This window comes from Miniopterus schreibersii (assembly GCF_964146895.1).
Source record: "Miniopterus schreibersii genome assembly, chromosome: 12".
Lineage (NCBI taxonomy): Eukaryota > Metazoa > Chordata > Mammalia > Chiroptera > Miniopteridae > Miniopterus > Miniopterus schreibersii.
In genome coordinates this window covers 52,418,269-52,490,357 of record NC_138112.1, presented here as the reverse complement: position 1 = coordinate 52,490,357, position 72,089 = coordinate 52,418,269, and positions in this window count along the sequence as shown.

Below are 72,089 nucleotides of genomic sequence, written 5' to 3'. Positions count from 1 at the left end.
TCCCTCCCAGCTGAATGGAAATGACCAAAGCCGGGGCAAAATGGATGAACTCATGTGGTCGGAAAGAGAAACAAGGGGCCCCAGCCACATTTCTAGAAATAGCCGTGGCCTGTCAGGAAGGTCCTCCCTCGCCGTTCAGCTGCCTGTCATCCAGCCTGTTACACAGTAAGAATGACCAGTGCTCACTATAAGCATCGTGGTCCAGGGCACCATATGTGGATTCGCTCACTTGTTATCATGACAATCCATAGTCCATGTGGCAGTATTCGTACTCCCATTTTACAGACAGTGAAACTAAGGCACAGTTCAATTAAGTTGCCAAAACTCTAGTACTAGTGAGAAGCAGAGTAGGGGACTGGAATCCATGTTGTCTGGATATGGAGCTACTGCAAAATGGAAACTGTGAAACTGGAAAATACAAATACAAAAGAGATGGAAAATAGCTAATATCTAAGGAGATCTGAGCTTCCCATCAAAAAGGAGGAGCATCCGGGGTACTTACACTTTCTAGATATCCAGAGAACACAGGCTTCCTCTCTCAAGAGTTAACATGCAAAGAGGCTCATGTTGCATGGAGGCCCGTCCAAAGGTTGGCACAGCACTGCTCAGTGCCGAACAATCCAGGGCAGGGTTTCTAGAGCTCTGTGGCAGCTGTTTCCAATACCTGGAAATGGGGCAGCTGTCACCCGTTCAACCTCAAAGCAGACCAGAAGGGCTTCCTATGGTTGCTAGGAGTGGGTAGATAGGCAGAATGTTCTGGAACCACTTGCTAAATTCAGGAGTGCCAGATCCTCCCCAGGTCAAAAATGTACCAAGTTATTTTGTGTTTGGGATCGGTGGAGGAGAGGAAGAGCAGTGGCCCAGGTCCGTGGTTTACAGTAGTCCTGGACACCAGCATCAGCAGAGGGGTGCCACCTCTTCCCCACTCTCCTGTGGGTAGCAGACACCACTAGTAAATCCCAGCTGAGCTTAGTTTCAGCCCCAGAACCCTCAAGGTTGTGCTCTATATAGTCACTACCCATTGATTAGAACTGACCCACAAGATGAACTCGGTTTGCTATCCTGGTTTCCCAGTTTCTCAAGAACAGATCCCATAGGTGGTGGGCTTGGGTCAAGCAGCAAAGTCACATGCTGAGGACTGGATGTGAGCAGAATTTTGGTGTGAAAGGGTAAAGAACATTCGACAGACATGTACATAGAGAGAGGCATCCGAGGGCTGCAGGCAGCTAATCCAATTTGAGAAGCCCAGTAAGGGGTAATTACTCTACGCATTGGTTGAGTACTAGAAAAAGAGTTGGGCAACGGGCATTAGTATCACATCCCTGCTTTGTACCAGATGCCATGCTAGATGCTTTGCATGCTATCTAACATGCACGTCAGCCACGAGATAGGTGTAATTTTAGAGACAAGGAGACTGACAACACACAAGCCTAAATAACTTGCCCCAAGGTCACATAGTTAATAAATGACAAAATCAGATCTGAATCCACATCTATATAATCCCGAGGCCCCCAATCTCTCTTTTTCAAATCAGCTATTTCCTTAAGTTGCTTAAATGCTACCTAAAATCCTTAGTAAATGTACTGTTGCCTCAATGTTAATAATCTCTTGACATTCTTAGTATATTTTTTGGCATCCACCCCAGCTTTATTGAGGTATAATTGATATATAACATTGTACAAGGTTCAGATGTACAATATGTTGATTTGATATATTGCAAAATGATTACCACCCTAATGCTAGCTAACACTTGTGCCATCACATAATTACCATTTCTTTTTGTAGTGAGAACATTTAAGATCTATTCTCTTAACAACTCTCCAGTATACAATCCAGTATTATTTTAGTCACCATGCTGTGCATTAGATCCCCAGAACTTACTCATCTTGTAGCTGGAAATTTGTACTCTGACTGGTATCTCCCATTTCCCCCACTCTCCAGCCCTTGGAAACCACCATTCTAGTCTGTTTCTATGAGCTCAGCTTTTTCAGATTCCACATATAAGTTATATTACACAGTATTTCTCTTTCTCTGACTGATTTCACTTCCCATCACGTCCTCAAGATCTATCCATGCTGTCGCAAACACCAAGGTTCTCAATCTTAACCACCAGACCTGTGGCTCTGGATCCAGATCTATACATTTAAATCACTTAGGAAACTTAATAAAAAACAAACCTATTCCAGGCCCCACCCCAGATGAATTAAGTCAGAATCTCTGAGCTTCCCACTGGTTCTGTTGACCAGCTGGGGTAGAACTACTGCCCCAGACTCTTCCCCCTCCAGGTGAGCGGGAGTCGGAGATAGCAGAGAATTCCGCTCACGGGAAGCAGGGTCCTGTCCTGGTGGCCAGGACTCGGGCATGGGATTCTAATGCTGGGGACTAACTAGCCAGGACCTTAGTCCTAGAGGAAACCAAATACACATTGGAGCTCAACCACAAAAACAAGGAAACCAATTCTAGATACTAAAATCCACATTCAGAGTCAGGATGGGATGACCACAAAGCTCCATCTAACGCTGAACCCTGAACCAGGACTCTCAAAATCCTTTAAATTCCCTGGAACAAGAGTGGCGCTACCCGCTATGAGAGGGCTCAGCCCGCAGGTGTGCGTCAAGTGTCCAGTGGTGCCAAGAGCAGAGTTCTAGGGCCCAGGAAGCAGGCAGGCCGTCACCTGTCCCACCTCCAGCCAGCCTGCCCTGAGCCGGCGACAAGCTCCCACCCGTCGTTTCACTAATGCTCAGCTTATTCTGCTGGGCTTCGAAGGACTTCACAAAGTTCAAACAAAGAAAAACCAGTCATCCCCACTGGTTGTTTGGAACGCTTTCTCTGTTTTTATCAGCAACCCTTAGGTTAACAGTTGTCTTTGTCTTCTGCCCCTTCTAATACTTTTCTCTCTCCCCATTCCTACCTCAAATTGCCAAGCAGTCAGTTCTGATTGACACTTAGTAGGAAAAAACCCACTCTAGTCTCACAGCCCATCCTGGAGGCTCCTTTTAGCGGCGATGCACGACATGCCTGGCTGAGCCAGGCCACGGGGCTAATCGAAGCTGGCAAAGCTCTGCGTCAGCAGGCACCAGGCCTCTAATGCCCGGGTCAGCTGGTGAGGGGACGTGGGCAAGTGCCTGGCTTCTTCCTTGCGTTTTCCAAACAGGAATCTGAGTCCCAGTAATCGCTAGCCTGTGGGACCAGAGGCTATTTTGGGCCTTTCTTTATCCAATGGAAAGTTAGGGGTGGTGTCATCTGAAACTTCCAAGGAGCATCTGGTTTCACCCTTATCCGGGACACGTCCCTAGAGGAATTGGAAGGAAAGTCAAGGAGATGAAAATGCGGGTGTCAGAGCTTCCCTTTGTCTTTATTTGTGTCGTTTCTTTTCATTCCTTCCTTCCATTTTTAGCTCACCTTTCCACTACTCTGCTTTGGGTCTTCCTTCCATCTCACCTGGACACTCACAGCAGCCTTCTGGGGGGCTCACTACCTCTGATCCATTACCCTCACCCCAACATATCCTTCTAGCAGAATGAGCTCCCCGAAGGGTCTGTGGAAATAATGGGTGAGAATACGCTTTGCAACACATGATGCAAACAGCAGCACCCACCTACACACGGTGACTGACTTTTCAGGAGGTGGGGATGTGGATTTTACTCACTGGTGAGAGCACAAGGATAAAGTCCAGTGCTTCTGCAAAAGGACAGACTGAAAGGACTGTTTTAAGGTAACAAGGGTATGAATTGCTACTACACACAGTACTGGGACCTTCAGACAAGTCATCAAGAAAGCATTCAAGGTGGCCTTGTCTGCTCAGCAATTGTGTGTCATTGTGATAATCCCGATGAGAAGGTAGAATGAAGACCTAATTATACCCATTTCTCAGGGAACTGAGGCTTAGAGAGTCTAGGTGATTTTCTAAACATCACTTAGCGAACCAAAATATAAATTCAGAGGACATGTGCTTTCCAATGTGCCGCATTGATGCAGATGATGGATGGATGGATGGATGGATGGATGGATGGATGGATGGATGGATGGATGAATGGATGGATGGATGGATGGATGGATGGATGGGTAGAGCACATGATTTCCCTCCCCTTAACATGTTGATGGGCTCTCCATTGCTAACAGAGCATAAATCAGCGACACTGGCATTGGTGGCTTTCTAGGATGTGTTTTTAGATTATTTTTCTACTTCATTGTCCAGACAATTCCCAACACTCCCTATACTGCATCCCCACCTTTCCCCTCCCTATTTCCCAAATACACCTTGAACTCTCTCTCCCCTGTGACTATTCACTTCCCATTTCCCTCTCTGATAATAAAAACCCCACCCAACCTAACCCACAGTCAGAGTGCCAGATAAAAAACAGGCTGCCCAGATAAATTTGAATTTCAGGTAAGCAACAAATAATTGTTTAATATGAATATGTCTAAAAACTACACAAAACATACTTAAATTTTTAAAACTGTGTTTATTTAAATTCAAATTTAACTTGGCGTCTTGTAATTTATGTGATAAATCTGGCAACCCTACCCATAAGCTATTGCCCGTATTATACATCCTCAGGTTTTACCCTGCCCATCCCAAAGCGGGGTTTGGCACTTATTTTGTATTTTTCATACAGAATTCACTCTTCCAAATCAATGGTGAATAGTGTGTATTTTATTGCAAGTTTCTTAGTAAATATGGAAGATGGGATTTACATGCCATACTACTTAACATTTTGTCTAAAAAAGTTCTTGTTAGAAATGGCCTCCTGAGCCTCTGTTCTTTTGACCTCTCCCCTGCCGAGCACCCCAGCTGCTCCCCTGCTCCCTCTCTCATCACACAGAGAAGCCTCCATCCCTCAGACCCAGACACTGGCCCAAGGCTCTTTTGCACACTGTGGTGGACTTATCAAAGCAACTTTCCAACCAAGCAGGCCTCTCCATACAGAGTAATCTAAGAAGACAAAAAACTGTTCCTGCATGTTGTAGACTCTTCAAGGTTCAACTCCATGAGGCATTTCCCAATTTTCCCAGGAAAAGGCAGTGGCTCCTTTCCCAGGCAGTAGGTCTTTGTACAGGCGACTAAGCCACTTGTTTCACCCGATGCTCTTGTAGGGCAGGGAGCATTTTCATTCATCTGCCACCCACCTCTGGCCATATGCCAGGAAGCACTCAACAGGTGCCTGTTAAATTGAATGATGCAGTGTGACAACATATTTTAAGTGCATTTAGCCCTAAGTGGCTACAAAAACAGTTATCAGCCCAAGGGATGGATCCCAGGAGTCAAGGGAAGGTACTGGCTAGTCCAGTGAGTGATTCTCCATCCTAGTTGCACGTTAGCCATCTGGGGAGTTCTTTTTTCATCATGACGTCCAGACACCATCCCAGAGCAAATGAAGCAGAATCTTTGGGGGCAGAGCTGGGGCATCTATACTGTTTCCAAAGCTCCCAGGTGATTTGACGGGGCACGTAAGGTTGAAACTATGGATGGTTGCTTGAGATTTGGGCCAATATGCTTCTCTGAGCCTAAACCATGACAGAGGAGAGAAAAGAGGGTAAAAAGGGAGAATTACGGATTTTATTGAATTTTTTTCCTTGTGTATGTGTTTTGCACAGTGCTTTCATACACACATGGGCACATTTGCACAGCCCACAACCACAACCCAGCCCAGCCCAGCCACGGAGCCTTCGTCAAGTGCTCACTTTGTGTGAGGGACAAGTGGCTAGAAGAGAGCCATGCAAATGTGCAGTCCTGGTTTGGGCTGGACCGGGCATTCCTTCACCAGTTCGCAATTCCACTTGCACTCTTTTGGGTTCTGGTTTCACCAAGAAGTCAATAACTGTGATACATTTTGGATGAAAAAGGTTGAAAAACCTGCTACAGCAGAATTGGCCAGCTCTCCACACGCCTCCACCCCCACCACGCACCAACCTGAACTGACCGTCCAGAGGAAAACCAAGGGAAGGGCTCCCTCGTGGTTGAGATACATTCTACCAGAAGCTCTTCCAGACACCATGAAGAAGTCCTTTCAGTGTGTGTGGCTATAGAGAGATGAGTTCTTGAAATGGAGACTTTGAAAAATAAGGATGAGCTTGTATAGAGAGAAAATGTGAGCCTGGGAGTCAGTGGGTTGGAACCCCTGACCTTGCTCTGCCCCCTCCAGCCTGTGTGATCTGGGCAAATCCCTTTCACCTCTTTCACCTTGGTCTTCTCTGCAAGAGGAGGACACTGATTCCATGATCTTGATGTTCCCTCCGTGGACTCTGAGTCCTGAAGCAGTACTCTGTGAACCACTCCTAAAAAACTAAACTCTTACCTGAGCCCTGCTTACACATGTGATCAAACAATGCGCTGAATGAATGAACGGTGGATGGGAGGCAGGGGACACGCTCAGGTCCCAGTTCCACCTTGACCTGGCTCTGCCACTCTAGGAATGTTGGATACCCCAGCAGCTGAGTGTTCATGTTACATTAATACAAAATTTGAGCATAAGTCAACACTCAAAACATGAAGGAAAATTTAGAAATAAAGATGGAGAAGACACCAGTGTCTAGGGCAAAGGAGTTATCCAAGCTAAAATGCGAGGAGAAGGAAGGGAGGGAGAAAAGGAGGAAAGGAATTCACAAATAACATTTAAAATCTAGGTATATTTTATCCAGTCACATAACTAGTAAGTAGCTAGTCTGGTTCCTTGGCCCCTGCTCTTGGCCACTGTGCCTTATTGTCTGTTCTATAAATGTTGCCTATTTTTGTCTGTAACATTTATTTCCTTAGAGAGCTTAGCATGCTGTTGGCATGAAGTAGATGCTCAAGAAATAATTATTTGAATGAAGTGATTTGATATTAATATGAAGAAATTCACCTGGCCAGACACATTTTGCTGTTACATGATTAGCTACTTGAATGGCTCATTTATAGTGGGCCGGCAAGCAAGGTGGCCTGCAGGCCTTTCCCGCTTTCCCTCCTTAGTCTCATTTCCACCGTCCCCATCAGTGAGCCTAAGATGCATGGAATTGCCCTTGGAAGAAAAGATTTCATTTTGAAAATTGTTCTCTTTCCAAGGAAATGCTAATAACAACCAAGACATTCTTCTACGGAAGCAGAATGACATAAGATCACTATTTCATTGTGTGACTGTAGGCAAGTCATTTCATGTCTCTTGGGCTTAGTCTTCTCATCTGTAAGGTTACAGGACTGGATATAATGATCTCTAAGCTCTAACATTCTGTGATTCCATGTCATTATATTTCCCTTTCTTCTTTTGATATCTCAGTATGTGCCTTAAGGCACACAGGATGCAGAAAAGTAGAAATATGACCCATATATAATACACTTGCCAAGTCCAAAGAAGAAAACATAAGTAAAAGCAATTTTTTTTTTCTTACAGATTTATTATTTCCAACACTACTTATAAATTTGAACAGCATTAGTGGTAATAGCACCTCCTTTAAATGTAGTAATACCTTTGCATTTATCCAGGGCTCTTTGAGATTTTCAAAGGCTTTCACCCTCATTGTTAAGAGGTCTCCAGACTATTTAAAAACATGGAAGACAGCTGCAAAGAAAGCCTGAGTTTCCGTCTGTATATCTAGCATTCATTAGGCACCCATTGTTTCTAAGTTATGTAAAGAAACTTGAAAGACACGCCCTAGACTAGAGGTGCCACCTAAAAGGTAAGACATGCAAACATATGCACTACAAATGAAGAGTATGAAAATACTGTGCAAACAATGGCCTTGCTAAGACATCCTGGGAACCAGGCAAAAGGCAAAAGGTCATTCTAACTGTTTTAAGTCTGTGGTGCCTTCAAGTTTCCAGAACATCTCAGATACATTCCTTAATTTAATTCTTAAGACATACCCCCCCCGCCCCCCCACCCCCCCAACACACACACCAGCTCCTCTTCTACTTCTTTATGCAATATTCCATTATCCTCACTTTACAGATGGGGAAACTGTGACTCAGAACTATAAAAAGACTTGCCTTAGGTCAAGAAATTAGTATAATGCTGACACAAGATTCAAATCCACATCTTCTGACTCCAAATCCTGCTTTCTTGTCACTTTTTAAACCAGCTCTCTACGCCTGGTGTCCTCATTATGAAATGAGGCTAATAGCAACCACTGATAAGATCTTGGTGTGTATGAGGTGAGATGATTCCTGGGACACACTCCATACAGTCTCTGGCACACGGGAAACGTTCAGTCACTATTAGCTGCCAAGGTTGTTTGCTAGACCTCACTGCTTCTCTGGAGTACCTTCCCTCACCTCCTAAATGCCTTCCCAGAAAGGTACAAGTGAATGTAAGAAGATGGAAAAAATAGGACCACGTTGACCTTCTCTGTGGACTGCCTGTGGTCCATAGGTGCAGACACGGTGGGCTGGGCAGGCTCGTTGGGTCAGAGGCAAACACTGGCCCAAGTGGAAACCATAAGGTTCTCCCCTGTGGGAACTAGAAGTTGGTACTGGGAAAGACATGATGACTTTTGCATATTTCTAGAACTATTACATGTTAACCTGAGAGCTATGGGATGGCCGTATGCCACCTGTGAACTGAAGAGGCAAAGACAGACAGCCTGCAGAGAGAAAAGATGAAACCAGTCTGCAGAAGGCGGCAGTAAAACAGAGCTCACTGCCTCTGTCCCTTCCCCAGACCCAGCTACAACCCTGTTCTCAGTGGGTTCCACTTCCATATACTCTCTGTTGCTTCAGCTGGGAGGAGTCCCACCTATTGCAGAGTGACCATGGCCCTGTAGCCTGTCACTCAGCCCAACCACAGGAGTCCAAACCCCAAATCTCCTTCAAGTCAGGAATCCTGCTCCTTCAGGAGAGAGGACACTGAAGCTGCCTACCCAACACCCAGGGGAACACTTAAGCCAACCTGTGTCTGGACTGAGGCTGTGTGATGAGCATATTTCAAATGATTTGGCTTTAAGGACACGAGATAATGTAAAAGACTGCCACCCAAGATTTCAGGGGTCCCCAGTGGAGTCTGAGCCACATCCATCACTGAGACCCAGTCATGCCTAGTGTGGGCAAGATAGTAGAGTTGGCACAGAAAACGGTCTAAGGGAAGAAGGCATTAGGCAGACGGTCTTGGTGCAGTGAGAAGCCTTCATCATCAAAGGAGAGGGGCAAACCCTCGCTCCGTATTATACCTCCCAGCCCAGGTCCCCGTGGCATCTTTTCTAGACCCAATGCAGCAAAGTAAAGGTATGTATGCAGGCAGAGGGCTGCTGGCACAAAAACCAACCAAGCTAAGACTCCAAAACATTGAGGCTCCCAGCAGTTGGTAGCCACACCAAGACACAGAACATGCGAGAGGAGCATTGTTGCGGCCACCACTGCACCGAAACCAGTATGACCTTGACACCTCTAGGCGGTGGTGTCAAGGGGAAGTTGGGGTGTCCAGCACGCTTTGACAGAACCAGGCAGATGCTATGCAGAAACCTGGAGGACAAATGTCTGATACCTATGCAGCCCCGAGGGCTCTCAGAAATCATCGAGAGAGGAAAGACTCTTAAAATAATACCCTAAGTACTGCAAGAGCAATTAGGGGTGGTGGGGAGGTGGGAGCCGTAAAGCACAGGTTAGAAATGGCAGGAACTCCTGGGACATAAATACGCACTCAGGCAGCCACAAAGATTGGGACCAGATGACAAAGAATTTGATGGGGCTGAAAATTCAGACCAGTGATGTAGAGCACAGATGGCTGCCGAGTGCAGGGCTGAGAGCCATTTAATCTCTTAACCTTAACCTCTGAACCTCAGTGCACATGGTAACCCCGGCGTTATGTGGCTGAAGTCCCCCCTACCCAGGCATGAGGTTCCATGTTCTAGGAAGTGTTCTGACGTCCTGGTTCTGTCCCTGGTGGCCTCGCTGCTCCTGAGGGGACTGGGCAGTAGAGATTGTCCTTTCTGCAAAGCTGAGGGGGTGGCATTTACAAAGCTTATCGGGGATTGATTGATTTTGACATTACCTCTTAGGCTGCTCAAGCTCAGATGAGAAACACATCATCTTGGGAAGCAGGTAGAGGAGGAAACGTCACTGAGACAGACAGCCACAAATGAATGCAGAGGGACATCCCTCGAGGGACACTGGCAGCAGAGGAAGTCAACACATTACAATACGGTCATGGCCTCCGTGGATTAGGAAGCTATGAAATTCACAGAAAATATGATGACAGTTCAATCCTAGCCCGACAGAGAAGGAGTACTCTTCCAAGACTTTATCTTCAATAATCAGATGATTTTAAAATCATCTATGGCCAATATTGCAAGCAGAGTGAAAGGAGAGGACTCGCAGGTGTTAAACACCGACTACGGTCCACGCATGACGGTCATCTATATTCTCTGGCTGTGGGACACGGCAAAAGTTACTTAACCAGACCGAGACTCAATTTGCATCTGTAAAACAAGAAAGCTAGTGCACCTATCTTGTGGGATTATTATAGGAAATAAGACGAAGTATAGGAAAGCCCCTGGTACTGGGCCTGGTGCTTATTATGTATTCAACACGTCATCACTATTATTATCTCAGTATCTCACCAATTCCTCACAACAGCCCAGGGATATTATCTGCATTTCCTGATGAAAACTTAAGTGCACAGAGGCTACTTATCTAAATTGCTTGCTGGAATTCTTCTAGCTAGTAAGTCAGGGAGCCAGAATTCCAATTCAGGTTTGCTTTTGATGTGTTTTTTCCCTACAAAATTATTTTTCTGGTTTAGTGATATTAGCAAGCCAATTTTCTAATTTCAACCCAGAGTTCTTTTTCTTAACACCTGACTAACCCCTCCCAGGACCCTTGGTTCATTGTCGATGCCTCCCCTCCATCACCCAAACGGTTTCACCATCTGATGCCTGGGGACAGGCACTCTGTGCTCAGTGGCCCCTCTGCCCCGGATCTTGGTTTTGGGGTATCCATCCCAGGCTATCACTCACACACCATGCAGCCGTCATCTCACGCAGGATGACTTCCCGGTGGGCCTGCACCTCTGCACTGGGTTCTTACTCCCCACTTCTTGCTACCCTGATTGCATTCCTGAACTCTGTCCCTTGTCCTTCATTTCTTGGCTCCTTAAGCCTGAAATCTGATTTGGCTTCTCCATCTTGACCCTCAGACCTCTGTTCAACATGGTTTCGACATAGCTCTTCTGTCCCTGTCCACGCCAAGGACCCACACATCTGCCCTGCCCATCCTTGATCAGGAGGAGACTGGGACTCACTGAGAATGGGCAGAATCAGCTCCGAGGATCGTGTTAGGGGAAGGCAGGGGGATGAGACCCTGCCTTTGTGAAAGGCAGGTAGGGGTGATAAAACATCTCAGTGTTAAGACTAAAAGTGATTTCAGAAACATTAAAAGTATTTTGCATATGAATGTGTGTGTGTGTGTGTGTGTCTGTGAGTGTGTTTTAAGGAAGCAGGCGTGGGAATGTGTGTATTAGAATAAAGGAAGCATATTAACTGCAGTTTGGTAGAATTTACATTTTACCCAGAGTGAGTCTTAAAACAGAGGGCTTACCTATGAATAAGTAACATCAGAGTCTCTGCTTATTACATGTTCACAGGCAGGCCGGCCACGCCCTGCACTCGTTGCAGGGGCGCAGGCCTGAGTAAGTCATTGTGGGGCCCTCCTGGAGCTCATTGTCTGTAGGAGGAGACAGGCTCCTGCATGGAACATGCCACCATCACATGCAAAGAAGGGACCTGAGCCCTTAACCCAGCCTGGGGTCCCAGGGATGGCTTCTTTAAGGAACCCTCACTAAAAGTGGCTACTGAAGGATAATATAAATAATGACTGACATTTATTAAAGAAGTTTTATGTGGTAGGCGCTGCTCTACTGAAGCTGGAGAATTAGTACCCTCAGAAAACATATTTAATACAAGATAGTTTTGTGAGCTGGCTTGGAATAGCAGCCACAAGAAGGAAGTCATGTAGGACCCTGTTACCCAACATAGAAATTACTTAGCCTCGGGCCTATTAGACTGCAGGAGAAATAAATAACCAAGACAGAGAAATAATAATAGCACACAACGAGTAAGACGTAGCACACAAGACGTAGAGCTTCCACCCCTGGGCACCAAGATAACTTATTGACACTCAGTGTTAAGATGTTTTTCAGCCCACAAAGTGAACAACGTCCCCACCATCTCCCTGGAACCAGAAAAGGGGACACCAGAGGGAAGCCAATGACTGGAAGACAAAAGTAACTGCTTACTTAATCAAGGACCCATCAGAGAGATCTGTGACCCCAAGCGCCTTACTCATGATTGCTCATGACTTTTGCTCTATAAAACCATAGTCTGTAAGCCAGCGAGGAGTTGGGACTTTGGAGCATTAGCTTTTTCGTTCTCCTGGGCGGCACCATTCATAATAAAATTGCCAGTCTTTCTCCGCTGCAAAGCCAGGGGTCAGCTCTCATTGGCTCACTGGGCACCCTGATGGGCACAGACTCTCCTTTGACCTGTTCAGTGTCACTAAGTGCTTTCCATTCATTACCATTTAATCCTAAAAGCCATTTTATGAGGTGAGAATTGTCACTGTGCTATTGCTACAAATGTGGAAACTGAAGCACAGAGAGCTTTAGAAACTTGCCCAAGGTCACACAGATATAAGTAGCAGAGGCAGGATAGAAACCTGGGAAGCCTGAGGATTGTAAGTTAATCAGAAAAAGAAAGGCACAGAGGGGAAAACAATAAGAGCATGAAGGGGGACTCTGAGAGCAGTTGGTGCCATGCCGTATCCTGCAGTGGTGGTCCAGAAAACTCAACTCGCACCCTTGACCTGAAGGCTTTTCTCAAAGCCAAGGGAGGCAGCGCTGCTTTTCACGCAGGCAGGATAGGCTGATAGCACATTAGAGTGTGCTGATGGGAGTTGGTGTATAAAGCCCAGCTCCCTTGCTCTTCAGGTTCGATGACTCCGAGGCATGCGTTTCATACCTTTTCTTAGCGTGTCCTTACACTGTGAAGCCCCAGACACCCGCCGTGACAGCTGACTTGGTAACACACCCTGTGTGGGCCACAGATCGGCCACTTACCTTCCCTACATCACTTCCCTGCTTTCTTACTGGTGTTTCCTGCACTTCCTGTAAACTCCTTAAACTCAAATTTTTGTTTCAGGGTCTGCTTCTGGGGAAACATAAACTAATTCAAATTATTATCACTTAGATGTATAGTAGGAGCCTGAAGAGGCGGGGAGGGGAGGGGGGAGATAAGCCCAAAGTCCTCCATGTAGCCACAGCCGGATGCTGGTTACGGCCCTAGAACAGGGCGTGATCATGGACTCACAGATCATAAGACATGTGTGATATCATCGCAGGAAATCTGTTTGTTCCATCCCTGTTTTGCACCTGAGACCTCGAGTGGGAAGGGACTTGCCCGTGCCACTTAACATGTTAGTTGCAAAGCCCAGGTTCTTGTTGCCGGAACTTTAAGGGTGAGAGTCCTACTCACCAAGAACACTAAGGAGCTGTTTGGAATCGGTGTTGGCACCCACTGCACCACCTTTATCAAGCTCATAAAGATAAGCTCTTGGGGAGTTCCATTTTGGGCTCTGTTTTTCTTGAAACCAGCTTGTGGTAACCAACTCACCATGGCTGGCCAGGGCCCACAGTGCAGGAAGCAGAGAGCTACGCTATAGTTTGCAAATAAACCTGAATGTTTGATCCATCAACCGCTTATTCATCAGTCCGTTCACTTCTTGAAAGCAATGATAGAAAACAATAACACGAAGACATGCGTAAATGTGCACAATACAGCACTGTCTGTAAGGACAAAACAATAGGAACAGCTCGAGTGTCCATCCGTGGAGCAATGTCCAGTGTCATTAAGTAAAATAAGGTAAATCTGGAAAGATATCCATGCTCTTCTAGGTGAAAAAAGCAAGTTGCAACTGCCCATGTCCGATTCCCTTTTTGTTTAAAAAAGAAAAGCTTATGTGTGGATGGATATTTTGCTTTGTAGGCGCAAGAAAATTTTGGAAAGATACCCACCAAACTGTCAACAGTGTGTGGTGGATTCGTTTTTGGAATATTAACTTGCATTTGTCCCCCCTGTGCTTCTTCATTTCCTCCATTATAAGCAGATGGCCAGGCCTTTTTATGGTCTCCTGTCACAAGGGAGATTTTTGTCACAGGGCCAAAAGCCAAAGTGGTCTGCAAGACACTTCTCATGCTGGAATAAAATTTTCTAAAACATAGACCTATTGAGGAGATGACACTTGGTGCCTGGGAGGAGCAGGAGAGAGAAGGGAAGGCCTCTGAAATGGAGATGGGATAGGAGTCAGTGAGTTCTGGAGCACTCCCTGGAGGAGGGATGCCTGAGATGGACTGGTCCAGGGACCTGGGAATTCTAATGCCTCACCAAAGATTTTCCCAGCTTTAGAAGAGGCAGCAGAGGAGCCAAAACTGGAAGAGATCTTGTGGTCTGAGACCATGGATGCCTCAGCAGTAACTATCATAGACTAAATCTAATGGCCTAAAGAGACCTCCCCAGGAGCTGGTGCTACGTAAAACCCTGGGATCCCTGCCCACCCTGAGGGTGACAATAGTGGTTGAGATTGAATTCCTAATAACCCTATAGGATGAGGAGAGTAGCTATAGGCTCGGAATTGGATTTATGTAAAATAAATACAGTACTATTTCCTTTTTTAAAAAATTTCTTAAAAATATATCTTTATTGATTTCAGAAGAAGAAGGGAGAGGAGATAGAGTTGGAACATCAGTGATGAGAGAGTCATCATTGATCGGCTGCCTCCTGCACGCCCCCAACTAGGGATCGAGCCTGCAGCCCAGGCATGTGCCCTGACTGGGAACTGAACCTCGATCTCCTGGATCCTAGGTCGATGCCCAGCGGCTGAGCCACGCCCAGCCCGGCTACAGTATTATTTCTTGTACATCTGAGTTTGTAAAAAAATATTCATGTTCTCTATAAGTAGGGCTGGAGATTCAGAGAGGAGAACTTCACTTGTTACATCATGTAATTTTCAAGGATTAAGGTTATGGATAGTCTGATTTTTCTTTTTTTGCCCCCCGCCCCCAGTATTTTTAAAATAAACTTGTTTTTAATGCTTGTTGTCATCCCACCCTCTTAGTCTGGTGGCAGCCTCTCCAGAGGGCCAGAGTCAATTACATAAGCATCGTTTCTGACCCTGAGACATGGGTCCTGTTTGTTTGTTTAAATATCTTTGAAAGATCCACTTGCTCAGATGGTCTGTGACACTGGCACACGCAGGAACGCTCACACTCCCCGGGCCTGAATTTCTGGTTCTCCTGGCCTCTTGGACTTTCTCTACTCTCTCAGAAAGGAACCCTCCTTCTACTATCTTTTCACCCATCTCCTGACTCAAGAGTTCCCCTCAATGTTGTAAATTTATCTCCACATTCATTTATTCTCAAGATTTTCTTGATGAGACTCTTTTAAGATTTCTTTGGAGGGCTTCCCTCTTAGGAAGAGAAAATGCTCCAAGGAGTGAGTAGGAAGGAGAGAGGATATGATGATGGCTGGGGACAGCTGCAGACTGTCTGACCTGGACTCTGCAGTCACAGCGAGACAGAAAAGATGACTCCATTTTCTGTAAAATGCAGCAATTTCATCTAAGCCCCCTGTGTGGAAGAAAAAGGAAGGGGCTCTTTTCTACACATCACATCTTGGGTCCCACCAATCCATCCAGTCTTAGAACCCACTGCTCTCCAACACACAGCCTCTCAATGATCAGGCTAGGACTCTCCATGGGTCCCCTCAAGGGCACAGGTCCAATTTCCAGATCTTTGTACAAGCTGATTGCCCTTCTCAATGAACCACTTCCATCAGACATCTACTAGCTGAAGTGTATTTATCTTTCCCAGGAGCTTAGTCTACCTCCTCCTGGCCACAGCCACCTTCCCTGAAACATGTTACATTTACCTGCACATACCTGTATTAGGGTTCTCCAGAGAAACAGAATCAATAGATTTTATTTATCGTGCAGTTGACAGTGACCGTAGGCACAGCCCCCACTTACAGAATGACTCTCATGGGTAGGACTGAAATGTCTCCTGGCTAATTCTTGTTCTTTCCTTGAAACCTGTCATCTCCCAGAAGGATGGTATATAGTATTTTAATATTTAATGTAAAACCCATGCAAGTAGTACTTCATCTGCCTGTATCATGTTCCTAGAAGCATATTTAGAATTTTAGGCTGTTCCAGCTAGTGTACATTTTGCCAAACTTTAGTCATTGAGTGAGTTGTGTTTAAACATCTGTTGACTGCAGATGTTAAGCAGTGTGAAATATTCTTTTAAGATGCCAAAATGCAATTAAAATCATAATATTTTTCTTAGTAACACATCATGCTACATTATTGGAAATTCAGAAAGGTAAAATGCAGTGAACAATGAGTGGTAATAATTCTCTAAAAATCATCTGTGGCTCGAGGCAAGGGAGAGTTAACTTTTAACTAAATTACGTTAAATTACCAACGTCAGTTGACCCCACCCTTGAAAAGAGCTAATTTTTTTTTCAAACTAGAAAATGGTCAGGGGGAGTAAAACGCAAGGAAGGGCATCATCTTTTGGCTTAAAGGATGAAGATAATTGGATAACCAACTTTTCCTTACTTTTGGCTGGGCCAACGAACCAGGCATTTAAAACACCGAAATGCCAACTCTCCTCTTGAATGTCATCATGGGGGTGTCTTTTTTATACCTGGCCTCAGGTTTCAGAAGGTGTGTGGAGCACAGCCTGGACATGCCGCAACCTGGGTGACGAGCTCCACCCCAAACAGTGGAAGAAACACATCTGCAGCACGAGCAGAGAGGATTCTTCTTCTAGGCCTCCTAGTGTTTTGGTTGCTGGGTGGGGAAGTAGGAGCAATATTGCATTTTCCAGAGGGAGGAGAGTGCTGTCCTTTAGTGTGAACTAAGAAGTATAAAGAGGCCTCACGATTCAAAATAGCTCTCTCTCCTGCCTGAAGTTCTACTGCCTGAGCTTTTCTTTAGGTTTAAAATCTTGAAAGCTCCATAATGTTCCTGAGTAGAACAATGAAGCCATTAGTAGTCCATGTCTCTCTTTAATTTTATTTTTCCATTTCAATTTCAGGTCTAATTTTATCTGCTTCCTAAAATATGTTTTATATTTTCACGAGGATTGGGCCTACCTAGGTAATTGGTTCAAACATCTTAATTTGTTGACTAAGTCAGTCCAAAATTCAGTTATAATTCTTGTTTTGGACAAAAGTGAATTTGTGAAATTGTGCAACCACTATTTCTTAAATCCATCACTGACTGATTGAGCATCTGTTATGTGCCAAGCCCTACACTGGTTCCTGGGGAAACAAGTGAAGACCCATAATCTTTGTTTCTGGCACCCTATCAGTCTGATGGGGACACAGATACACAACAAACCATCATTATGCAGTGCAGAAAGCGGGGGGAGGTAGGAATGGGGTGTTTTCAGGCACAGAGCCACAACCAACCCCATCCTATGTATTGATGACTATATCCTCGAGTTTCCAAATACATTGAAAAAGTAGAAGGAGGAGGTACTAAATTAGTAGAGAATATTTATATAATATTCTACTGTGTTCCTGCTCCTACGCTGGGTGTTTGGGTTGAGAATGGATGTTGGAGAAATGGAGTATAGGAGTTGGAGAGGAAGGAAACCTTTCCTCAGCCATCAAAGAGTTCATCATTGAATTGCAGAAAATAAGATGAAAGTATAGGGAATTATGAGAAATCAAGACCATCTACACATTTGTAAAGTGTAAGCATCAAGGTGTCTGGGCAAAAAGTAAGTGACATGGGCGATGAGAAAGGGAAAAGAGTGCATTAAGGTGGAATAGTCTCAGAATAGTCTCTCCTTGGGGAGGAAATGGGCATGAGGTAGACAGGGAAGGACTGGTCCAATTTATGTTGGTAAAAGCGAAGGGCCCAAGCTATCTATGCAGTGGGGCTAGCGCGGTCCAGTGTCCAGGCCTGGCAAAGAGGGAAATGTTTTTGTTGTTATCTGGGTGACACAGGGGTAGCGTCAGGTGCTTGTGCCGTAAGGGACACGAATAAGAGTCTAAAGTTGAGTTTTGTGCAGTCTTTTACTCACCTGTTATGGAGGGCCACGCGCTGGGCTGCATACCATGGATACGGGAATTAGCAAACTCCTTCCGTCTTGAATCTTACAATCTAGGCCTAAAAAGAAACTAAAGAGATTTCTTGGAGATTTATAGTGTGTTGGTGTCTGTGCCCCTTTCACTTCATCTTTCAAATCATGTTTCCCGAATGAAATTCCCCTGATCTGTTCAGCCAAAGTAATTTATAATGACAATGACAGTAGCTAACATTTTTAAGTACCTCCTAGGCCTGTATTGTACTAAACATTTTGCATTCCTTGTTCACAATAAGTTAGCTTTTAAGTGCTTTAATGTACCAGGCACAGTGTTATATTCTTTGCAAAGATTACATAATAAAATCCTTACAACAAACCTCAGAAGTATGTGCTATGATCATCTCCATTGTTTATATGAGAAAATGGAGGGTATGCAGGGGTAAATGCCCAAGGTCATCCTTAACTTTTGGGGGGATAGGGCGGATGCTTTGAGAGTGGGGTAACCAATACTGCAAGCCCCCTGATGTGATGGAACATTGCAGCACTCAGCACCAATTACTATGTCTGCTTGTCAAAGAGCATTGACCATAAGTACAGTGAGATCTTTAGATCTAACTTTTAGTTTAATGAAAATAGAGGGATGAAGAATTAAGATAAATGACACTATAAAGGAGGAAACAGAAAAATTTAGAATTTGGGGTATAGGGACTGGAAGACAGCTGACCTGATTTTTTCAACATGTCAGTTATATATATATATATATATATATATATATATATATATATATATATATATATATATATTAACATAACATAGCATAGCATAACACAACACAACACAAAATAACATAACATAACATAATATAATATTCGATATATAATAGAACTTGGTTTGGATTGAGTTAATTTAATAGGTGGGTCTTGTTTGATTCCTATTTTGAACAAACCAATTTTAAAAAGACATTTTTGAAGATGAGTGAAAATTTGAAAATGGATTGGTTACTGGAGGATACTAAGGAAATATCCCTAATTTTGGGAGGTGTGATCATGGCACTAAAGTTATGGAAGGAAATGCTAATATTTTTGGAGACATGTACACGTGAGTTAGGAGGAAATGACATGACATCTGTGATTTGCTTTAAAATATTATCAATAATAACTACAACAGCAGAGAATAAATGATTCAAGAATGGCAAATGTTTGCTCACTATTGAAGCTGGGTGACGGATATATGGTGGATCTTTGTATTAGTCTCTCAACTCTTCTCTGTGTTTGAAATTTTGTTAAATAAAAATTCATTGGCTTAAATAGTCAATCGGGCTGAAAATGGATCCTCATATACCAATGAGCTCAGTTTTTTGCCCGTAGCAGGTGCTCAATAAGTACAGGGTGAGTTATTGGCATTAGAGTGTGGAAAACAGCTACCGCGTGAGCGGGAGATGCTTGTGCTCCTAGACAGGCGATCACAGCAGCACGGACTCCAGACAGAAAACCTCTTCCAGATGCCGCAAGTTGCTTTTTTTGTATGGAACAGTCTGCCTTTCTCTTTGCCTGCAAGGCTGCCCTGGATGTTCGTTTTGATCAAAATTCACATAACATGGTGAACGTGGGCCTTTGCGGTGCGGTTCACCTTGTGCGTCTGGCTGGCTTGATTGCGGAGAGCTTTGAATACCGGCTGGGACTTCGGCCTTGTCTCTGAAAACAGCAGACAGAATCTACAACTTAAACACGGACATGATGAAGTCAGTGTGTTGGGATCAGTTCCCAGCTCCTCTGCCCAGGGTACCTCCAAATCTGTCTTTCACGGTGGCATTTCTCTTGTGCTGGGGTAAAAACACCCCAACTTTGTGACTGCAGAGGAGTGGGGGTGACAATAGGCAGAAAGGCACTTCTCAGGCTAATCTACTGTTTGAACATGACCAGGCTATTTTTTCATATCGAATCTGCAGGGGGTAACAAAAATGATGTCAGCGAATACTCTTCCAGAAACTGACTTATTAGATCAAATATGAAATTACTGATGCTTTTTCAGGGGGAAACAAAACAGAAAGCTCCACATACAGCCTGTTTATAATAAGCTATTTGTTCCTCCACTCCAGAAGCTGGCGATTGAACTCCCAGAAATGAACTGGCACCGACTCCCATGAATGAAATGACTATGAATCATTTCATTCTTTAAAATTAAACAAAGATGTGACTTAACAGGTGATGAGTTGGGTGGATGTGCAACATATCCACAAACACTCAGGTGCAAAACCTGCTTATGGTATTGGTATGATTAGGAACCCCTTAAACATTCTTGCGTCTGAGCCCTATGACAGAAGAAATTGAGCATATCTGTTTAAACCTGCTTAACAAATTATTTTTGTGGAAGTCCATCCTTCAGTGTTTCAGAGGAGGTGATGTATAATTTTTACAGTATAGAATGTAAAGTTTCTGCTTTTAAATAGTTCCCTTGCCTACTTGCGTAATTGAGGGAGAGAACACCAGAAATACCAGAATTAACAGTCACTTCCAGACTCCTGTTTTACAATCTAGAATCCCATCCATCCATCACTTTGAACAAATAAAGACTGTGCTGTAAAACAGAGTAGCCATGAGCCACATGTGACTATTTAACTTTAAATTAATTAAAATTTAATAAAATTTAAAATGAGTTTCTCAGCTGCATGAGCCACACATGGCTAGCGCTACCATGTTGAATAGACAAGATTTAGAATATTTCCATTCTTGCAAAGACAGTGGGATCACTGACGTTGTTCCCATCCCCCTCCCCCTTTTTAAATAAAATGAGCAACATTTATCTCAATAGCTCTCATGGAAAATAGATTGTAGGATCAATGAGAAAATACCTAAAATTAGTTTCTCCAAAATTAATTCTGAAACTTTTGGACTCAGTTTAAATGGTATTAAGATGTTGACTAAATAGGTCTTATAATAGTCAAAAAGAATGAAATTGAAAGAATTTTGGAGTCCATTTGAATGGTTCGTTGGGTTTTTGATATTTGATTAAAAAATAACATTTAATTAGATCTCATTTGAAACTAAGGGAATGGACACACACACACACACACACACACACACACACATACACACACACTATTGATTGGAAAAGCCCAGGCATGAGGAAGAAGTGCTCATGCAATATTTATAATATTTTATCTCATGCATTATACTTGTGGAAAGAAGACATAGAAGAGGTAAAGTAGCAAATGAGAGTTTCTTCTTAAATGTCTTTTGATGGGAATGACTCACTTGTAGGCAGGTGAGATGACCAGGGACAGGAGGAGGACCCAAAAGGGTTGGAAGTAAAGTTGCTTTCAAAGCTCTAGAGTTGGTAGTTTATGTCTATTTCCTGGAAGACTTTTAAATCTAATGAAATGATGTGGGTGTGTCATTTTTATCCAAAGATAAAACCAATGTTAGATTAAGTAGTGCCTGCTAGCCAATGAAGATTAGTGAAAAAAAGCACCACTATGGTTAAAAGTATCCACCATATTTATTCTACGAAGAACAGAGGTATTTTCTCATTGATCCTACAATCTAGTCTTAGTCACTAGATGCTTAGAGTATATTAGGAGAAATAGACATGAAAGAGATAACCAAAAGAATAATTAATTACAATAAAGTAAGTATCATAAAGGAAAAGTTAAAGGTCCTACAAAAGCTTGTAACAGGAGGGCCAGACCTACTTTTGGGAGTCAGAGGAAGTTTTCCTAAGGACATGATGTTCGTGGGGACACCTAATGGGTGAGTAGGGTTCATCCAGGTCAACAGGTGGGGAAAGAACGTTTTGGGAGGAGAAATGTGTATAGACTCGCTAAAACAGGGGACAGCATTGAGCATTTGTTGCATGGTAAGATGTAGCAAGCAAGAAATAAGAGGCTGTGACACAAAGGAAATCTTACCCTTTGTGACAGCGTGGATGGACCTGGAGAGCATTGTGCTCAGTGAAACAGCCAGGCAGAGAAAGACAAGCACCATGTGATTTCACTCATATATGGAATCTATGAACAAATAAACAAACAAAATAGAAACAGACTCATAGAGAACAGATAGGCAGCTGTCAGAGGGGAGGGGGGTTGAAAGGCTGGTGAAAAAGGTGAAAGAATTAAGCAAAAAACCCCGAAAAAACTTATAGACACAGGCAAGAGTGTAGTGATTACCAGAGGGAAAGGGAATGGGAGGAGGCAAAGGAGGGGACAGGAGGGATAAATGGTGATGGAAGGAGACTTGATGTACTATATAATTGTACACCTGAAACCTATATCATTTTCTTAACCAATGTCACCTCAATAAATTCAATAAAAAAGAAAAAAGAGAGAGAAAAAGGAATAAGAGGGTGTGATGTGAAGGTAGGAGGTAGGTGAGCACCTGCTTAAGCGGGACCTTATACCCCATGATCAATAAATAGATTAATCGCCCGGCTGGGCGTGGCTCAGCAGTTGAGTGTTGACCTAGGATCCAGGCGATCGGGGTTTGATTCCCGGTCAGGGCACAGGCCCGGGTTGCGGGCTCGATCCGCAGTCGGAGGCGTGCAGGAGGCAGCTGATCAATGACTCTCTCATCATTGATGTTTCTCTTTCTCCCTCTCCCTCTCCCTTCCTCTCTGAAATCAATAAAGATATATTTAAAAATAAATAAATAGATTAATCAATGAACTATGCCTTTATGTTAATATTGCTTTTACTCGTATTTGAATGAACAGTTATAACAGAGAGAAGGGCATGTGTATGCACAAGGACCTAGTATGAAATGTTGCCTAGTTACCCAGGTCTATGAAAAGAAGGATTTCCAAGTGGAAGGAAACAGTATTTTCAAAGTTATGGAGATTAGGAAGAATACAATGTTTTCTGGAAATAGTTAAGGGGAAGGTCAAGAGAAAAAAAGTTAAATTGTGAGGCCAGATTGTTGACATTTTAAAATGAGAGGATAAGGTGACTGAACTTTACCTGTTATGCAGCAAGGAACCAGCGAAGATTTCCAGCAGGGGAGGAGTAAAGTCAGAACTTTGTCTAGAATGATCCATCAAGTGGTAATGAATGGTTGCGGAGAGAAAAATTTAAGTGGATATTAGACTGAGAATTTCCTGCTGTGGCCAAAGGCAAGTTATGTTAGATTCCCTGTGACTATTTTGCAACCACCAATCTGTACTTCTCAATCCCTTCACCTTTTTCACCACCACCCCCAAAGCCCTCTCTCCCCTCTGGCAACCATCATGAGTTCATTTTTTAAAAATAGAAAATTAATGAGAAATTATCACCAGGCAGGATTAATTTTATCTCAACTGTATGATAATATGAGAATTGGCTTTATAATAAAAAGTATATTATAATCTGTAAGTGATTCGGTAGCACATGGTATTAAAACCAAAGATCCTAGTTATAGCCATGCACTGCTGCCTTTTTTGGTTTTGTTTGTTTTCAGAATTGTTGCTTGCAATTAAAAAAGCACACACACACAAAGCACTGTGACCAAAAAATTAAATTCAAAAATTTAAAGAAGAATATAAAAAAATCACTGGTAACTGCTATTAACATTTAGGGGTCTATCCAGCTATTTTTGCACAAACACAAATTTATTTTTACAAAAATAGGAAGCTAATGCATACACTGTATTATAACCTGTTTTTGCATATAACAATATGTGACAGACATATTTCCATGTCAATACGCAAACATTTATATCATCTCCTTACTAGCAGTATCACATACATGTTTTACAAAAACAGTCCTGAGGGTGGGAAGGGAAATAAAGTCAAAGTACATGCTCAGATTCCACCTCTGCCCCTTACCTCTCAAACCCTCTCCTGTTCCTCATTTCTGTTTTGCAGTTTAAATGAAATGATGCCTCTTCTGTCCTTACCACAATGCCTGGCATAGGGTAACACCTGATCATGAGAGTTACAATTATCACTTTTCATTTTAATCCTTACCCGAGGATATTTTCCATTGCTCTTCAGAGAGAGTGGAAGGGAGGGAGAGAGAGAGAGAAATTTGATGTGAGAAAGACACATCGATTGGTTGCCTCCTGCATGCGCCCCGACTGGGGCCAGGGATCGAGCCTGCCACTGAAGCACTAGGTGCCTTTGACTGAAACCAACCCGAAACCCTTCTGTCCGCAGGGCAACACGAACCACTGAGCAAAACCAGCTAGGGCACTACTATCATTTTTTTTTTTTTTAAATTTATCTTTATTGTTGAGAGTATTACAGGTGTCCCATTTCCCCCCCCCAACTGCCACCCTCCACTTCGCTCCCACCCCCTCCCCAGGCCTCACCCTTTTATTGACTGTGTCCATGGGCTGTGCATATATGCATATAACTTCTTTGGTTAATCTCTTCCCACCCTCCACCCCCCTTCCCTTTTTCCTCTGAGATATGACTATCTGTTGCATGTGTCAATGTCTCTGGATCTATTTAGTTTGCCAGATTATTTTGTTCATTAGCTTCTTCTTAGAGAAGACCCTTCAACTTTTCCTGTAGTGCTGGTCTGGTGGTGATGAACTCCTTTAGATTTTTCTTATCTGTGAAGCTCTTTATCTGACCTTCAGTTCTAAATGATAGCTTTGCTGGGTAGAGCAACCTTGGTTGTAGTTCCATGTTTTTCATCACTTTGAATATTTTTTGCCACTCCCTTCTGGCCTGCAAGGTTTCTGTTGAGAAATAGGCTGACAGTCACATGGGTGCTCCCTTGTAGGTAACTAACTGCTTTTCTCTTGCTGCTTTTAAGATTCTCTCTTTGTCTTTAAACTTTGGCATTTTAATTATGATGTGTCTTGCTGTGGGCCTCTTTGGGTTTCTCTTGTTTGGGACCCCCTGTGCTTCCTGGACTTGTAAGTCGATTTCTTTCCCTAGGTAGGGGAAGTTTTCTGTCATTATTTTTTCAAATAGGTTTTCAATTTCTTGCCCTCTTTCTTTCCCTCTGGCACCCCAATAAAACGAATGTTGGGCCTCTTGAAGTTGTCCCAGAGGCTTTTTAAACTATCTTCATATTTCTGGATTCTTTTTTCTTTTTGCTCTTCTGGTTGGGTGTTTTTTGTTTCCTCATGTTCCAATTTGCTGATTTGATTCTCAGTGTCCTCTACTGTTGATTCCCTGTAAATTATTCTTCATTTCAGTTTGTGTAGCCTTCATTTCAAATTGGTACTTTATTATGTTATCGATTTTCTCAGTTATTTCCCTAATAGTCTCCTTAAACATTCTTATAAACAAAATTCTGAACTCTGTATATGTTAGCTTGCTTGGATCTATTTCATTTAGTTCCTCTTCTAGAGATTTCTTCTGTTCTTTCCCTTGTGACATGTTTCTTTGCTTCTGCATTTTGGCTGCTCCCAGGTGTTTGTTTCTATGTATTAGGTAGAGCTGCTATGTCTCCTGGAATTTGTAGAGTGGCTCTGTGTAGTAGGTGTCCTGTAGGGTCCAGTGGCTCAGCCTCCCCAGTCACCTGAGCTGGGCCTTCTAGGTGCCCCCCTGTGTGGGCTGTGTGCACTGTCCTGTTATAGTTGAGCTTTGGTTACTGTTGGTGTCACTGGGACAAATTGACCCCCCGGCCAGTTGGCTGTGAGGACCAGCTGCAACTACAGCCAAAGAGCTGCTGTGCTGGAGAAATCCCTATGGAGCAGGATTTACTTCAGTGGGGCTTTGGGTTCACCAAGTACATCCCTTCAGTGTGTCACTATGCTGCCCAGGAGGCAGCGACCCAGCGGTCCCCCGACGTTACCCAGGAGGCTGTGACCCAGCAGTCCCCCAACTCTACGCGGGAAGGGGCAACCCAGAACCCTGTTCCCAGGTTATGAAGGCATTTGGGGGCCCGGGAGCGTGAGTCAGGCAAGGTTCAAGTGAAAACCCCTGTCTTGAGCCCTGATCTTCTAGGTCCTGCTTCTGCAGCAGAAGCTGGGAAACGGATGGTGTGGGTTGTTCTTGGTTTCCCATCCCCACCCCCCATGTTAATCCAGCGTGGTCGAGTCTGACCACCAGGTGCACTGTCTCTGGGGCCTCCCGGGAGGTGCAAAGTCAGCCTCTGCCAGTGCCTTGCCCAGGGCCACCCAGCATGAGCTACTCAGCAAACCGTAGTTGGCTGCTACTTGTGCTGGGCTTGGCGGTGCCCAGGAGAGGCCAAGCTATGAGCCAGTGCAGCTGCCGCTAGTGCCAGGCCTGGGGCCGCTTATCAAGCTGTATGGGGCCGGCTGCTGCTCATTTGAGAGATTTTAGGAAAGTCCTGAGCATGAGGCTCAAGAGGCCACTTGCACAGAAAGCCCCTGGAAACGCCTTGGACGAGCTGCAGGTGGGGAGGGCGGGGCCTCCGGGAATCACGGGGCGGGGCCAAAGGTGAGTCAGGGGCTGGCGACTCAAACATGGCGCCTGCGTGCGGGCTGTGTGCGGGGAGGACTCGCCACAGGAGCAACGGCCTCCGCCAGCCCTTCTGCCTGGGAGGAAGCCGCCCTCCGCCTCTCGCCCGGATCTCAGGAAGGTTAGTTCCCCCCCGAGTGTCCCGGGTCCTTTCAGGCCGCTGCCCGGCGCTGGGCTCAGAGGGAGCGTCCGAGTGAGTCCGTGCGGGGCCCTTTAGAGGAGCTGCTGGGGCTCCCGCAGCCTCCGTGTCCCTCAGGGACAGTCCCCGCTGGGTTCACAGCCCGGAGTTGTGGGGACGTCTCTTCCTGACCCTGGAGCCTGGGCTGGGGGCTGCTGTGGGGCTGGGACCCCTCCTTCCCCCGGGAAACCCCCACCCCGAGATTCCCTCTGGGGTTTAAAGCGCGGCACCGGGTGTGGGCCCGCAGCCGCGTCTCCGATTCAGCCCCGACCCGCCCGCGTCTCCGCCCCTCCTCCTGGTCTCGGTGCTCCTTCAGCTCCCTGGTCGTGGGGCTTCTGTGCAGCCGGGTGTCGGGAGGCCCTGAGTGCTGTTGGTTCTGTATTTTAGTTGTGATGTTGATGTGGTTGCGGAGGCGGCGGGCGCAGCTGTGACCTATGCGCCGTCTTGTTTCTCCTATCACTTTTTAATTATTAATACACTATGTGCTCCAGAGCCAATGTGAGGAGCTATAAAAGATATGTATTAGATACAGATATAAAATAGAATTAAGCCATATCTGTACACAATAGAACTAAATAATAAGAGAAGTGATAAGAAATAATCAAAATTACCATATTCCTTCATTACTAATTCGAAGGTCAATAATTTTTACAGCATGGTTGATATAAAATTTGAGCAATGAGATTATTGAAACAACCAAGCCCTTAAGCCCCCTATTTAATTCCTTCCCACCTTCCACAAATTAAGATAAACAGAAACATAAAAGTGGAGTTTATGGTCTTTACGAAGAAGTGATTTTCCCTGTGTCCTTAGGCGGAAGGCCTTCAGTTGACACAGGCTCCATCTGCACTCCAGGCAAAACTGCATGTTCTTCCTTTTTTAATTGTGTACTTTTAAACTACCATTTGGCACCCACCCTACGAAGCTTAAAAATTAGCTTTTGGGGGGAAAAAATCACCCAAAAGGTTGCCTTGCGTGTAGAGGCAAGCAAATTCAATTCTTGTAAATGATCCTTAAGAAATGTCTTTAAGTCTGTATTCCAACAATTGCATTTTTAAAAACACACATTGATTTGATTTGCTTTTAAAATGCTAGTCTCTTTATATATTTTCTTCCTCTTTTAGAAAAGAACCTGAATTATGCAAGTATATTTTGCATTAAGAAACCTAGGAAATGAGAATTCTTATTTGCATCATAGAAAAATTAGAGAGTTGTTGCATACTCTTCAAAATGACTTTGAAAATGATTCAGAGTAAAACCCCTTTACATGGAGAACTTGCCAAGGAAATTTAAAACATGATTTAAATTTAATACAACTTTTCTGAAACTCATCTACTATGCATAGTAGCACAACAATGGACATGGAGAAACTGTTAATATATTCTCCATTATACTCTCAGCCATATATATACGTCTGTAAATATTTTGAGCTAGAAAAAGATGGAGGTATCTCTAGCACAGATGGTCCTGGTGACACAAAAAATTGATCATATCCAATGCATATTGGCAAATGGTAATAATAGGAGCCATTTGTTTAATGTGAGTGAGATCTTATAAGACAGGGATTATGTCTTATTCATATTTGTATTACTGTTCTTTTCCCTATAAAATGTTGGGTATTTGCCTTCTAAAATTTCCATCTTGTGAATTATTCAATAAGTAATTGGGTTAACTGAATGGATTTAGAAAAAACAAGGTAGGATCCCTACCACACCCTTTAATATTTAAAAATTAATTCCACATGGATCAAAGATTTAAACACAAAAAAATTGTAGACTTCTATTTCAACAACATGAGAGACGAGGTCCTTAGAGACCCCTTCAAGGTACAAAACACCTAAAAGTTTGAATTAAATTGTTAAAATCTATTTTTAGGCATGGAGGAGCTGTCAGGAAATTAAAGGGGATTTTCAAAATCCTTGAGGCCAGAATCAACAGTAAAAAAATAAATAAATAAAATCTAGTACTGAAATTGTTATTCCTGTAGCCCGAAGCCTTGGTTTTACTGGGCCACACATGAGGTACAAAGTTGGAAGAGGGCACAGCAGAATGAGAAAGTAAAGCAGAAGTTCTAGAATCAGGAAGGGATCCCACACACCAAATGTGGACGTCCTCATTAGGTGAGAAATAAACTTGCAACAAGAAGGAAGTGTTGGCCTGTATCAGACTTGACTCTAAATGGAATTGGGGAGGTGGATAGGGCTCCTCACCCCAAATTCCTAACCGCAGGCTTCTAGTCGCATTAGGTAGGGGATGAAACTGATATTACTTGTGCACTTTCCCCACTCCCCCCCCCAAAAAAAAACTCTAGTCAAATATTTAGTTCAAAAATGGTAAAAGTAGTTATTGTGTTACTTAATAAAACTGTGTTTAAATCACAACTGGGAGAATAATGATTATATGGAGGAAAAAATGAAATTATATTCCTGCCTCACACTGTACACAAACTATCAGTTCTCAATGGGTTGAGGACATTTGAGAAAGGCAAAATTTAAAAACCTTTAGTAAAAAACACAGAAGAATATATCTTTAAACTTGGAGAAGTAGTAAAGGATTTCCTAAACAAGCTATAAAATATGTAAACCAAAAAAGAAAAGATGGGCAAATTTGGTCATTAAAATGAAGAACTTCTGCTCATCAAAAAATAAAGAAAGGAAAATGACAATCCCTAAACAAAAATTGTGATGAGCTTGGAAGGGAGCCTTCCAACAACTACATCATAGCCCTTCATTCAGGACGATACGGAACTGTTCACCTGTATTCTTCAGACAGGGACATTTATCTGGTCATAATGCCACTATACTCACACCATCTCATCTAAGGTACTGATTGGAGTTACTATAAATAGAGCATATCTGGACTTCCATGGAGCATGGCTCTCATCTAGTTTACCAATATCCTTTAGAAAAGTTCTGTTTGTTCATTCAACTGGTCGTTCATTCATTTATTCATTCTTTTTAATTAGTAAACATTCATTGAGTGCCTACTTTCTGCTTAGCATAGCACTAAGCTCTGAACAGCCTCAAGAGAACCAGAATGGAGTTTCAAAATTAATTTACCCATTCACTCACACTCTCTATTAAGCATCTACAATATAGCCAGCACTAGTGGTTCTAAGCATTGAAGTAGAGCAGTGGGGGGAAATGGAAGAATTTCCTGTCTTTATGCAGTTTACTGTCTAGTGATATCTACTAATATCACATTAACATTTATATCAGTATCTAAAGCTCTCTACACCCACCCTCATCTGCTTACCCCAAAATTTCAATTCATTGCAAAACTCCCATGCCAACACTGTATTTCTGGAGGCTACCAAGGGGGTATGGAATCATTCATTTCACAATTCCACAGGCTGTCACTCACCACTGGACCTTGTTCTACCACTCTGAGCCAGTCACCAAGATGGATGGCCTTAATTGGTCCAAGCTCTGTTAATGTTATTATTAGAAATACAAATTTATATAATGTTAATGGCTGTCATTTAGTGTGTGGTGAGCACTAAGTCCCTAATATACATCATTCAGTTCTATGAGATACCCTATGTAGACTTTAACTTTGAAATATATCAGCATAAATATCAATTTCTATGTGTGCGTTTCAACCTACACCTTAAGGTACTTAATTACCCTAATCAAAACTACTTTAGGATGATTAATTAATATTTAAAGGGCTCTAATCAGGAAAACACACCCTAAGGATGGCTGGTTAGCCTTTGGAGGACCCTACCGGAATCACACATTCCAGAGGCAATGACTACAAGACTACATTAGTCCTTTGCTTATCATGATCTCTGGTCAACACCAAAGGTTCATTAACTAGCATAACAAATATTATAAATCATTTTTCACTGGTGAAATTAGGAGGGTTCCAGATGCTGGATTGGCTAGAAGTGTTACCCAAGCACTCTCTCTCCATTACAAAAATAGAATATAAAAGTCTAGTAACCCAATAGCCCAATTGCTTCAAAAAGGAATCCCTAGGTTTAGGGTTCTGCAGAAAGGGTGGTGCTACCTGGCTCCTGCTAGAAATTGAAACAGAATTGTACCTCTAATAATTGTCATAGTCACCTAAAGAGCATCCCAGAGAGAGAGCTGACTTTGTTCCACTTTCAGATTGGGTTGTATGACTGTTTTGTGTTTACGTATCTGTGGCAGAATTTGGGAATTTGGCCTAAGATTGCTTTCATTGCAAAGTTGGGGCTGTTAGAGCTATTTTGGAAGAGGAAACTGAGAGCCCTCCATTTACCTGTGACTATTACAGGCTACCTACTCTCTACCAAAAAAAACCTAATAATTCTTGGTGGATCTCATATTTGTGAATAAGCAGACAGGCTTGGGTCCATTTGCCACAGGTAGGCATTATTATACCATTTTAAAAAGGAGGAAACTAATAAGGTTTGAGATGGAAAGTCCCTTCACCAAGTTCTCAAAATTAGTGATGGGGCTGTGATTTGAAAGGCAGGTCTGTTTGATTCCACAACCTTTATGCCAGTCCCTTACCAATTATATAATTATGAAATTCTGACTTACGTTATTGAACTCAGGGACATCTGTTACACTCTAGCCTTTGGAGGTAGAACTTCTGTCTCAGCCCATCCTTTGCGAGGCCTACCATTCAAGAATGCATGCTCATCCTATGAAGCCCCCAGTGCACATCACCACTCCCTTGACTTTGGGCTTTCCCTGGCATGTTTTGGGGTGCACAGGTGGTTCTGGGCAGCAGACATGGAAGTCATTTTCAGTTGCGTCTTCCTCAGGAAGGATGATGCAGGGCACCCTGCAGTCCTACTACTTCCCTGAGACACTTTTCTCGGAAGGATTCTGAATGGAATCCTGCAGGGAGAAGATTATAGGAAGGAAATAAATTGCTAATCTTATTAGAACAGTCTGATTGTTTGAACTCAGATGCTTGACAGCTTATGAATATGCACTGATCAGCTTACAGCCGAGTAATCCAATCCACATAATGTCCTGCCTGAAAAGAGGAGATGGCTCAGCCCCTCCGGTGGCAGCCCAGGCTGGGAGCTTTCCGGTGAGAGCGGCTCGCCGCCCAGGTGGTGGCTCGGCCCTTCATTCCTTCTGAGAAGTTTGCTGCCTTCTCCTGGGTTTGGACATTTGTACATTTAGAGCCACGCCCAGACAGCACCGCCTTTCTGCTAACTCCAGGGCAGCACAGCTGACTGTGTTCCACTCTCCACACTAAGCCTTTGAGGTCACCAAAGTCCCCTGAATGGTGCTTGGTGTCTAGGAGAAGAACTCACTTACTCTGGTAATAATAATAATAATAATAAATAGGACAATCATTTCCCGATTGCTTATTATAAGCCAGCTACTAACTAAGGTAAATGCTTTACTACATTATTCTAGAAGAGCTCACAACAGCCCTTTGATCGGGGCATTATTATTATTATCTCGATTTTACAAATAAGGAAACAGGCTCAGAACATTTAAATGACTTGTTGAAGCCAGAAGTTAATCTGTGTCTGATTGACATTTACCCCTTCTCTTAGCCACTATCCTTGCAAGCAGTTAACCCATAGTATATGAGTCTTTTTGATTGCAGTCACTCTGATTTCATGTGTTTGCCATTTCTTATGAAGAAATAGTGTTCTACCTCAATATGCTAAAGAGAGCAGAGTATGTAGAATCAGGGGACCTGCAATCAATCCTGGGTCTGTTATTGGCAAGCCATCTGATCTTGAACAGATTACTTCCCCATAGTCTGGTTTCCCTGTCTGTAAGATGGAAATGATATAAACATCACCCAGTTCCAGTGTGAGTCAAATAAAGTAACAGCTCCATAATGATCAGCTCTCTCCCTTCCCCACATCACTTACCTTTTTAGTGGCTATGCTAGAATCCAGGTCTTCAAACTCCCAGCCCTCTGTGCTTTCTAGTTGACCAGGGAATCTTGTGATTCTCCAGTTATTGTAATATGCGAGGCCAGTGTCTTTGGCTCTTGTCTAGTTTGATATGTTGGAAGAGTCTTAGGTTTACTGACAGCTGAAAACCTGCTAGTTGGTGACAAACAGAAGGGACACTAAAACACAGGCACCAGACACAATAAGCAGAGGCTATTTAGCACTGGGGCAAATACCTCAAGAACTTCTCAAAGCATCCCTACTTTAGCTCACAGAACTCTGTTTACTTAAAAATGCAGATAGTGGTGTGGTAGGTTTTAGAAAGCTGTCCACCAAACACGCTCAAAATTTAAATAAAAATATTTACTTCCTGGTAAGACACACTTGCTATCTGGCACCTCAGTCATCCAGAAAAATCTTCCAAGCCTCTCATCCATTTATTCAATAATTATCAAAACACTGCTATCTTCTTCCAAACACTAAAAGTTTAGATAGGGGCCTAGGAAAATCCTTACCAGGGAAGTGACTTTTGAGTAAAGACATGGAAGAAGAGAGGGAGCTTGCTCTTTCAATGTTTGGGTAGCATCATTTTAGGAAAAAGGAAAGGAAACATCCCAAAGTGGGAGCATTGCTGGCTTGTTTGAAGATCAGCAAGACCAGGGGAGCAGAGTAAGAGAGGGGGGTACAGTTAGAGTGGTAATAGTGGGGGGACATAGATCAGATAGGTAGGGTCTTGTAGGTCATGCCAAGAACTTTGGCTTTTACTCTGCATTAGACCATCTCACTTGGTATATTTACAAGATCGCTCTGGCTGCTCATTGAACATAGACCACCAAGGGGCAAGGGCAAAAGCAGAGACACCAATTAGGATGCTAGTTCAGCAATTCAGGCAAGAAATGATGAGGCTTGGCCCAGAGTGGGGGCAGTGGGAGTGAGGCGAAGGAATTGGAATATATACATAGACCGACAGGATTTGGTGACAGGCTGGATATGTGATCTGAGTGAAAGAGATGAGTCAAGGCTAACACCTAAGTGTTTGCCAAAGCAATGGAAGAGTGATGGGATGATGTCAAGACAAATCCCAAGGCTCTGCAGTATGCAGCACCCTTCACAAGCTCCTGCTCTTCCCTCATTATTTTTCTTATGCTCGGACCCATTTTCAGTTCTATGAACTCATCAATACTCCCTCTTGTCTACAGGTCTCCACACATGGCATTCCTTCTTTCTGTAACACTTCTTACCCCTGAAAGAGGGAACTCATGCTCAGCATATGATTCATAGTGTTCAAGGAATAAATGATTGGATGAGAACCTAAATATTTCAGGTAACTGAGGTTTTCCTCTAGGATGTCATGGTGCTGGCTAGAAGTCTTGCCAAGGCTGAGAGGGAAGGCAGCAGGCGAAGAGATACAAGTAGCTCCAGAGTGTTGGTGTCACAATCACTGAAGGATCTGTGTGCTGATACACTAGAATGCTGTATTCAGATCCCCTTATCAGAGTCAAAGAGCTCATCCCTCAGCTTTTGGGAATACTGGCTGAGTCCCACACTGGAAACTGTCTCGGCCACAGGGAGCTATGCATCCAAGGTGACGCTCTTTCAAGGAGCAGCCTATGTCCAATGATACCTAAAGTGAAGATACAAGGACCTGGCTCCTTGTGACTCTGTTTGGAACAGTTCTGAGGGGCCTTTTTAGTAATAGAAGCTCCCCATAGGATGGCTGGGGCTGACCACCTTGTGGGTTGACTTTCCCCTCTGTCCCTTGCTGCCTTCCTCATTTCCTTAAAAGAATATGTCCTGATAAACATGTTTCCAATGGGCAGCTCCACTGTGGACTTTAGCAAGTCAATCCCTCTGTGACTCTCAGGGGCTCAGGGAGCCATGTGGGCTGTAAGAGGTGAGACAGCTGCGAGGCCAAGGCCCGGACAATTGGAAAGGTTCATTAGTGAAACTATGCAGTATAATTTCATAGAAGCTTATTCTATCTGGAGGCTAACAGATGGCTCTGAAACCAAATTCGGGACTCTAATTCAACAGAGAGATTCTGCTGATGTCACCAGCACTTGAGCTGTGTATTCCAGTGTGGGCTTTTCAAGGGTTTTGGTTGTCTATTTCCCCCCCCCCCCCTTCCACAAGCAGCCATAGAGCCTCGAGAGTTAATTCAGCCTTGTAGTCACTCCAAGGCCATCTGTTGTTCAAATTAAAACACATATTTTTAACTTTAACCTTTCAATCTCTAAAGTTTTAAACCTTTGCGATAGAAACAGTCACTTTGCAACAGCTTTGCAGCTTCCTGATTCAATGACATCAATGAAAGGGTAATGTCAGTTTCAGGGACGTCAGTAAGAGACGTTGGCAGGGCTGACATCGCTAGAGGACGTGGAGAATTTACCCAGCTATTTTCTGTTCTTGCATGACATGTTAACGTGCTACGCTCTCGTTAGCTGGAGGTAATCAAAACTCCGAATAGATTTCATGAAGAATAATTTAAGAGTTCACATTTATTCTGAGACATTAATAAATAAAGAAGGATCTAGAAGAAAAATACTGCAGAATTTAGGCTCTTTTGTTAGCTCTATTAATATGTTGGCATATTTTAGTGTAGAAGCCAGGACAAAATATAATCAAAATGTTGATTTCTTTGTGAATAATTTTTTCTTATTTAAAAAAGCATGTATTATTGTAGAAAATATGGAAAAAGCAGAAAACTAGAAAGTTACAGTCCTGCTGTCTAGAGATCAATGCTTTTTAACATCTTGGTGTTTTGCACTAATATTTTAAAGGATAATTTAAATACCTCTCGAATGCAGAGACTGGAGGGGGTCATTACAACCTGTGATGTGTTGTCTTTGGTATTTAAGGACTCTATTGCTAATCCCTAAATAAAAGGGGCAAAAGTCTTGAACTTGTTTTATCATATTTCTTTCCACCAAAATTCATGATTTTTTGTGCCATTCCATCCATCTGACCCGTGACACATGTATACGTTTGCTAAAACTATTTGAAACTACACAAATTAAAATGCTGTATTACCATTCTCTGTTCAATTTAATTCAGCAACCCTTTTTATTTATGACAGGTACTATGTACTGTGCTGGGAAGTATAAAGATGAGGTGAGATAAGGAGATACAAATGTGAAGACCACATAGTTCCTGACTCTAGAATCTCATGTGTTCATTCATGGAACAAATATTTATTGAACACCTACTATATGCCAGACATTGTCCTAAGAATTGTCAATATCAGAGAGAACACAGACAAGGTTCCTACCTTCACGAGGCTTACCTTCTATTGGAGTAGATAACGCATAAGTAAACAAGATTATTTCAGATAGTATATATTAATCATGTTTTTTATTTCCTGTGTCTTAAGAATTTTTTCTTTTAAAAAAGTAATTAACTTATTTTTATTGTGATATAATTGACATATATAATACTATATTCACTTCAGTTGTACATCGTAATGATTCTGTATTTGTATATACAGTTGTCCCTTGAACAATTGGGTTTGAACTACATGGGATTTTTTCCAATGAATACAGTAAATGTATTTTCCATATGGTTTTTCTTAATGATATTTTCTTACCTATAGTTTACTTTATAATAAAAATACAGTGTATAATACATATAACATAGAAAATATGTGTTAATTGACTTTATGTTACTGGTAAGGTTTCCAGTCAACAGCAGGCTATTAGTAGTTAAGTTCTGGGGGAATCAAAAGTTATACATGGATTTCCTTTTTTTTCCTGGGGGACAAGTTACATATACCTCATAAGGAAAAGGTTTCTGGAACTCCCTCCCCCTGAAGTCCCTCCATTGCATTCTTTTTAAATTTTTTTTTTTTTCCAGAGAGAGGATGGGAGAGGGAGAGAGACAGAAACATCAATGATGAGAGTCATTGATCAGCTGCCTCCTGCACGCCCCCACTGGGGATCAAGCCCATAACCCGGACATGTGTCCTGACCAGGAATCAAACCATGACCTCCTGGTTCATAGGTCGATGCTCAACCACTGAGCCACTCGTGGCCAGGCCCTCCTTTGCTTTCTTAGAAGATCCATCTGGATGCCAAAATAATTAGTGACATCAACATAGAGTGTTACCTGATTGCTAAAAGGGTGTCACAAATTTGGCTTGAGCTCCCTAGCAGCCAATATGAAAATGGAAAATTAGCCATTTACAAAGTTCACAGGGTGTGAGATAAACACCAAGCAGCTATTCAGAAGCACACATGCTACTGGCACAGATATGAAAGACATTTCTCCTGTGAGGGTATCATAGAGAGAAGGTTGATATGTGATAAACAACACCCTTAGAGGTTGGAACAAGTCCCACAGGAATTTTCTCACCCCATTTTTCATCGATGCCTATTGGTTCATAGAAGTGTCACAAAAACAGTTCTGCTAGAGTCCAGTGGGCCAGTGAGAGACAGAGTACCCTGGAGTGAATGTTAGAGACCATGAAACCTCATGGTTCAAAGGAGAGTGGCCTCACTGAGGGTCACTGGTGAGACCTTGGGGCAGCAGCTGGAGCTCTGGGCAAGGCAGGATTTAGAGTCTTGCCTGACACATAGCAGACATTCAGGAAATATTTGGTGCGTGAATGAATGAATGAATGAATGAGAAAAAATATAGGCATTTCATGGTCAAAGGAATAGAGACAGTATTCTGGTTGCTCATCCCCCCTTCTGCATCTTTGCTTCTGCCTCTTCCACTCCAAATATTGGAAACCTGATCATAAAAAGTGTTTCATAGTTTTCACAACAGAAATAGATTGTTATTGGTTAGTTTCTGATTTTTTTAAAAATGTTTTAAATCCCAGGTAAGGATGATAAAGAGCCCAGCTAGGGTCAGGGGCCCACCCCAAGCAAATCAACTCTGGCCTGGAGGTGAAGGCATTCTAATTGGCCAGGCCAGGGTCAAAGCCTGTTTCTCAGGAATTAGATCATATAAGAAAAAACACAGCAGCCCCCATAGAGTCATGGGGTTTTGGAGAGGATCGCTGAGCAGAAAACATGGTGATATCTTCTCCATTTTGGGGAGTAATAGCAATCACCTTTAGAGAATTCATTTGGGATTTTGAATCTCAGATATAACAGATAAGACATCTTTATTGATTTTCAAACAAATACCTAAAGCAACAGGACTCATTTCCAAACAAAAGTTAACTTGGGAACACCGATATAAAAAGTAGATAACAATGGAGCTGCTAATTTGAGAGGAAGTAAGGGGCCCAAATCCGGTTTCTTCGTCTAATTCCATTTTCCAGCAACCAATGAGTCACCTCACTTATTCATTCATTTTACAAATACTCACTGGACCCTTATTCTGCCCCAGGCATTGTGCTAAACACTGGAAAGACCGTGGCTGAATAAAAGTAAATGAGATCTCTATTTCTGGAGCATGCTAGGTATGGTCCTTAGAACGCAGTTTGAAATCCACTCTTCTGGGAAATTCTGTGGAAGTAGGAAGATGGGGAATAAGGGGTTGAGATAGAAGAGTGACCTAATTAAAGAGACACTTCAGAAATACTGACCTTGTGGTTTTCTGTGTCGTCAACTTGGTTTGGTGAAGACTGGCATGTTGATTCGTTGGGAAACTAGTGCAATAGCCAAGACACAAAATGCTGGGGCTAAACTAGAGAAAAGGCAAAGGAAGTGGAACAGAAACATGAATATAATAAATAAAATGTAAGAAAAATTAATGAATCTTGGTGACAGCCTCTTCATGAATCTGGCTAGTGTCTATTAATGCATGATATTAAAACAATCCCACGTGCACGCGTAGGTACTAGGTACCTCCACAGACACCCTTTTCCCACTCAATCAAATGCACACTATATTCCGACCCCCCTTCCTGCACCCAGGTAGTAATCTCTCGTGCAGTCTTGACAGCCCATTGCAGTCCTTTCTTTCAGCACCCTGACCACTCACACATATTTCTCATGGCTCCAAGTACAGCACTCTCTCCTGATAGCAGCCCATGCCATTCCTTATGTCTTCTTTGTGTTCAACTGTAATAAATATTAAATTCCTGAACATTTAGAGTTCAGCTAATATCAATACTGCTTTAGCCAAGGCATTGTTCTCTAGTTCTCAGGGATTTATTCTGTGTTGTATGAAACATTTTTTTTAATATTCCTTTTGCCTGTTTTAAGTTCATGTATAGTTCAATGTGTGATTATATGAGATTAAGTCCATTTTCCTGGCTGAGTTTGTAATGATTCAGAGTATTTTCAAAGCATCTTTGGGCTAAAGATGCTTGTACAATTACCCCATTATGTATTCACTTTGCAATTTAGATTTTCTAAGAATTTTATATTACCTCCAGAAAGGTCCTATCAGTCACTGCCTCAATACCCAACCCCCCTCATATTATACTGTTGAGGAAACAGCCCTAGAAGGGTGAAGAGACTGTATCCAGGACTTCTTAATTTCAGCCCTGTTCTTTCTCTACTGGAAGGCTATACAAGAAAAGGCAGAGACACATGCTTTATTACAATCATCATGAGGATTAATTTTTATTGATTACTGAAGACCTGGTCACAAGAAATTCACTAGGGCAAAGACTTAAACTGAATTCCTTTTAATTGCCTCTTTTGTGTGTATTAGAGTTTTATGTGCTGGTTCCTAAGTATCCACCTAGGCTACAGGCTACTGGAAGGCAGAGACCATGTATCATGTGTCCTTCCATCTCACACACTACTTTTTGGCACAAAGATCCTAGGTCATATTTCATTCATTTCTTTGTTCATTTGACAAATACTGATTGAGCACCTACTGTGTGCCAGGCACTATTCTAGGTGTTTGGGATATAGCAATAAGCAAAGAAGACATAGTCTTTACCCCCATGGGACATATTGTATAAAAGGAAAATAAGACATTGAACAAGTAAGATCTAGTAGAAAAAACAATATTTAACAAATAATAAAAAGTCTGATGAGGTTTACAAAAAGGAAAGGTAAAGTCTATGGGAGCAATTATCAAGAAACCACCACCCATCCCTCCCCTTTCTTCTCAAACTCCCTCTTCCCCTGCCTCACCCGTCCCTGGATCAATGAGTGAAACTGGCATCAGTGACACAAAGCACGTGTCACTCCAATGCTTCTGTCTCATGGGGCCCCTTCTGTTGGTTAACATAAGTTGGTGTCTCAGAGCAAGCGTTATTGGTAGTGGTTCTCAGAAGGGAATAATGAAGAGTGACGAGCCTGCATTCATTCATTAATTCATTGAGCATTTATTCTGTGTGAGGTAATATAAGCAAAAAAAAAATAGTCAATGCCATTGTTGGGGAGCACATGTTTTAAACAAAGGAGCATACAAATAAATGTAAAATTACAACATCAATAAACTCTACACTGTGCTATATGAAGTTAGGAGTGTATCTAACAAGGTAATTTGACTTGTCTAACATCTTAGACACAATTAACCTGCAACTGTGTGATTCCCAAAGCCTGAACTCTCAATGCCTATGTCAGTATAAGTCAGCTATTCCATGAACATCTCTAATCCATTTTTCCACATTCATTCAGCATCAATTATTAACACATTCCTCCTTTTATGGAACCTGGATAGACCCTTTAAACAACATTATTGTACTAACCACTGTAATCACACATAAAGTTGACCCCATTTTTTTCTCAAGTGTTTAAAAACAGCTAGTGAGAAATTCCCCCCTCTCAGCCCTGGAATTTCAAGCACTCCATCCTGTGACATGCTTATAAGCTCCCATCCTTCACTTTGGGCATATTGTACAGTCTATGGTTGGCCAGCAAGTAGTCAGCATGCCCCCTCTCCTTATCTTCATACTCATGGAAGATGTTGCTAATTGATCCCCGCACAATTTGTCACTGTGCCCAGATGAAGCCTCATGCTCTATTTCAACACAGCAATCTTGGCAACTATGACCAAATAATAGGTTTTGGTATGAGGGTTGAAATCTTTTGCCATTCAAGTCTAGCAATGTCTCTCTAAAAGTGAACTGCATGGAATTCAATACCAGGCTCTAGCATTGGGTTCTAGATAGCCATCATTCTAGCCTCCTACTGAAGATTCTAAATTCCTATATGTATATGTATGTGTATGTGTGTATATATGGCTTGTATAGTTCTGACCCCTTGAACTATGGTAACATTTACAAATCTTCCATATATCCCCCAGATAAACAAATAGTGAAAACCAACCAGTATTTGAGGAAAAGAGAACCCAGACTGGAATGGAAACACTAACAAATGTACCTTTGAGGAGAAATAGGATTTGCATAGCCTGAAAATATCTTTCCCAAAGTCCTTATCAATTACAAAGGGAAAAGTAATCACCTTACAGTGAAGAAACTGGTTAGATACTAACCTAACTAAGTGATCAAGGTAAAAATATCACCAGTGATAATACATGTCAACTTATAAACCCCTAGATATGATGCATGGAAAAATATGTATCCAAGAGTATTTTTGTAGTATTCTTGTCAAAAATGTGTATCTTCTGTGTAACCATGAAAAAATACCATAAAAATCCAAATCAAGTCGCATTCTACAAAGTAACTGGCCAGTACTTATCAAAAGTGTAAAGGTGAGAAAAGACAAGGAAAGGCTGAGTAACTTTTATAGACCAGAAGAGACTAAGTTGAAATAACAACTGAATACAATGTGGGATTGCCCTTTGGATCTTATTACCAAAAAAACGACATTAGTGGGGGAAATGGGGAAATTCAATAAGGTCTACAGTTTAGTTGCCAGTATTGTGCCAATGACAGTATCCTGTTCTTAATCATTGGTGATGTAAGTTGGTTATCTCACGGGATGTGGGGGGAGGGAGATAAGGGAACTCCGTACTGTTTTTGCAACTATTCTGTAAGTTTAAAATGTTTTAAAATAAATAGCCTTTTTTAAAAGACGCCCTGACCCCCATTGGAGGTCGATGCGATCTTTGGGTCTAAAGGTGTTTGGAATCCCCAGCAGGACAGGAGCGCCGGTCCTTGAGTGTCCGTGGCCCTGTGTGCCTCGGTCCCTACGCAGAGCGCCGACCTGGGTCTGCACGGCACCGGAGGAAAGCTCAGCTGGTGCTGGGGAGGAAATAAGCACTGAGCCCTAGGGCTCCCATCTACCCTTCCGCCTCCTCGCTGACCATGAAGAAGAACCTCAGAGTCTGCTACTAATTCATAATGAATGACCATCTGATCCGAGGTGAAGTGTCACCGAAGAAAGATTCTTCTAAGAAAAATGTGAAAAAACAAGGCATTTTTAACTCATTTTTTTTCCCTTAAGTAAAGAAAAAGTGCATTGCAGCATTATTTAGAATAGCCAGTGTGTAGGAAAAACTAACACCTTATGTTATATATTCATACACTGGCATGCCAAAGAGCAATTAAAAATAATTTTGTAGATTGTTCAATGATATTCCTTCTCATGTTCCCCAAAAGTTAAATAAATAGGTTAAAAAATAACATGTGGGTAAATATATATAATCTATCCATATGCTTATAGAGATTAAAAGAAAATTTGGGAAAATAATCTCTAAAATGTTAAAAAAATTAAGCAAGGAGACGTCTGGTTTTAAAAATGGTAAAGACCTCTGTGTCCCTTCCCTTCTCCTAAGTTACCCTGCAATGACGAGCAGAAGGAAAACTGAAACACAAGCTCCACCTTTGACAAAACTAGGAAACTACTAGAATCTGAACCACGATGTGTGAGGAAAGGGCTGCTCGATGCAGAGACCACCAGGACCCTCATGGGAAGACAATGCCAGGACCCTCCTGCAAATGCAGAGCTCAGGCAAGACCTGCAAAACACTGGTTCTCCCAAGAAATGGGAGACCCTGAGGAGAAAATCCATTGATTCCTTTTTTAAACAATGGTAATGGGACACACAGGCTTGGAATAATAGAAGCTTCTTTGGTCCACATTTTTCACCTCAGAGACGTAGGAAGCTGGGCTGAAAGCAGAAACACACAAGCATGACCTCTAACGGGAACAGTCTATCTGTGACATGAGGTGAGGTGGAGAAGACCTTGCTTGAGAAGCAGCTGCCACCTTTTGTTGACAGTGAACAAACAAAGGCAAAGCAACTCCCTTACACACCCACCTACCCACACTCATTCACACAACCCTGTGTTATAAGAAGTGCTATTCCTGTATCAGCTAAGGTTAAGTTCCATTATACAATAGAAAAAACACACACAAAAGGCTTTAACATATAGATGATTTGTTCTCTCTCATTTAAAAGAATTTCAAAAATAGAATTTGTACGGCAGCTTCACAGCGTCATCAGGGAACCAGCTCCTAACTTTCTGCTCTGCTTCCCTCTGTACCTGGCTTCCATCTTCAAGGTTACCTCATGGTGTAAGATGGCTTCTGGAACTCCAGTCATTACGTCCATGTTCCAGGCTGCAGGGAAAGGGAAGAAGGCCTCATTTGCCTCCCACATTTAGGGAGCTTAACCAGAAGCCATTCTCAATATTCTTGCTTTATATATTGTTCGATGGAGTTTAGTTACATGGACATAACCAATTATAAAAGAAAACTGGGAATTTTAGGGTTTTAGCTGGGCACAGTGACAAGGAATAGAATCTGGTTTCTGTTAGTATAGTAGTAGAAAGAAATGGATGCTGGAGAATGCAATCAATAATCTCTGTCACAACTATGAACTGAAGAGAAGTCTTTACAGCTCAGAAATACGACCTTGTTCTGTCTCTATGAACATCTGCAAATATCTAGTCCAGAAAGAACTTATCTCATCCAAAGACATGTAGCAATTAAGAAGGAACCATGTATCCATGTCTCTGTTCCTATTTTGTTCAGTCAGTTTAGCTGTCAGAGGGGAGGGGTGTTGGGGTGCTGGATGAAAGAAGGAAAAGAGATTAACCAAAAAACATATATATAACACATAGACACAGACCACAGCGTGGTGATAGCCAGAGGAAAAGGGGGGTGGGGTAGGTGGAGGTGGGCAAAGGGGGGGAAATGGGGATGGGCACACGATGCAGTGTGCAGATGGTGGTTTGTTGAGTTTTACACTGGAAACCTGTATGGTTTTGTGACCCAGTGTCACCACAATAAATTTTTTTAAAAAAGAAAAGAAACCAGTATGCAAACTACAGGGTGGAGCAAAAGATTTACAGTTGTGAGTACAAAGAACACAGAGTTTGTTCTTGTATTATTATTAATGAATTATTGTATAATTTTCCATATGAACAACTGTAATCCTACTTTTGCCCCCCTCCCACTTATAAAAATATTATAAGAAAAAGAAGAAAAGAAAGAAAAAACAGTGGCAGATGAAGAACATTTAGAAAAAAAATGTTACCACCAGGCAGGTAAAATTATGATCAAGCATACTGCCCTACACCCCAAGAACTGAATAAGACTTTTAACAACCTCAAAGCAGAATACAAGAGTCAGGGAAGGAATGAATAGTTATTACTGAGAATCCTGTAAGGTATATGGAAGACAGGGCTGAAAAAAGTGGACAAAATGAAATAAATATGAAAAAAACAGCTCTAAAGAAGCCAAAGTTAAATGAAAATGTGCACAACTGGTATCCTTGGATTATAGGTGTTCAATTCTGTATATAATCAAGATAGAATTCAACAAATAAACAAAAAAGAATGAGTGTACCGGGTCCCAAGAAAATTAAAACAATTGACACCAAGATAATACCCTATAAGTTATGAGATTTCAATGATAAAGAAAGAAGTCTTTGGACATCCAGGCAAAAAAGCCAAGTCTTTGATGTGGGTAAAGGAAGGGTGAGTGGGAATCAAGCTGACCTCTGACATCCCCCAGCATCATTAAATATTAGAAGATGGAGCTGCAGTGCCTACAAATGTCCTTCAGTCCAAGGATTTTTAAACCAGCTAAACCCAGGGTCAGAAAACTTTTTCAGTGAAGGACCCAGTAGTAAATCTCTTTAGCTTTGTGGGTCATGCAGTCTGCTGAAATTCTGCTATTGTGCTTGAAAGCGGTCATGGACAGTACATACATGAATGGGTATGGCTGTGCTCCAAGAAAACTTTATGTACACAAACAGGCAGTCGGCTGCATCTGGCCCATGGGCCCTAGTTTGCTGACCCCCGAGCTACACTATCACTCAGGAATAAAGGCAAAAGAAAGATATGTGTGAGGTTGTGAGATCCTCAGGGAATGTAATTCACACCATCTAAAGTGCTCAAAGACAAGCTTCAGTAGACAAATAAAGATAAATGAAGAAATTGAAGCGAAAATACTGGCAAGAAATAAAAAGCTAAAATATGCTCTACTACCTGGAAAACAAAAAAAGAGGCATACCTTCCAGCTCCTTTGGCAGCAAGTGCTTTAGAAGCCCCGTGATGTGCAAGGATAATTCAAGAAACCAAGACATCTGTTGGAAGCCATAAAAATTATGATCAGTTCTAAATAAAGAAGGTGATGTCACATTCACAGAGCCCTTTTGAAAACATCTCACAATTCACAGGGATATTTGGATTGTTAACCCGCAATGACAGCTGAAGTAAGAGGGCCTCAGTTTTCTCAGATGGGAAATGAAGGAGTTGCATTACATCAGAGGTTCTCAGTGCTGACAGCTCATTAAAATCACCTGAGGCATTTCTTTTTTTTTAATGCCTGTGCCTGGGTCCTATCCCAGAGCACTTAAAGCAAAATTTCTGGAAACGAGAAAGACAAAAGTATTTTTTAAGCTCCCCAAATATTTAGATATATGGCTGTGATGGAGAACCACTGGGTTAGGTGTTTTTTTAAGGTACATGTCAATTCAGATGTTCTATAATTATATATGTATATATAAAGAATTTTCTCGGTCAGGGCACATGCCCAGGTTGCAGGCTCAATCCCCAGTTGGGGGCTTGCAGGAGGCAGCCGACCAATGATGACTCTCTCATCACTGATGTTTCTGTCTCTCTCTCCCTATCCCTTCCTCTCTCTGAAATCAATAAAGATACATTGAAAAAAAAAGAATTTTCTCAAACCAGGAAATTTAGAAATTGCTACATAAAAGACGCTAAGTGACTTAGTCAATTTTGGATGTCTGTTTCTCTCACAGAACCTTAAATTATAGTCCACACTGGCCCAAGTCACCAAGGCTTCTTAAAAGAACCTAGAGAGCTAACACCATCCTAATGTAAAGAAGCTAGTAATTACTCATGAATTAAGAAAGAAGTGTGTAGTCCTCTGACAATGCAATCAAGTCCTTATTTTAAAAAGAAAAGTGTCCCTCTCAAGTCAAATGTTCCTTATGTTGCCTTGGGATGGTGTTTGCTTACAGGTTCCATGCAAGGCAGCGAGGGCACATGCAAGAATCAACCAATGAGTGCATAAATAAGTAGAACAGCAAATTGATGTTTCTCTCTCCCTTTCTCTCCCTCTCTCTAAAAAAAGAAAAGAAAAGAAAAAGGAAACAGCAATTCAATAAGTCTGGCCCTTAATCTATGTCTTGAATTGATTGTTTCCAAAAATTAGCAGTCAAGAAAAATAAATGAATCTCAATAGAAAAAAATATTTCCTAGAGAAACCAGATAATCACTAATGACAATAGTTCCAGTTTGCTCAGGGCAGTCTTATGTATACCTGTTTTTCCAGAGTAATTATTAATAGTGCTTCTTTTCACTCCCAAACATTTTCTAGTGTAGGCAATACATCGTATGGTACCTCTACTATTGATGTTAACAATAATAAATGAGCCATATCTCTACATTAGAGCAGAAGCAAAGATGAGGCTTGGAAATATATTCATGAATACTGTACCCTCATGAGACGGAGCTGAATCTGTAGCAGGAGAGCATGACTGGGAATCAGTCTTGGTCTGTACTGTGGGAGAAGCTAAATCATTTAGTTGGTTCCTGATCAGTATTTTCATAAAAGGATGACAAGAGATATTTAAAAATAAATTCTAGAAAACCAAATTGGAATTGTTGAGAATGGGATCAGAAGAGTTTGGCTTGTGAATCAGGAAGGACCTGCTAAGATTCCTGGGTCCCAGGAATCAAACCTGATCAGGAACAAAAAGGGAGTGAGAAGTCCCAGAGAGGGAGGGTTTGGCGCGGGATAGTTTTGCCACAGAACTTCCTATTGTTTCCTCCAGTCTTTATTGACCTGGCCTCATTACCAGTGTGTCTTAAAGCACTACTGTTTTAAGTTTACTTCTACTTAAGGCACTCAAGTAGAGATAAAATTTGTACAGAAAATTTGAAATAAAGTCTATTCTTGAAAAGGTTTCCTTAATTCAGATCTTTAATGCAGTCAATTATTTTTTAAAAATTTTTCAAATCAGGAAGCCTGGACTTCAAATGGTTTTCTAAGATAACTATCATGAACGTGTGTTATTTAATATTCTAAGATTTTCATGCATTATATGGAAAACTAGGGTCTACAGGAAATACAAAGATTAAATGTCAGAAAACTCAACCCAATCCTGTCAGTCAGTGGTGTGACAAATGTCATTGTCACATCTCCTTTATGTCCAAAAAGGAACGTGTGACAGCTCTCTAAAAGAGAGATATAAAACTTATTCTTTCAACAAATATTTATTCTACTATGTGCATGACACTGTGTCCACCTGGTGAGAGATGGGGTTTGTGAAGATGTGAAAATTTAACTACAACAGCAATAAATATTTACATGAAGGGTAATGGGAAAGCATCTCATGGGGATCTTTCACCTGTTCATGCATATTGCTTATGGCTCTTATAGAAGGGTGGGCTCACCCACCATGTTAGTAGCCCGTGACCCCATAGAAACAGAGAGGCCTTCGCTCTTAGCTTCCTATGTGCTTGTTGCAGACGCTTAACAAGCTCAGTTTTATTTCTTATTGGAGGATTTCATGAGCCATCCCCCCGTCTCCTTCCAATAAATTTTCCTTTTGCTTACGCTAATTTAGGTGGATTTCTATTAGTTGCAAATAAAGAACTTTGACTAAAGTAGATAGCAAAGGTAATTTAGTATTTTAATATAAGAAAGTCACTGTAACTCATAGGTATTTCTGACATTTGGCACAACTCATATCAAGAATATGGCATCCAAACGAATCTCTTCTTAGAAAGAAATGGATCAAATATGAAAGGAAGGGAGAAAGCCCAGGGATGAATAAGGTAAAAGATTAGTGGGAATTCTTAAACTTGACACTGGAAGCATAGGGAAGGCCCTTTGAGGACGAAATGAGAGAGAAACAGAATCGATGGTTATGGAAGCATGCTCAGGCTTATTTAATCAGATAGAAGTTATAGATAATTAATGCCTTCCTAACACATACTAGCAGCCCCAAGCTTTCATAGTTACATGCTAATCTTCCTAAACTTTCTTTTATATGATGAACTCGGACATTCACCCGCAAGCTTCTCAACAAACATTTCAAGCTGTCCCTGGTGGGCACTGTCTGTTGGTCGACCAAAACAGCTTAGTTTCACCAATTCAGCAGGCACCTCTGCCCTTACAAGCAGAGTTTGTCCAATCATTTGAGTATTCTCTTACACTCTTCTGGTTATTTTCTAAAGTGTGAGTGGGGAATAGAAAGATTAGTATCAATGCTACTAATAAGTAATGTGTTTTTCATAAGCTTATTACAATCAAAACCAAGATTGAAGTCATTAGTTGTGTCAAAAATAGCGGACTCTTTGCCATCAATTGAGCTCATTGGGATTAAGCTGCCAAGTTGATGTTTAGTTGTAAAAGAAAAGGATGATATTAAAGAAAAAATATAAAAAAGCAGGACATCAACTTTTTTCCTAAAAGTTGTGGTATAATTAAGGATTTTTATTATTCTGGAAATAAGAATCCTCAGTTATAATACCCAAGTCTACTATTTAATATCTGTGCACCTGATTTCCTGCACAGTTCTTAGGGGGCTGTCATATGCTAAAATAACCAACTGCCTCTATGACAAAAATGGCACTGAACTAACTATATGTTGATAGGAAATCTCAACTCTCTTGACATTTACTAGAAGTCTTCTACAGCTCAAAGTAAACTGGTTAAAATGTGTTTTACTTACCTTCCTGACAATATCATCTCTGAAATAATAGAAGCAACAGCAAAGAGACTGCTATTTTGGACCAACTTCTCTCTAACAAGAAAGAAATGAATGGTTACCCTGTCATCTTGGAATTTATAATAAGAAAAGGAAATATAGGGCAGAGGCTGACGTGTGCTGGAGATTTTAGGAAAGCAGATGTCAGAAGCTTCAAAGGGAAGGAAAGAGTCCTATAGCATGAGGGTGAGAGCTCAGACTGTAAACTCAAGAAATATGAAGGTTTGCAACCTAGGTGTGCCACCTACCAGGTGTGTGACACTGAGCAAGATATTTAACCTCTCTAAGTCTCAGTTCTTTGCAAAGTGAGATAGTAAGGAATGGCACCAACTGCCTGGGAAAATTACTTAACCTCTCTAAGCTTGTCTAAAAAAAAAACAGGGATAGTAATTATACCACATAGATTCGTTGGGAGAATTAACTAAGAAACATTCATGTAAGATACCTAGGTCTGTGTTTGGTAAGTAGTAAGCATTTTTAGAAATGGTCACACACACACATTATATACATATTTTATAGACTCAAATTCTAACAAAGAAGTGAGAGGTTCATGAAGGAGACTAGTTCACCTTCGATTTAAAATAAATAGAAGGTGAAATAAAGGAGGATATGACTAAGAAGGAATGCCAAAGGCTATCACAAACCTCTAAGAATAGAGTTTTAAAGGACAGTGCTCAGAGAGAAACAGAGTGACAGTTCTAAAGACAATGCTTCTTCAGCCACCTTTTGTGGTGAGAAGATGAGGAACAGAGTACATGCACTCTTTACATCTTTACCATATGAAAAATAGATGCAATTTCTATTTGAGGTCAACATTCCTAGCAAGAAAAATGGTCCTCGGTTGGACAGGGAAGGGGAAGCCAGGGAAAAAGAGTATGTACCCAATATAGGTTAGCAGACAGAAAGGGAAGACCAAGTAACTACTCTACATGGACTCAAGTCTCCAGATCCATAGACTCGGTGGTGTCTCAGATGTTTTCCAGGATCATAAATGCAATTGCTTGACATAAAAAGATTTGTTATAGCAATGAAGATCTGAAATTATTCTGATAAAGAAGCACTGATACGGAGACAGAGATATGCTCATTTAAATAAATTGGCCATCCAAATCTTTATAGATTTTATTGGGCTTTATAAATCATATCTAGTTTATGTTGATGCATTCTTGTGTAGAATATTTAATTATTTAAGCCAAATAAGATGCTGCTAAAGCCAGCCAACCATTAGTAGATATCATCCATTGGAAAAATTTGCCTCCTCCTTCTGAAGACTGATAAATAGATCAATGAAACTAATTCTTTTTTAAAATTAAATTTATTGGAGTAGCATTGGTTAATAACATTATGTAAATTTCAGGTGTACAATTTTATAATATGACATCTGTATATTCTATTGTGTGCTCCCCACCTGGAGTCTAGTTTTAATCATCCAACAAATATTTGAGCATTTCTTATCTGCCAAGTGAGTCTAAAGATGATCCCTTCTTTCTATATAGTGAGGAAGACAATCATGGGAGCAGGTTGAAGTTCAAATCATAGTTTAAAACACCAAACATATGTACAAGCAAATTACTACAGGAACATAAAGAGGGGTAACAATAATTCTGAGTTGAGAGATCAAAGAAAGGAAGGGAATTGTAGGCAGGGTTGCTACTAAAAATATATAACAACTTACATACCACCCATCAGAATGGACCTCTGACAAATCAGAGTAGACTTGGGCATTAAGTATTCAGTATAGTAATATTGGTGGGTGCCAGAAGAAATTTAGCCTTGGTTAGAGGGGAGTTCTCATAAAGGCTGAGTCTCAAAAGATTTGTGGAATTTTGATAAGTGTAAAATGGCAGAACAACACTCTCTTGTCTACAGAAAGAAATTAAAATAGGAACAAAATAGATTGCATATGTAACTGAGAACTTCAAGTTCATTAATAGACTGAGGTGGCTGATCAGTATGACTTGTGGAAAGATATAGAAGAGATGTGGCTGGAAAAGCTATCGAGGATCATTTACAGTTTTCAATATCACAGTAAGGAGTTTGAGATTAATTCTTTAATAACCACAATAATAGCTACAAATTTTTTGAGCACACACCATGTAACAGAAACTTAAATGCATTATCTCATTTTATTCTTACAATAACCCCTATGAGAAAGATATAATTATTACCCAACTTTATAAATTGAGGCTTAAAGATTTAGTTTTATGAATGTGCCCAGATTCACACAGCTAGTTAAGTGTTAGAAATTTCCCCTGAATCCATAGCTCTCTAAATCCAAAACCCATAGCCAAAATTATTACTGTACATCTTGATTGTGGAGAAAATGAGAGCAATCAATATTTTTTGAAAGGGAGACACATCTGTGTTTCTGGGAGGTAAAAATTGTGGCAATGGACTTCCTGGAGAAGTGAGAAATTGAAAGGGAGGAGACTAGTTAGAAATTATTAGTGCAGGTGAGAGACACGAGGGCCTGAATGAGGGCAACAGCAATAAATAAAGGGGATAGATAAAGGCATTAGAAGGCGAGAATTGAGAGAACTTAATGTATTTTCTCTGTTGCATAACAAATTAACACAAACTTATTCACTTAAAGCAACATACATTTATTATCTTACAGTTTCTGTGAGTCACGAGTCTGTCACAGCTTGGCTGGGCCTCTCTCTGCACAGGGTCTCACAAGGCTGTAGTCCAGGCATTAGTGCTTTTTTTCTTTCTTTCTTATTTAGAGGCTTCACTGGGAAAGAATCCACTTCCAAGCTCATTTGGATGGTTGGCAGAATTCACTACTTTATGGTTATAGGACTGAGTTCCCCATTTTCATGGCAGCAGTCAGCAGGGAATACGTCTCAGTTACAAGAGGGCATCTCAGATCCTTGCCTCATGCTCCCTCCTCTCACAACCCTGCAGCTTATTTCAAGGCAACAATAAAATCTTTGCCACCTGGAGTCTCTGGGCTCAAGGAAGGCTAAAGTCCTCTTTAAAAGGACCTGCCTGATTAGGTCAGAATAACCCCATTTTCATTAACTCAAAATCAACTGATTAGAGACCTTAATCACATCTGCAGAATGCCTTTACCTTTGCCATATAATGCAACCTAATGACTGGAGTGACAGCCATCCTATTCACAGGTCCTACCCACACTCAAGGAGAAGGGATCACACAGAATATATTACTTGAGGGGGTAGGAGCCTTTAGGGCTATCTTAGAATTCTGCCTCATTCAAAGTTTTTAGCCTGAGTAATTAAAAGCATAATTATTAACTGAGATCTGACACATAAGACATAAAGAGGTTTAATGAGAAAGATCGTGAATCTTGCTTGGGATTGTTCATCTTGGGATATCAGTGGTAAATCCATTTGTCCTAAACCAATTGTATCCGTTTGTTTCAGTAGTATCTAATATTTTATCAAATAGTGTGGAGAAGAGGGGCTTCTTATATCTGGGAGTGATTCTATCATAAAGTACACAAATTTTTACAATGTTACAAATGTCCATGGACTTGAGAAACAATTAGCAATTTGATGATGTTTTAGATTCATGTCTTCTTTTTGTCCTGGCAACCAATCACAGTGATTTTTTTTAATTGAGTTGTTTTGATAAATGCTCCTTTCAGGCTCTGTTATTTCTGAGAAATAGCCAAATGTCTTTTTTCCTCCATGAATGTTTATCTTAAAATATATCCAGTAATAGCTGAATGAGTTGTTAAGTGAGTAGATAAATGAAATACCCAAAATAACCAAGGAACAATTAGGGTAAGTGCTAATATAAATTAGAATAGATCATCTAAACTCCCATTTTAAACTATCTGAATTTTCCCATGGCTTTGGGGTTAACGCAGATCACATGCTCCCTGGCACACAGTGAAATCCAGAATATTAGTACAGTGTAGACAAGAAACTGGGTGCCTAATGCCAGGCCCTATGCTAGAACTTTCACCTATGCTATCTAGTTTCATTCTAACAACTCTGAAATAAAGATCATACTAGCCTTATTTCTTTTTTTAATAGATAAGGCAGTTGAGGCAGAGAAGTTAACCATTTCACCCAAGCTAGGAAGTGGGAATAGCCAGGTTTCAGACCCAAATTTATCTCATTTTTCAGGCCTATTAATCTTTCTTCAGTTCTCAGATTAGCTGTACCTTCCTCAAAGAAACCTTCCCTGACCACCCTCTGGACCTGTAAGACTAAATTGGGCTGCACGTTCCCTTCACCATATATCCCGATAACAGCCAATTAGTGTCAAAGTACTTGAGTTCTACAGCTGCACAGACAGGCTCCACATTCCACAGGCCACAGTTCATATCCCAGCTCTGCACTTGCTAAGTGTATGAACTTGCAAAACTGACTAAGCCTCAAGCTTTTCACCAGTAAAATAGGAATAATGCTGGCTCTAAGGATAGTTGAAAGAATGACCTAATGAACATAAATCCCTATTATTGTTATCATCATAAGATATTATTCCACTTATTATACCGAGTTGCAATTGCCTGTTTACTTTTCTGTATTCCACACTGGATGATAAAGTCAGTGCTGGGACAGAGGCTGCATCTTGTTGCCTGTGATTTCCCCAGAGCCTAGCACAGTGCCTCTCTGGCAGGCACTACTGAGGCAGAAGGGGTTAGGGGAGGGTGGAAGGAAGGAAAGAAGACATTAGACTGCTCATATATAGTTGTTCTTGCATTTCCTTGCTACAACCTTAATAAAGGCCTGAAGTCCCATGCCTATTGTAGCATTATTCACAGTGGCCAAGATATGGAAACAACCTAAGTGTCCATCATGGGTGAATGAATAAAGAAAATGTGAAATATACACACAACGGAATATTACACAGCCATGAGAAAGAAGGGAACCCTGTCCTTTGTAATAACGTGAATAAAACTTCAGGGCATTATGCTAAGTGAAATCAGCCTGGCACAGAAAGACAAATACTGTGTGGTATCACATATACATGGAATCTAAAAAAGCAGAAATTATAGAAACACAAAGTGATAGTTACCAGGGGTGTGAGGGGGTGGGGAATGTTGGTCAAAGGTACGAACTTCCAGTAAGAAGATGGATAAGTTCTGGGGCTCTAATGCACAGCAGGGTGATTATAGCTAATAATACTGTATTATATACTTGAAAGTTGACAAGAAGCAGATCTTAAATGTTCTCACCGCAAAAAAATAAATGGTAATTATGTGAGATGATGAAGGCGTTTGCTATGCTATGTGGTAATATACATAAATATATCAAATTAACATGTACACTTTAAACTTATACAATGTTATGTTGATTATATCCAAATAAAGCTGGAAAAATAAATAAAAGCATGAGAATATATGCAGATGAAAATAGACCACTACTTCCCTTGAATTGTATGTAAGGATCAGAGGCCTCAGAAAGTGAAGTTTGTTATGACAGCTTTAATGCCAAGTTTGGTCTGGAAATCCCAATAGTGAAATTGTTCCTGGAAAGGGCCAAAGCCCAGCAGTCTCTTCACAAGTCAGCATTCTCCCTCCTCAGGAGAAAAGATCGCCACACTTCCCCCTACCGCCCCAGAGTGATGTGCCAAATGGGAATGACCTCCCTGAAGCTCAAAGCCACCGCAGAACAGTAGCCAATTCCCAGCCACCACTCACTCCAGTGCTGCTATAGAAAATGCCCCAGGCTCCCTACCACTGTGGTGGTGGTTGTTTTTTAATGTCAAATAACCAATTTTTTAAATTTAGACATGACTGACATATAATACTGTGTAAGTTTAAGGTGTGTTGATTTGATACATTTACATATTGCAATATGATTACCACCAGTAGCTAACACCTCTGTCACTTCACATAATTATTTCTTTTTTCTGAAATTGAAGGTCTAGTCTCTTAGCGACCTTCAAGTATATAATGCAGTGTTGCTGACTACAGTCACAATGCTGTGCATTACATCCCGGAACTCACCTTCTACCTGGAAGCTTGTGCCCTTTGACCTACATCTCCCCGAGTCCCCCACCCCCCAGCCCCTGGAAACCACCATCCTACTCAGTTTCTATGTGTTCAGCTTCCCACTTTTTATTTGCTCCACCTCAACTATGCCTATTTCCACTTTGTCACTTCAGCTCCCAGCAGGCCAGTGCCTGTTTTTATGCTTCTGGTGGAAAGAAGACATTTGGATTTGACTGTCCTCGTGACTTGTACCTATTTGAAACCCTGCATATGCAAGAGAGGAAAAAATATCCAAACAAGTGCACGTAGATAATATAGGGTCAACCAGTTTGGGCATTTGTGGACCATAAAAGAGGATTCTTCATATTTTTCACATTCCTTACAATGAAGCCAAAATCACTGATAAAAATGCAAATTAGGCAGAAGTAATGACAGGAAATAGAGATGACTATAAAGACAAACAGCCCTACTCATTTGTGATGCAAAAATCCATTATTAGGAGCAAATCTCCTCGGACAGCCCTGTGGATGCTGCATAATTCACCAAGCCCAACTGTACTTAGGAAGTGATGGTTAAATATTGAAAATCTGATTGGAAGACGGAGGTGGCTTCCTGCTCTTTCCTGTAATTGCCTTGTCTGATTTTTCTCATGAACAATGTATCACTGGAATCTCTGACTGTGATAGAGTGCACCCTCCCAGAGCTCTGCCCTGAAGGCGAGGACTCCGCTCTGCAGGAATTATCTGATGGAGGACTTCACACACCTCTGCACCTGTCATCCCCTCTTCCCTCGCCAAGCCCCAGGCCGTTGTGTGGAACTTATGAGCCGTCCCCCCCACCGGCTGCCTCTTGCACAGTGTGGCAGCCCTAATGAGTTGAAGAGACGGAGCCAGCCCAGGCTTCTTATTACAATTACATTCCATTTTCTTCAAACGAGCCCTGCTCAGAACAAAAGCGGGACCTTCTGGGCACAGCCTTTGCTGTGGATGCCTAATCATAACATATTGGTGGGACCCAGAATATTGTGACGATTGCTTTCAAGCCATTTGTGATACACGTGCTTGGTGGATGAGGTAACTGCACACTGCTGCTGGGCTCGCAGCTCCGTGCGGCATCCTTTGCGATGACAAATGCAAGCAGATGCATTTCCCACGACCGCAGCCCTGCACAGAGAGCTGCTGTACGTATTTCCCAGTGAGCATTTTTTGAGAGCTTCAGAAGGCAGTCAGTCTCCCAAGATCTCTCAATACTTGGGCTTTTTACACGTTTAACTCTTAGGTATGTCAGGAATGTGATAACGCTAATGAGATATTAGGGTAAGAAAAAAATAATAAAAAGCATAGAGGCTCCCACTTTTTAAAAGCTTACTCTAAACATGCTGGTTTCCTTTAAGCTTAGCTCTCAAGTAACTGACTAAATTGAAGGGAAAGAGCCTTTTGAAGTATCAACTTTTAACAAAAAATATTCAAAGGAAAACCATCTAGAATAATGTGATTTATGAATATAATTATGAAAACCTAGCAAGGGGGATTTATAATACATTATGAGATAACTACAACAAGCAAAAGGGATGTATCCCAGGAGAGAGCTGATATATATAAAATCTACTGAAACCATCCCACCTCAAATACCATCATTCTTTTAGGTAACCACTTCCTCTTTTGTGTTTTGTTCTTCTAGGATCTAAGGAGACAAAATGGCTGGGCACGCCTCTTATTTGTGACTATTTACTTGTGCCTCAAGTGCTGTGGATAAGAGCACTAGCTTTGAATTCAGACAGGCTTGAGCACCCCTACGTTCATTACAGCATTATTTACAATAGCCAAGATAAGAAAAAACCTATGCATCCACCGATGGATGCTTGGATACAGAAAATGTGGTATATATACAGTGGACTACTACTCAGCCATAAAAAGATGAAATATTGCATTTTACAACAACTTGGATCGACCTTGAGAGTATTATGCTAAGTGAAATAAGTCATACTTCTTTAGAAATTTTTTTTTTCCTTGAAGATACATTTAGTAAGACAATGGAAAAGTACATTAGCAGTGGTTCTTCAGTAGACATTTCTTTGACATTGCTACATAAAACCAGATAGCATATTACTTAAATGTTATCCAACGATGACATTTCTAATGGAATTAGAGCTGCAGTCCAAGCAAATGTTTAACTTGGTTTCAGATTAAAACGTAAAGATTGAATGGTTAGCTCCAAATGTCCCTCAAATATCACTCTTCTCGGCTAAGCTTTTTGACAGGGCTGAGTATCAGTCAGTCCAAGATTTAGATATTTAGAGGAAGAGAAGATATTGCATTGATTGAAAAGATGCCCATATGCTTTAGGCATATGCTTTAGACTGTCAGGTGTCAGGGCTGACATTCTGTTATGAAAATGCAGGAGCCTGACTTGTATTCTCACCCAGTAGAAGGCCTTCCCAACCCCCAAAATGAGCTGCATCAGTGCCTGTGAAAAAGCTAAGCTTCTTATTTAAAAGAGCTTCAAATTCCCTGTCTAGCTCCTCTATGACACTCCAAGTTTCAGAAGAGTAAAGACTGTTTTTGTTCACCGTCCCATCCTCAAAACTCCGACTGGTTTACTGAACATGGTCAGTAGTTATTTGTTGATTGACTATTTCATTTTCCCACTGAACTACAGAGCAATGGGCTGTGGCTCCCTTATAGCTGGTTTGGTGCCATGACTGAGGTGGAGCTAGGCCTATAAAAGAGTTAAGAGCCTCAGCTGAGGAAAGAGAAGAGCTGTCAATAGTATCTTCATAGTCAAGGTTTTATAGGCCGCAGGAAAAAACAAGTTTGTGTCTGCCTATAGAAGACTTAGGTTATCTTGTCTAAGGTACCTCTTGTTGCTAATTTGTATTATTTGGGGCTGACCCCACATTCAAACTCCAAGTTTGGGCCTTGACCCCCACATGGTCAATTAGAATATGCTATTCCCTATGCATAGTACCTCTACTCCATTAATGGTCACATGACCATAGGTGGGCCAATGGGAGCCTTCCATGGGACTTCTGCTGGAGCAAAATGAAATCTTCTGGAGACCATATAAGTTAGCACAAAGAAGGTAAAAACTATGATCTACCTAAATGTACAAGAATAGAAGACTTGTTAAATAAATAAATAAATAAAACGATTTAAAATAATGATCTCTCTCATTTATTGTTAAGTGAATAAAGTTACAGTCGTGTTTTTATAAAACTACTATATTGCACAGATGTATATATAATTCAAATTATGTTTAGACAGATAGATGATAGATAGATGAGTTAAATAAATGATAGAAAAGCTATTAACATGATTGTGTTTATGCTATTGCTGGCTTATACAGAAAGTACATACATATAACAAGGTTACCAGAGATAAGGCTGAATAGCACAGCTTTTAGAAAAATTATCCTTGTATTTTAAAGTGTGATAGTTAGGTGGAATTCATAAGACAAGACCATACCTTCCAGGGAGGAATATCATTTCCCCCTTGAGGAGAATGAGGTTTCCACTAGACAGAAGTTACTCTCCGGGCACGATATATGGCAAGCCTAAGAACTAAATAAAGGGTCGACACAACCTTTTTTTGTAAACATCCAGATAGTGCCTGGCTGGCATGGCTCAGCAGTCGAGCACTGACCAATGATCCAGGAGATCGAGGTTCAATTCCTGGTCAGGGCACATGCCCAGGTTCCAGGCTCGATCCCCAGTAGGGGGCCGGCAGGAGGGACCTGATCAATGACTCTCTCATCGTTGATGTTTTTATCTCTCTCTCTCCCTCTCCCTTCTTCTCTCTGAAATCAATCAAGATATATTAAAAAAAAAAAAAATCCAGATAGTAAATATTTTTGGCTTAACAGGCCATGATGCCTCTGTCACAACCTTGCAGTTCTGCCACTGTAGTGCAAAAACAGTCATAGACAATATGAAAAAAAAGAGTGTGGCTGTGTTCCCGTAAAATTTTATTTACAAAGACAGACTGACAACGGATTTGGCCCCTGAGTCATAGCTTGCTGCCACCCAGACTATCAAAACATGGAAACACTCAGAAATAGCTAGATGATCTTTGAGTGAGGCAATTTTCAAGTCACAACCATTTGTGAGCAAAAGGAGTTCTAACTGTGTTTGTTGTCACAGGTTGATGAGGCCAGAAACATGGGGGTTATATTACATAATAGCCAAAGGCTTCTAGGAATTCAGTACTTTGAAATGGATTTGAGTTTTATTCATCGCAACATCTATATTCATTTGGAAAACAATAGTCCATAAAAGTGCAAAACATTTTATTTATTCAGACTATGGTTGTTGTGTAAATAGATTTATGTACTTAAAATGATCCCATGCCTTCCCCTCACCCCACCACCTGTGGCTCTAAGGTTGTTACCATTTGGTGTACCAAAGGCCCAAAGAAGGCAGTATGCTGATGCTGTTTAGGAAGGAATCTGCTGATGGAGGTATGGAGATCCAGCTAAAGATGTGCAAAATAAGTCCTCAGTGCCCTTCATGACCTGGCCCCGGCTACACATTTAGCCTCATCTCACACCAATGTCCACATTGCTTCCCTTGCTCCAGACACACTGGCCTACTTTTGGTTCTCAGGAAGTATCCTTCGCTCTCCTTCCTCAGGGCCTTGTAAGTGCTGTTCCTTCTGTTAGGAATATTCTTCCTTACACACACCGCCATCTTTGATTAATATATTCTTAGACATCCTCCAGACCAAGAAGTGCTATTTAGGTTCTAGTGGCATTATGGCATAGTGAGAAATCCCTGATGTATAGGTTGGGAGAACTTGTTTCTAGACTTAGATCAATTACCATCTACCTGTGTATCTTGAGTTCTTTATCCTTTCTGAAAATTAATGTACACATTAGGAAAAGAGAGCTAAAAATATCAACTGTACCTAACTCAAAGAGTTGTCAGAGAATTATGAGATAACAGTGAAGGAGTGCTTTGAATAGCATAAAGCACTATGTTTGGAAAGCTCCAGAAGGGCCTTTCTATTGCTCAGCACAGAACTCCCTCTCAGGATGTTCCTCACATTCTCTTTTCCCCTTTATGGCAGGTGACAGAGATTCAACTTGCTTTCCTCTCCTGTAATAACTGCCACCACTCACCCAATCCCTGGAATCATGTTGCTTCAAAGCTGGTTGCTCTCCTATCCATGATCATATTTGATGACCCAAAGAACACAAGTTGTTTGACTGCTAATTACCTCTAGAAAACAAAAATAGCTAACTTGGTGCTATTAGTCACAGAGCTCTGGAAAGATTTTATAGTTCTCTCAAGCACGTTTTATTTCAGAGTAACTGAAACACCGCCTGAAACCTCTGTCTTCTAGCTTTCTTCTCAAAGATGAAGCTCAACAAAAACTTCTCCTTCAACCCTGATGTTAGCAAAATTCCTGACAACTCTTCCTTGAGGATGCTTCTCTTCCTCAACTGAGACTAGCATCCAAGAAAAAAATGCCATCTCCTTGTCTTAGGTAATTTGCAACCTGAAAGCCTCACTCAGCATGGGTGATTCCATGGAGCCTTGGCCCTCATGGGAATGGTCTGAAAAAAGAGAGAAAATCCACAGCCTGTGTTCTGACACTCTCCATGTCAATACCCACGCACACATTAATAAATGAGCACAGCGCTCTTTCTAGCTGATCTCAGCCCAAACTCCGAATTCTACTCAGGCCAGCCCTTTAGACAGCCATCATCAGTCAAGAGCCGGCAAGTGAGATAAAGCCAATTACTTGTAAATACCATCAAGGTAGAAACTTTCTCCCAAAGTTTACTCTTAAAGCACTGGGGCAACATTTTACATAAAGCTTTCTGTTGTGCCAGAATTGGAGTGTGCCCTCAACTCTGTAATTTGTATGTACTCTGGCTCCCTGCAATGGTAGTCAGTTGAGGTTGATTGACTGCTCTAAGAAAACACTATTAGATAGAAGAATTCTGTTTGGGGGTGAAAATTTATAGGCAGGAATTGTGCTTCTGAGATGATTTGTTCCTTTGTCCAAAGTTGCTTTGTAGTTTATTTTCTATGATTGCTGTTTATGTATAAGGAACAGAGGCTTTTGCAGCCACCATTGGTGACCTACACAAATTCTTTTCCATCTTCTTCCTTTGTGGCAGAATCAGATTTCACTTGGGCACTGATGGAGTTTTATTTGCTCTAATTGGGTAGTGTGCCCATTTTGATTGCTCAGTGCCATGCTGCATCCAATGTTGAATATTTTGAATATTATTCCAGTTCTTTACCCTCCACAAACCCCTGTGCTCAGGGAAGGGGTTTCTCCCCACTTCCAGGAATGAATTACAGTTTATCTAAGCCAATTAAAGTGGCCTCACTCCCTTTGCCAGTGATTGGTTTAAACATTAAAGTATAGCCCATCCTGGCCAACGATGTGGGAGAGCAAGTCTAGTGGGGAAACTTCTGGGAAAATGTCTTTAGTCTTAAAAAGTATGTCCAAAGGGCTTCACAATAAAGTTGGCAGGGTAAATACATGTATTCACCACTCGCCTCTTCCAAAACTCCACTTAAAAGACAGTGAAGGAATTTCCTTCAAGGCATAGATCTATAAGAGCAAGGAAAGTGGGAGAAGAGAGGAGACCAACAAGATGTTAAAAGTGAAAAAGTATATAGACAAGTAGGAACTGACAGCAGACCTGAGAACACTGAGTTCTTAGCCATCAGTGCAGAAATCTAGGAAGGAACTACATTTTACAAGAATTCCGGAAAGTCTCAGGAAGTAGAAATTTTGGTCATAGGAATAAGAACCAAGCAGAAAACGAAAGGATTTTTAAAATCTGTTAAAGGAAAAGAAAAAAAGAAAAGAAACAAAGACATCCACAAATCCCCCTTGGGTGTCTAGTAGCTGCCTCTCCCCCACAGAGAGGTTACTTTCCAGAAGGGGTCAGAGGATCTCCGGCTTCGGAGACACCAAGCAAGGTTGAGGACAGGGAGGTGTGTTAAAAGCAAGAAGGCTAAGTGAAATTCCACATGCTCCTTATTGAGATCCTCACGCCTCTTCCACAAATCTAGTTCCCAAAATGCTGGCTGCCAGGGAAAATGCTTATTCCCTCTAAGCAAACACTGGAGGATTCTTCTCTGGGTAATCCGTCCATCCAAGACAGAATAATTAAAGGTTAAGTTTGCAAGGATTCCTCCGGTAAATGTGCCCAGCCAGATCACACAACAGCGAAGCTCACAGTTGACAAGACCCAATCACGCGCAAGTAGTTTCTCATTAGCTTCTTAGTTGCCCACTCTTAAGTAAGATTAGATTGTAATGGATGATCAGAGGAAGGCTCTACTGTGAAGGACAGAGTCCAAGGCAAATACAGAAAAGCAATTTGAAAGACACAGCTCTAAAAAAAAAAAAAAGAAAACGAACAAAACTTCAAAAAATTAGCATCAATGTCCTCAGGGAGGGAACAAGATGCTAGTTTTTACAAAAGAAGTGGGAGAGAGCTGCAAAAAACAGAAAAGGAATCTTGAAAATTAAAAAGAGGAGACATGAAATATTTCAATAAAGGTGTTAGATGATAAAGCTGAGTAAATGTCCCTAAAAATGGAGAAGAGAAAAAAAATGAAAAAAGGTAGATGAAGGAAGAGTAACAGTAGAGCAAAAAAGTTCAATATTCACATAATAGAATTTGTAGAAAGCCCATAGGGGAAGGTATAATGAAATAAAATAATAATAATAATAAATCCCAGTATTGGAAGTCATAAGTTTCCATCTTGAAGTGTTCAACTAAGTGCCAAGCATAATGAATGAAATGAAGTCCACAATAAGGCACATTATCATGAAATATCAAAACACTGGGAATAAAGAGAATTGTAAGGTGGGGAAAATCATATTACATACTAAGGATCAAAGTGGGGAAAAATCATATTTCATCTAAGGATCAAGATCAGGATGGCACTGATTTCTCTACAGGAACACTGGAAGCCGGTAGGATATAGAGCGAGGCTTTCAAACCTCTGAGTAAAAGTTACTTCCAAACTATAATCTATACCCAGCCAAACTATCAATCCAATATTAAGATACAGTAAGAGTATTTTCAATTATTCAAGGTCTCAAAAAATGTATTTCCTATGTACCCTATCTCAGAAAGCTACTGGAGGATTTACTCAAGTAAAACAAGGGAATAAACCAAAAAAAATTGAAGACAAGAAATCTAGTAAGCAAGGGCTTCAACACAAGAAACAGACTCACAGAACTCCAGGATGAAGGTAGACAGAGTTCAGCGTGACAGATGAGCAGGAAGTCTAGGGAGACATCAGTGCACATTGACACAGGCTAGGAAGTTCTGAAAGATATGCCTCTGAGAAAATAAGGTTGATAAATGGAGCTGGTAAAGGCCTTTGGCATCCATGAGAGAACAAGCCATAGTCAAAAGCCAACATGTTATGTACAACAAATAGAAAAGATAGAATGAAACTGTGCCCCCATGACATCAAGCAACCATCCCCAAAACCATCCTGGTCTCCAGACCTCATATTATTTGAGATAATAAACGTTGCCTAGTTTAAATAACTTTAAGATGGGTTTTCTGTTCCTTGTGGCCAAAATCATCCGATTGATATACAGACTCAAGTTCCTTCAGAAATATGAAGGTAGGGTGCTTGACCCATTGTTTGGAAAGCCAACATGAATTAAGGCAGCTCTCTCATTGGTCACATGAGCACTCTTACTTTCTCTCTCCTGCATATATTCCACCTTTTCTCTTTAGCCATTAGTTCCCTTGCTTACTCATATTGTCTGCTACTTTTTAGCAAATGGCTGGTCACAACCCTCCTCTATTTCATGGCTTCTTTTCAATTTCAGCTCCCATTGTTAAAATGCATATACTCTAGTAATGTCTTGAGAAAGTAACTAGGATAAGTCCCCCTCATGTTTTTTTTGTTTGTTTGTTTTTTAAGTGAAGGTTGTTCTTTATTTCATTTGTGTTCTTTTAAATATATCTTTATTGATTTCAAAGAATGGAATGGAGAGGGAGAGAGAGAGATAGAAACATCAATGATAAGTCATTGATTGGCTGCCTCCTGCACGCCCCTTACTGGGGATTGAGCCCACAACCAGGGCATGTGCCCTGACCGGGAACCAAACCAGGATCTCCTGGATCATAGATCGATGCTCAACCACTGAGCCACCCTGGCCGGGCTCCCCTTCATGTTTTAATGCCAGGCTATATGGTGTCTCTGACCAGCTTCCTGATTAGTTTTCATGGTTACAATTCCCATCCCTGGTCCACTCAGCAGGTGGTGTGGGGGAAAGGAAAGAAGTATGGGGATCAAGGTGATAGAAACCTGGCTGCCTAGACCCACCTACCATCTCAACAGAAAATTATTGAGAGAAGGAAGAAGACATTTCTCCTTAGAATGGGCTACAAAATAGACTGACTTAATCTCAGATAATTTGTTGCCTTTTTAAAAACATCAAAAAAGAAAGAATATATAAACTCCTTTAATGGCCCATTCTTCTGTGCTACCTTACAATAAAGGCATTTTAAAGCCAAACCACAACTTCCTGCTACAATCATTTTCTCTTGTGGCCTCTCTGGAAATGAGATACAGCAGCTTCCCATTACCTCTATAATATTCATACTGGAAATACTATACCCCTTGGGTAGTCTCATCTCCAGGCAAAAGAAATACAATTTCTTTACACTGTGATTTTAAGGATAAGGGGGGGGGGAGATCTCACTCATCACATTTATAAAACTTATTATCACAAAATGAATGTGTAAATCAGTTTTTGTTCAACAACAATGAAGGCATTATGCAAGCACAAAAGTTATGATATTTTAATTCGTAGACTATTTACTGATTATCATTTAAATATGTAAAATCTCTGTTCTAGCATTGGTCATGAAATACACAGGTCATTTCCAGTGAGGATCCAGAAAATCATATTGAGTGATAGAATAATAAATAGATACACATATAGGCATATAGTACATTATAAAGAGATATACTTTGATAAAACTAATATGCCTTTAAGGGCATATAAATTTTATGATCGTTCAATGCATGTCTACCTATTTCTAGGTAATGCTTTTATGCCTCATGTACATATAGGGAGGACTGACTGTGTATATGTATGTACATATATTGAGACAGGGAGAGGAAGAAAGTGACCTGTCTTTAAAGACATGTATTAATCTTCTAAAGACATGTTAGCATTATAAAGTATCTTGAATATATATTTAAATATGCCTTTAATGCTAACCCTATGGCAGTCCAGCAAAAATATAAAGTTGGCCTAGAAATGGAGTCCTGGCACGTTCAAGCACAGGGACTTTCTCATTAGTAGTCTGGATACATCCAGTTCATGGTCAGTAAAGCTCACTTCTACTGAGTACCTACTGGAAAAGGTGCTTAGGGCTCTTCATCCCATTTAATTTAGGGAAGACCAGAGGAAGCCAGTCTTTACCCAAATAAAGATTGGGTCAAATTTTCCATTGTGTTGTCCTTTTTGGTCCTTCCTCCCATCTGAGCTGCCGTTGCTCCAGGCAGACGGGATCACCTCACAGGTGAGCCTAGCCATTGCTTTATTCTTCAGTCCGCTCCCCTCCAGCCCTTTTCACTGCCACTCCCTCCTTTTCTTCAGTGAATACTCTAAGGGATCTCCTCTCATCAACCTGTAAGCTTTGGGGGGCAGACACTGTCTTTCTCCCTATAGTTCTCCCCAGTTTCACCATGAGAAGCAGCACTGTATGGGAGAGGTAGTGCTGCATGGGAGGTGGCACTGGGCAAACGTTGGCTTAGCAAAAGTTCGAATCCCACCTTTCTGACTCTGGCTCTTCTTGGATAAACTGGGAAGTTATGCATGCAGGCAGATGATCTCTAAGACTCGTCTTCAACATGCAGATTCTGCCCTCTCCAGAGTTCACCCAGTCTCCATTCATAGGGGTGACTGGCTGTAGGGAGGCTATGCTTGAAAAGTTATCAGTGGCTTCTCCTCTAAGTATCACCAGAGCCCACCCCTTCTAGATGCACCTTTCCCTCCGAGAGAGGAGACATGGGGGCTTTCTGGTTCCATCAGTTTGGAAACAGGCCTGTATCAACATACATCAGACAATTAAGAAACACATAGAGGGGAGTGAGAATATTTTCTTTTTATTCTCTTAGCCCATAAAGTCACAAGCTCAACCACAACTCATCTCCTCTTCTCACACAGGGTACAAGATATCTTCAAACAGGGCAGCCTTGAACTCATCCTTAGCTCTTAGCCCATCTGAGCTCCAATAAGTCTGGGAGAAGGGAGTCTGCTCACTTTTACGACCGTTTATATCAATTCCCTGGTCAATTAATATTATTGTGTTCTCCCAGTCTAATGTTGAAAGCTATTTTGTAGGGAAATGTTAATGCTATACCACCATATCAAAGCAATCCAGTTCTTCCACTGGACACCAAAATTACATGTTTTGAAGCAGAAGTAGTATGCAAATTTGCCAGCCCCCCTCGTCTATTTCGCCAATTCCCTAACTGCAGAGACAGATTTAACTTCCAGGGGTGGGGGATTGAGAGGAGGAAGGAACTGTGTGCAAAGCTCCCAGCAGCTGTTCCTAATTTTAAAACATTTAAGGAAGAAAGCAGCCTATTAGTTCAGAACAACTGCAAAAAGCAATCACAGAGAATAAAATCCCATCTTCTTCTGTCTTTGCCAAATTAAGTCAGTCGTTTCAGGCTGTTCTTATTAAATCTAAGTCATAAAGTCATACATTGTACAAGGAAATGCCTATGGTTACTGTCATGGAAAACTCACAGGTGTTCCTGTAAGGCTATTTTGCCTACGAAATCTATCCACACAGGTAGCACATACAAAATGAAGGTGTCTATTACTTTCAACATATGAACTGGGCAGCTCTATAGAGTAATGTTTTATATAAATACCCTTTAGATTTCTATAACTAATTTTGATTTAATATTTTTTTCTCATTATAAAAATAATTTATGCATAATATAGAAAATCTGGAAAATAACATTAGGCGTAGGAAAGGATATAAAAATTATCACATTTCCCATCCTATCACCTTGTAATAAATGTTACTGTTTTGGAATATATATCCAGTCTTTTTTCTATTCATATAGGTTTGTGGGTTTTTTTACAAATAGGTATATCTCACTATATATGATATTGTGTAACATCTTTCCTTCTTTCTTTTTTAAAGCTATTACACCTTTATTTATTTTTTTAATATATCTTTATTGATTTCAGAGAGAGGAAGGGAGGGGGGAGAGAAAGAGAGAGAAACATCAATGATGAGAGAATCGTCATTCATCGGCTGCCTCCTGCACGCCCCATACTAGGGATCGAGCCCACAACCCAGACATGTGCCATGACCAGGAATCGAACTTCGATCTCCTGAACATAAGTCGATGTTCAACCACTGAGCCACGCCGGCTGGGCAACATCCTTCTTACATGCTATATGAATTAAGTAGTTCTCTTACAACAATATTTTTAATGGCTGCAAAGTAGCCCATTAAATGGTTGTTACCCACGCATTTTTTAAAAATATTCTGGAGTTGCACACTTAGATCATTTTCTATTTTTACTATTAAAAATTTACTATTAAAATTATAATTACCTGAAACTAATATAATATTGTATGTCAACTGTAACTGAAAAATAAAAAAGTATTTAAAGTCATAAATAAATAAAATAAATAAATAAATAAATAAATAAATCCAGGATTGTGGCCACGATGCTGTATTGTCTATGAAAATTAATTTTTTTAAAAAAAGCAAAAAACCAAAAAAGCACATTGTTACAATGACTCATGGTTGATAAATTTTTGCATGCACCCATGACCATTTCCTCCTGCTCCATTCCTCAAGATAGATATGCTGGGTCAGAGTTTGCAAAATTTTAATACTCTAAAAGTTATTCACAGAAGATTCATTAAGCAAAGAATTGCACTGTAAGAGCCAGAAATGTTGTGCCAACTCTATTTTTTAAAATCTTAGATTCTTTTAGAGTAAATTAAAGGAAATTACTTCTGGAGAGTGTAACTTAAATGCTCTGGAGTAGAGCCCAAGCCAGGCACATACGTTTTTAAAGTTTGATAGCTGATTTTACGGTACAGCAAGGGTTGAGGACCACTGGGGCTTGTTAGTGAGCTTCCTGGTCCACTCAGGAATTTTACTTCCAGGATAGAAATAACTGAATTATAATCCCATAAAAATTTTTATTTTAAAACGTAATGACTAGAATGGGAACTTTTTGAGAGAGGCAACTATGAGTCCTCATAAATGAGTTTTATAGATTATCTTTTGTGCATGCATCTGTGTGCACACACACATACACTAAATCAGTCACAGCAATGACTGATGAAAGGAATAAAATTACACTCCCTGTCCTATCACCTCCTTGCTTTGGAATCCAAGGGTAAATCTACAACAAACAAATTAGGTAGTTATTTTTCATCTTTATTTTGTCACCTTAATTTAAAAATAAATTTTAAAAAGGAATGAGTCCAGCCAGGCGTGGCTCAGCGGTTGAGCATCGACCTAGGATCCAGGAGATCGAGGTTCGATTCCTGGTCAGGGCACATGCCTGGGTTGCGGGCTCGATCCCCAGTGGGGGGTGAGCAGGAGGCAGCCAGTCAATGACTCTCTCAGCATTGATGTTTCTAGTTCTCTCTCTCCCTTCCTCTCTCTAAAATCAATAAAGATATATTTTTTAAAAATTGAATAAATCTAAAGCACTGGAAGCATAGCATCTAACACCATAAATTCTCAGGGGCAGGGAGATCCTACTCCTTTCTCTTTCCAAGTTTGAGTAATCTCTCAGAACATCACCATCTCATCATCTTAGAGAAATCTGATCAGCAGCTTACCTGTGCTGCTCTCTGTTCCCAGTTCCCTTTTACAGCAGTGACTGCCATCCAGTCCCCCTCCTCCCACAGGGACATTGATGCCATTCGACAAATAATGCCCCCACCCCACCCCACCCCAGTCCTCTCCTATAGTGTCCATTTCCACCCTTAGTATGTCTCATCATTCATCCTATTTGAGCTCAGGCCTTTGCATTCAACTCTAAATATCTCTACAATTCCCACTGAGGGGCCTGGCCATGCCAGCGGAAGCCACACAAAGATCAATTTACAAAAAGACAGGAACTATCTGTGCCTGAAAATGTTGGCTTGTATTGTCTTTGGCCATTTCCTCCAGCCTCCAGCCACATTCCTAATTAATAATAAAAGTAAAACCTAACATTTATTAAGCATTTTGTTTAATAAGCCTGGCACTGCAGTAAGTCATTTCTTCAGTCCTCACATATTACCTATTTTACTGGGGAAGAAAGTGAGGCTTAGAGAGATCAAGACACTAATTTAAGGTCATGGGACTGGTATGTCGCTGTATGAACTCACACAGAGGTCCGCCATCTGACTTGAACACCACATGCTCATTCACTACCCTCCTAAATTTAACCTAATTGAAAAGACTCCACCCATTCTCCCCCTCCAATACATCTAATAAATGCTGAATCACTATGTTTTACACCTAAAACTAATATAATATTGTATGCCATCTATAGTTGAAAAATTTTTTTAATTTGGTAATTTTTTTCTTACAGTTAGGAGAGAGAGTTCTTTTTATACAGTTTGGGGCATTAGTAGGTTTACAGTTGTTCAAATGGACAATAATACAATAGTTAATAAATATTAATACAAGAATAATCTGTGTTTCATGTACTCACAACGGGAAACCTACTTTTGTCACACCCTGTATTCTAGATACAAGCCCTTTGTTGGTTACATGATGTACAAATATTTTCTCCCTGTCTGTAGCATGAAACGGTGCCTTTGATCAAGCAAGCATTTTTCATTTTGCTCAAAGCTAATTTATCAATTTTTTTCTTTTATGGGTTGTGCTTTTGGTATCACATCTAAGAACTCTGTCTAACCCTAGGCCACAAAGCTTTTTCTCTCTTGTTTTTTTCTTTAAAAATGTCATCATTCTACATTTTACATGTAGATCTATGACCCGTTTTTTAGTGAATTTTTATACAAAGTTTGAGGTTAAGATCAAGATTCTTTCTTTCTTTCCTCTTTCTTCTTTCTTCTTTCTTTCTTTCTGCATATGGTTATTCAGTTGTTTCGACACCATTTGTTGAAAGACTTCCTCCATTGAACCGTTGTAGGCACTTTGTGAAAATCACTTGTGTATATTTGTGTGAGTTATTTCTGTTTTCTGCTCTATTCCATTGATCTATGTGTCTGTCCTTTTGCCAATATCACACTGAATTGATTGCTATAACTTTATAAGAAATCTTAAAATCTGATAGAGTGATTTCTCCAACTTTATTACTCCTCATATAAATTGCTTTGGTTATCATGGTTACTTTGCCTTCCCATATAACTTTTAGAATCAGCTTATTTGTGTCTATAAAAGCAGAGCTGAGATTTGGTTGGAATTGCATTATATCTATAGATCAATTTGGGGAAAGTTATGTGTTTGCTATGCTAATTCTTTCAATCCATAAAATAGTACATGTTTCCATTTATATAGGTTTTCTTTTCTTTATGTTATCAGGGTTTTATAGTTTTCAGCATATGGACCCTGTTCATGTTTTGTTAGATTTATACCTAAGTATTTAATTTTTTTGCAGCTAAAATAATGTTTAAAATTTTGTTCATTGCAGTATAAAGAAATACATTTGAATGTACCTGAAATCTCATTAAACTCACTAGTTTAAAAGTTCTTTTGTGGATTCCTTGGAATTTTCTGCACAGACAATCATGTTGTCAGAAAATATACCTGGCTTTTATTTATTTTTCTTACCTTATTATAGTGGCTAGGACATCCATGGTGAGTGGTGAAATTGGGCATCCTTGCTTTGTTTCTAATTTAAGAGAAAAGCATTCAGTATTTAACCATTAAGTATGATGTCAGCTGGGTGTTTTGTAGATGTCTTTCATCAGGTTAAGACAGTTTCCTTCTAAGTTTGTTGAAAGTCTTTCTCATAAATAGATGTTGAATTTTGTCAAATACTTTTTCTGCATCAATTGATTATGTGATTTTTTTCTTTAGACTGTTAATATGCTGTATTATATTGACTTATTTTCCAATATTGAACCGTTCTCATATTCCCAGTATAATCTCCACTTGACCATAGTGTATAGTTGTTTTTATGTATTGAAAGATTCAATTCAATATTTTATTGAGTATTATTGAATTTATGGTCATGAAACATATTTGGCTTGTAGTGTCTTTGATTGTTTCGTCTTATTTTCTAGGGTTGTTTTTGTCTAGGTTTGGTATCTGGGTAATGCTAGTCTCATAAATTAAGTTGGGAGTATTCTCTGCCCTTCTAATTTCTGGAAGAGATTGTGTAGAATTGGTGTTAATTCTTCTTTAAATGTTTGATAGAATTTGCCAGTGCAACCATCTGTGCCCCGAGATTGCTTTTTTTGAAACTTTCAACTGCAAATTCAATTTCCTTAATTGTTATAGAATTATTTTAGTTATCTATTACATCTTGGGTGGGTTCTGTTAGTGTGTTGTTTTCAAGGAACTGTTCTATTTCATCTAAGTTTTGAAACTTAGGTCAATCAATAGAGTTGTTCTTAGTGTTCCCTTAATATTATTTAATGTCTCTGGGATCTATAGTGATATCCCCTCTTTCATTCATGATATTGGTAATTTATGATTTATCTCTTTTTTCTTTGTCAGTCTTTCTGATAAAGGCTGATCAATTTTGTTAATCTCAAAGAACCACCTTTTGTTTTTATTTCTTTTCTCTGTTGTTTTCTGTTTTTAATTTCTATGATCTTTGCTCTTATCTTTATTATTGCCTTCTTTCTGCTTGCTTTGGGTTTATTTTACTCCTATTTCCCTAGTTGTGTGTTTTTTTAATGGAAGCTTAGGTTATTGATTTGAGACAAGGATTGAAAATGATTTTTTTTTATTTTTGCAAAAAATTCTGTGTGGTAGAAAAATACCCAGAACTGGAGTTAGAGTGCATCAGATTTAATCTGAAAACAAGACAAGATATTTTTGAATTAATGAACCCATCACATCATTTGAAAGAGGGGAACAAAGTGATTCCAAATGTGAAAGCTTTAGATAGTCCAACGCAGAATTAATCACAGAGTTATAGCAGGCAAGAGTTGTCAGTGAGCAAAGAACAAAGCATTCTCTGCAACAGGGTGGGAGGCTCTTCTGCAAGGGTCTTTTCTACTAACAGGAACTCTGGTGGTCCTTCTTATTATCTTCAGTCACATATGTTCCTACCTTTATGTCTCTTCTACTAGGAAATACCAGTGTTCACTGTGGGATTGTCCATGGTATGCTATTTATAATACACTCAATTTCACCCTATGGGATTCACTCAATAAATATTAATTAATATTTCTGGTGTGTTTGAGACTACAAAAATTATTTTAAGCCCATATTTTAATGAACTCACACAATACATACAAATGAGACCTATATCAATGAGTAATAGCACTTGTTTATTTAAAACATACTACGTGCCAGGCAGTGTATGTGCCGATACTTTACATACACTTAATCTCTACCACCAACCTGGAAGCTACAGAGAATAGGGAGGATAGTTTCATATAAAGAAGGTAGGTTTGGGAGTCAGGCACCAAGTTTGAATCTCTGCTCTGTCACTTACGATGACTTAAGCCAGTTATTTTAACCCTCTGAACTTAAATTTTTTTAATTGAAAAAATAGGGTAAAGTCGCTGTGAGGGTTAAAAGTGATTAATATA